The sequence below is a fragment of the Plectrocnemia conspersa genome, unplaced genomic scaffold (genome assembly GCF_051122295.1).
Source record: "Plectrocnemia conspersa isolate PC_06_02 unplaced genomic scaffold, ASM5112229v1 ptg000014l, whole genome shotgun sequence".
In the NCBI taxonomy this organism is placed as follows: Eukaryota; Metazoa; Arthropoda; class Insecta; order Trichoptera; family Polycentropodidae; genus Plectrocnemia; species Plectrocnemia conspersa.
Window position 1 is genome coordinate 27,597,210 of NW_028277178.1, and position 72,089 is coordinate 27,669,298.

The 72,089-nt window shown below is 31.3% G+C and overlaps 6 protein-coding genes across 15 annotated transcripts; 3 read left to right on the forward strand and 3 right to left on the reverse strand.

Moving 5' to 3' along the window:
• Positions 1–346: 346 nt before the first annotated feature.
• On the forward strand, positions 347–1,722 carry LOC148226665 (mediator of RNA polymerase II transcription subunit 11-like). The gene is made up of 2 exons (XM_088203197.1): positions 347–429; positions 509–1,722. Exons 1-2 carry the CDS (start codon positions 363–365, stop codon positions 874–876), a joined length of 435 nt encoding a protein of 144 aa, XP_088059323.1. The 5' UTR covers positions 347–362; the 3' UTR covers positions 877–1,722.
• Hsf (Heat shock factor) lies at positions 1,550–13,510 on the reverse strand. Of its 9 annotated transcripts, none has more exons than XR_015812180.1 (10): positions 13,302–13,510; positions 8,656–9,102; positions 8,170–8,581; positions 4,513–4,673; positions 4,070–4,443; positions 3,332–3,424; positions 3,061–3,166; positions 2,909–2,993; positions 2,063–2,543; positions 1,550–1,973 (listed from the first exon to the last, which is right to left on the reverse strand). XR_015812180.1 is itself a non-coding variant. In XM_088203194.1 (9 exons), exons 1-9 carry the CDS (start codon positions 13,470–13,472, stop codon positions 2,359–2,361), a joined length of 2,034 nt encoding a protein of 677 aa, XP_088059320.1. In that variant the 5' UTR covers positions 13,473–13,510; the 3' UTR covers positions 1,550–2,358. The 9 variants fall into 9 exon arrangements, 4 of the variants coding, with proteins under 4 accessions (XP_088059320.1, XP_088059319.1, XP_088059322.1 ...); XR_015812179.1 differs by having other exon boundaries at positions 8,146–8,581; XR_015812182.1 differs by lacking the exon at positions 3,332–3,424.
• Positions 13,511–15,083: 1,573 nt separating this feature from the next.
• Positions 15,084–20,294, forward strand: Sc2 (trans-2,3-enoyl-CoA reductase Sc2). Its single transcript, XM_088203816.1, has 5 exons — positions 15,084–15,251; positions 18,147–18,505; positions 18,717–18,933; positions 19,073–19,265; positions 19,864–20,294. The coding sequence occupies exons 1-5, from the start codon at positions 15,246–15,248 to the stop codon at positions 19,989–19,991; spliced, it is 903 nt and encodes a 300-aa protein (XP_088059942.1). The 5' UTR covers positions 15,084–15,245; the 3' UTR covers positions 19,992–20,294.
• Positions 20,136–28,787, reverse strand: tous (testes of unusual size). The gene is made up of 21 exons (XM_088203812.1): positions 28,355–28,787; positions 26,803–27,006; positions 26,592–26,741; positions 25,235–25,517; positions 25,051–25,167; positions 24,833–24,987; positions 24,659–24,762; positions 24,293–24,534; positions 24,027–24,231; positions 23,005–23,222; positions 22,788–22,936; positions 22,306–22,720; positions 22,101–22,241; positions 21,862–22,002; positions 21,643–21,786; positions 21,350–21,581; positions 21,098–21,291; positions 20,935–21,031; positions 20,705–20,874; positions 20,428–20,607; positions 20,136–20,368 (listed from the first exon to the last, which is right to left on the reverse strand). The coding sequence occupies exons 2-21, from the start codon at positions 26,856–26,858 to the stop codon at positions 20,303–20,305; spliced, it is 3,459 nt and encodes a 1,152-aa protein (XP_088059938.1). The 5' UTR covers positions 26,859–27,006; positions 28,355–28,787; the 3' UTR covers positions 20,136–20,302.
• Positions 28,788–30,786: 1,999 nt separating this feature from the next.
• Positions 30,787–46,150, forward strand: LOC148226669 (uncharacterized). Of its 2 annotated transcripts, XM_088203815.1 has the most exons (6): positions 30,787–31,106; positions 42,680–42,786; positions 42,849–43,023; positions 43,158–43,383; positions 44,898–45,758; positions 45,837–46,150. In XM_088203815.1, the coding sequence occupies exons 1-5, from the start codon at positions 30,925–30,927 to the stop codon at positions 45,729–45,731; spliced, it is 1,524 nt and encodes a 507-aa protein (XP_088059941.1). In that variant the 5' UTR covers positions 30,787–30,924; the 3' UTR covers positions 45,732–45,758; positions 45,837–46,150. The 2 variants fall into 2 exon arrangements, with proteins under 2 accessions (XP_088059941.1, XP_088059940.1); XM_088203814.1 differs by having other exon boundaries at positions 44,898–46,150.
• LOC148226670 (HEAT repeat-containing protein 3) lies at positions 45,894–50,663 on the reverse strand. The gene is made up of 6 exons (XM_088203813.1): positions 50,490–50,663; positions 48,786–49,146; positions 48,195–48,707; positions 47,881–48,133; positions 46,644–46,920; positions 45,894–46,577 (listed from the first exon to the last, which is right to left on the reverse strand). The coding sequence occupies exons 1-6, from the start codon at positions 50,622–50,624 to the stop codon at positions 46,143–46,145; spliced, it is 1,974 nt and encodes a 657-aa protein (XP_088059939.1). The 5' UTR covers positions 50,625–50,663; the 3' UTR covers positions 45,894–46,142.
• Positions 50,664–72,089: the final 21,426 nt, after the last annotated feature.

Below are 72,089 nucleotides of genomic sequence, written 5' to 3' on the forward strand. Positions count from 1 at the left end.
TTAGACCGCGTTCTGTCTGACAGAGCTGATGCAACATCGCATCATTCAACCAGACCGCCCTACCGCATCGGTCAGATATCGTTTCCTGCCGCGACAGACCGCTTTCTGTGTGGCCGAGCCTTTAGCATATACACTCATACAAAGTTACGGTATAAGGCCTCGCGTTTGCTTTTCTTTGTAACGAGACTCGAAGGACTTGGTGTATTACAAATTAAAAACGCTTTGCCACACCTTCGCTTCGCTCCCTTGTTATATATATTTAACTTTATTTTATTTCCGTTGTAAAGCTTGGCCACTGGCAATACTATTTATGGTCGAAAAATATCGTTCCTAGACCTTGCCTGACAGTGGTGACAGCTACAATGGCCGACCGCAGGAACGTTTTTGATTCGATCGAATACGAAATCTCTTCCTGCATTGAGCGCGCCGGTAAGTATTATTCTCGTTTTAAAATCACTTTGTAAACGTTAATAAGTAACTTGTTAACCATTTACCCTACATTTTTTAGCCTTCGCGCTGATCGAGCTGAGTCACAACAAAACCAACGGAAAACGTGCCAAGATAAATGTTCAAACTTTTATGGACTCGTTAGAGAAGGTTATGAACGACGTCACCAAACAACTAAACTATATAACGAACGAGTCCTGTCCTCGATCGTACGAACAGGTGCCATATTCTACGCAGAAGAATCACGAAATGTTTGCGAACGAGCTGGACCGCATTTCAGCGAAATTGAAAAAACTGAACGATATCAGGACATCCTACATGACCTATGACCATCGCCTAAATTCCATTATACAAAGCACGTCTACGCACGAGTTCGATCCAACAATTGAAGACTTGGACGAAATGATAAATGAAATGAATAACGACTGATAGATTATCAATCATAATTGATTGAGACAGTAATATTATTATTATCGGTATATGATTATATCACTGTATACAGGGTATTTACCTAATTTCTATTTGTATCTAAAATTTATTCATTCCTATTAGAATTTAAACATTTTATCAAATGTTAAATAATTTTTGTAAAATTTTGATATTATATAGTTTAATTATCGTTTTTTGTAAATATTTACATACATATATTTGTACAAAATTATAAAACAAGGGACCACTTGATATGATTTATTATTATATCATTTTAATGTGATATTAATTGCAACTCTAATTTTTAAATTTAGCTAAACTTAGAAGAAAAAAAATTGTATTCGTTTTTATACATAACCTTTTAAAATAATGTCGGTTTCTGAATAGGTTAACATATTTTATTTGGCTGCTCGTTAAGATCTGCTTATTAATGCCGATGTCCATATGATTTCTAAACTGCCATTTGTATCTACATTAAAATCAAAAACATTTAATTTTTATTTTCATTCAAATTTAAATACCTCGCTACAAAATCAACACTTATCAGAAACTTTTGTTTTCCTTTATTTATTTTAGCTGTCCATGTTTAGTATTATCAAATACAAATACTAAAGAGTCAACAAAAATATAGTCTACATATATGGAATGAAATGTTTATAATAAAAATATACAATCAATGTTATTAATAAATTTTATTATCTACAAAGTGATACAAATATATTTAGTACAATATACAAAATACTGAGTTGCAATTTTAAGGCTTTTGATATTATAAAACAAAATTGATTATTAATTTTTATCTGTAATGATAAAACGCTATCATTAAATAATATTTTTTTTACTGAATTGTTTGTTTTATTTACTCGAACATTATGTATTGTGAAATTATGCAATGCGTATTCTGACACTTTAAATATTTAAATCACCGATATTGAATTTCTTTAATGTAATCTCATTCTCAATGTATATATAGAGCATTCGTAAACATAAAACGAGGTCAGAACTTATTGAAAATCAGGGCACTCCCAAAATACAAACAATATCCAAATTTACAAATTACCCAAAACACCTTATTAAAAATGGTCCAAATATACACACTGTGAAGCAAATAAATAATGTATGTCAGTCTCACAAGCTACAAAATATTAAATAAATTTATATGCATATAAATATCAAACACACTGACCTCAGGAACTTTGGACACGATCTGCACAGCTTTTACAAATGATTGGAATGATTCTAACTGCAACTTATTCCAATTAAGTATAAAAGAAGAGACGACGACGAAACAGGTTAATACATTGTTTAAGTTAAGATATATTTCTTATTATTTTAAAAGCTATAGTCAAAACTTTAACTTAAAACGATCAACTTAAAATACATATGCTGCGGCACAAAAATAATTCATAAAAAACTAAAAAATATCGTACTGTAGAAATACGATCTTGTTATATCTCTCCGTTATCAAATTTTATTTATGATTCAATCTTTGCTTAGAAACTTTGGTTCAGGCAGTTGCACCTGAGGCGTGTTCAGGCCCGACTCGTCTATGGAAGACGACACCACATCGTCCAGAGATTCGGAGGTGAGTTCTTCGCCAAATTCTAAGTCTTGAAAGTCAATATTAGATGTCGGTGGAACGTACGATATGATTTGATTTCCAGCATCTAAAAACATACATTGAAAATTAAAATTAATACAAACTATATTTTTAGTAATAATTTATATAAATATTGTAGCTATGAATTTAAAGAAAATAGTATAAAAATATAATGAGAACTAGTTTGAAAGATCACCAGATTTTATAATCAAGTCATTACATTAATTTAATATACAAAAAACATTATTCATATTTGTTTAAACTAATTGTTTTTTTCCGAAATCAAATGCATTGAAGTACATAGTGACGATTTTAATGATTTATAAATATAATCTGGACTTGGTATCATCTTACTTTCCGAATATCCCTCGTATGTATTTATAAAATCATAAATAATGAACAAAAAATAATAATTATGAAACAAGTTTTTACCGTCTACTGGCTCTTTTGATTTATCCAACGATATATCCATGGGGTTAATAGATAGTCCATAAAAAGGCTCATCCGTACCGAATAACTATAAAAAAATAATAATTAATAAACATAGCACAAAAGCCAGTATTACTAATAATCAATATACTGACTCCTAGAAGAGCGTTGGCGTCCAATGTGCAATTATCCCTACTGAGCAGATCCCGAAGACATTCAATGTCGTTCTGCATCGTCGTCAAGTGATCATCCACGTCCTCGCTGAAACAAAACCAAAGTATGAAACAATTTCTATACAAGAAGGATATTGGATTGATGAAAAGTGACCGTATTTGATGTTATCACAGCATCAGTGTGATGTTAGAACGTAAGCGATATATGTTGGTGTGAACCATAGAATTTGTTAAATAGGAAATGAAAATTTACATCAGCGGCCACGGTGTACGCAGATCGGCACTTGACAGGTTGGTTGTCACTTTGATAGTAGGCTGACAGCTCCACGGGATTTGACCCTTTGCGCTGTAAACATTTTATAATTTTTGGCGAGGTTGACGTTATCGATACAAGACCGACCATTAGGAAACAATTGGCTTTTATTTATTTGATCAGCATTTTTTCCGATTAATGATTAGTATTAAATGACACAAATATATCAATAGTTAATGACCACCTAGAGCAGTCTTCCAAGCCTTCCAAATTTTTTGAGTGTTAATCTTACACAAAGGCAGATATATTGAACTATGTGTTATATTAATATTTTCAACTATTTTCAACACATCATATATATAATAGAATCGATCATTTCAAGCGTCATTTTACAGCCATATGTTTTTGATTTCGACTCCTTCAATAATCCAGCTTCTCACACAAACGTTATCAGCAATCCACTATAAAAACAATGGAATAGACACCATATCCCAAGAATACTGTTATATTAAATTGCATTGTAATGAGTGCTGGAACAAAATCACTTATTGAACAAAATATAGACCAATTAAACGAAAGTTTCAATAATTTCAACCTCGGAAACGTCCTGGAAAACAGCTATTTTCATGAATGAGCTATAGAATACCAATCAAACTTCTCTCACAACACTTGATCGATCGCCGTATCACTCGTGAAAATGACTGAAAAGCCATCACCATCTTCTCGGCGAATACTCACACTGAATTAAAGCGTGCCAATACAGGTCTGCTGTCGTGAGACAGCGCCACTGCCATGTTGTCAGTATTGGCTTCTTCTTCATAACCGGGCAGCTCTTGCTTTATGCTCTGAACTGTCGGTTTCTGTTTTCCATTTTTAGACTTCTTTCCTTTAGACGCTGGCATTAGATTTATTTTGGAATTATAATTTCCATATATGACGCTATTTATGTAATCGTCGTCGACTGATCCAGACGGCGAATTTAAGAAGACCCCTCCGCTTTTCAAAGCCGATAGAGCGGCTTGCGTGTCAACTTCTGACATTGAAACTCCGGATCCGTCTTGCGAAATCGCTTCGTCACTCTCGAATATATCGGTGGGTAATGCAGTTGAAGTCTAAAATAATAAAGTGTTTTTAGAATTACTGATTAAAAATTATAACAAAACAATATTTTCAATACTAACTTGTGCTGAGTTTATGGAAAAATCATTCTCAGTCGGTGTACTAACTTTTTTTGTGTCTGCTTTTTTCAGAGCTTTACTGCTCTTTTTATTTTTGTTTTTATTATTTCCGAGGGTCGTCGTTGAGGTATTAGGGGTTTCTTCAAATGTTTCTAATGCGCTATCTATTTGAACAATAAAAATATTTGAAATATTAACTTGCATTTTTGAATAAAAATTATTAAGGGTTAGCAAGTTAAACATTCCTTAAAAGCGATTGTGATTATTGTATATTATTGTGAAGGAATATTATTGCAAATTTTTCGTTATTATATCAATGACTTTGCTGGTTACAATTAACCTGTATAATTTCCTTGGGCTTGTATTTATTAAATTAGTAATTTAATTTAACTGTCAGTAGTTTTAATAAATAGTAACTTAACTAAATGGTCAACAGTTAAAATGTCGTTAGCACATTGCATACCGGGCATTATTCCAGCATAACTTTTTAATTAGTTAACGTTTAACGTCAAATTTAAAATAGTTTCGTGATGATCATTTTTTATATTCACAATGGTAAAATCAGTAAACAGCAAACTGAATTGAGTACCAAAAAAATTAAATGAATTTATGTTGAGAATCACCAAATATATATATTTTAAAAATAAAAACGATACATATTATGATAAAGTGATGATGAAATACTTTTACTTATTTTTAAAATAATAAATATCAAACTCACCTCTACAATAATTTTTTTATTTTTAACACTTTACGGTCGATTTACGTGACAATATTCGCACGACCGTTCAACTTTGATTCTGTTGCCAGCTCATTTAAATAAATACCATGAATCTTAATGAAATAGAAGTATTAAAAAAACTGAAATGACATTCCTGATTCTAAACCAGAAATTCTCGGGTTATACACATTTTTGTGATTATCCCAATTTGACAGTTGCGAAATGTCCATTTGCTGTTCTAAACAAAACCTAACCAAATTAAAGTTTTAAAACTTTCCTTAGGTCAAGTCCAAATACAACTTAAGCCAACTTTTCCCTCAGGGGAAAATAACAGATGAAGAAGTACAGACAGATGTTGCATCTCGCATATTGCTCCATAGTTTGTCTGCACTTGCATATTACACTATGTTTTAAAAATATAATAGCTATCCTTACCGATATTACTACGGACTTATATTTAAGTGGTCAAAGTATATTCAAACCGAATTTTGACCAATAGGAAGGCACAAAAAACAATTATCACTTCACAGAAGTCAAAAGCAATAAAATCGTGTCGGCGCCGTTGCAGTGGGAACGCTCGTTACTAAGCGTTCCCACTCTAATGGCGCCGACACAATTTTATTGCTTTTGAATATAGAAAAAAATTGTAAACACTGCCTTTTTTTAGTTTTAAGCCTTTGAAATTTCTGGTATCGATTTTTTTCAATTATTTTAGTTAATAATATATTAATAACATCTTTGGCTAGAGTACTAAATTAATACGTAACAGTAAATACACAGTTTAACGTGTGATTTTGTTATATGAAGTTGAAATGACGTAAAGCACAAATTTGTGCACACGGACACAACGCAAGGTTTCTGAAACGCCACAATTTGTGCACACGGTATTCAATGTGTTATTATAATTATTAAAAATGGCTCAATAGTAATCTAACACAAAATATCTTTATAAAAAAATCACAGTAGTATCATATTATCATTATGACAATGTGACGACCATTTGCTTTTGACTTTGGCTGGTTGATCCTCATTTAAGGCATCCTCCGGAAAGGACCTCAATGGCACCGTCCACCCGAGACCCAACGTCACCCGGCACCGTCCCACCATGGCACCGTCCACCCGGAGCGAGACCCTTCTAAAATTATCCAGGAGTCTGGCACCTTGTCTTCCTAAGGACGACGACAACAGCCCTTAGATGGCGTATCCCCGAGGGTCTGCGCCCCTGGATAATATGCTCGTTAAACTTTACCCCCAGTGACGTGTTTTATTTTATCTTATATATTATTATATCAATTGCATCTCTACTGTAAATCCAAGGTTCCGAAAACGATTATTGCCCACAATTCGACTGACTGTTTGGAAAAAAAAAAATACTAACAATTTATAATTAATATCCAACCATTTCACTTACGTTACTGACAGTTTATCCTTAAAAAAATTGACCATTTAATTTGTTGTTACTTCTTCATTAGTCACTGAGTTTATTTATTTATTAGTTTGAGTTATATTGATATTAAAAAATTCGAAAGTTGACAACGAAACATAAACTAAGGATGCAATTTAACAAGGAATTAGTTTAAGAGATATGTGCATTACAATAATAAAAATGAGCATTAAATAATTTTATCTATGGCAACACCAATGGAACGCTAATGCATAGCTTATTTATTTTAATGCACAAATCATTCGTTTTAGTGCACACTACAAATAAAATGTTGCTCAATTTAATATTTATTATTGAACTTAGATTTATTTATTTAATGCTCATTTTTTATTATTGTATTGCACAAACAATTCGTTTTATGGAACCATTATTTTATATACTTTTCATTTAAATTATCCTCATAAACTAATAAATAGTAATAAAGACATTTTATTTTTACCTTTCGCCTACGATTACTAAATTACAATAATGGATTTTTCTTCCAAATTCAAAAATGTATTTGTAGTACAATGAATCTATAGAAATGTCATACTAACCGCTGCGGCAAAATTGTTTTAACTGAAGTGTAGTCTATGAATAGTGAAAGACACACGGACAGGTAAAGAAGAGAAAGAGAATGACGTGTTTAGGTTAGCTGAGGTAACAGAATCAAAATCCATTTTTGTCACTTCTATAGATTCTCTAATATGTGATCTCCACCTAGTTTGTATATAAGAGACTGTATGTAATTACAATCTATAATTATAACTGATCTAACAACTAGGGACCAGTTTTAGAAAAAGGATACATTCATTCATTCATAGATCAGAAACATTTGTATACTCTACAAATTAAAATAAATAATATAAAATTATTCAATTAATTTAATAAGTATATGTTTTATAATCAATACTCACCATATAAAATTTTCGATATCAACTTTCCTGATATTAAATTACGCTAATGTGTTTTAAATGACCATTAATGTTAGAAATAAAAATGATGCATAAGTGCATTGTCAGCTTGTAATGTGATAATATTGCAAAACCATTTATAGGTATAGAAATAAACCAAGATTTTTAATAAAAGTGATTTTCTTGAATCCACACGAAGGTCAAGTGTAAGACGCACCCACTTAGAATGAGTAAAAATAATACAGATTTTAACCCTTCATCGCTATATACTAAGATAATGCTCACAAGAATAAGAAGAAACTTTCATAAATATTTACAGATGCATAAAAAAGTGATTATATAACAGATGAGTGGAAAACCGTAAATTATATGCTACTAGGGCAGAATTAATTCCCACGAGGAACAAAGGCACTAGTGTTTCCGAGAACAGGTGATGCAATATATTGAGGCTTAAGCATAAGCAATCAATTTGTGTCACTTTTCAACACATGCTCAATTGCCTATTATATTTTATCACTAAATTTAAATAATTTAAGATATTCTTACAATAAAAAAAGGGATAAAAAAAATTACACTACCGTTTAACAAATCAAAAAACAAACTATGAATTTCTGCTTCTTCATCATCTTCTGCTGGAGCATCGTCAAAGACATCCGGCATCAAAGACGTAGCTGGAGATGCAGCTTCGACTGCTGGACTTTGAACAGCAAGATCCCGATCAGGCGAAAGAAGCGAAAAAGAAGCCGAATGCTCGCTGCCATCTCTTAGCTCGTGTATAATGGGTCCGTCGTCATCGTCATCGTTTAAATTTTCCATTTCGGGTAATATAAAGTCATTATCGTCGTCCATTTCAAGATCAGAATCTACCCGAGGACTTTTACTGCCTCTGAACTCCATATCGTCTTCACTGTTGTGCGCTGCGTTGTTAATCATCAATTGATATCGTCTTTTTATGCCAGTTTTTAACGGACCGTTCCTTGAATTTTGAACGATGGACATTATGAATTGTATCAACTGAAAAAAGAAAAATGTTTTTGATGATTTTGATGGATTATAATAAATGCAAATATGTCAAATGTAAGTCTTACATTGTTAACGATTTGTTGTTGCTTGAGATGCTTCTGCCTAAGCAGCGCAACCTCCCTCCACAGAGCTTCGTTCTCGTGTTTCATGATGCTGAAGCGAGCGTCGAGGCTCTCCTGGCGCCCCTTCATCTGCTTGACGTCCGTCAGAACACGAGTCATCATTTCCGGTTTCAATAAGGCTTTCTCGTCGTTGGTAGTGCTTTTAGGATTAGCGATCTTTCTCTTGATGTGCTTGAGCAGATAGGCATGCCCCTTCAAGAAGCACGGGTGTGAAAATTGAATTTCTTCATTCTCACATTTGAGACTGCCGTTGTCGACGGAGACGACCTTATGAAAGCCGTACATATTGAGCTGTCTTATGAAGCTCGCCATGTTGTTGTGTTTGTAGTATAGCGGTAAGAGTTTTCGTGCAAAGTCGATCTGGTTCTTTATGACAAAGTTGCTTCCGCCCTGAAACAAATTTAGAGATTAGTAAAATTAATCGTATATTATATGTCAGTTTTTTACTATATTTTAATTTAATTAATAATAAAAGCAAACAATTTTAAGTAGATAAGAAAATCTGACAGTTGGGACAATTTTATTATAATCATCCAGTGCGTTTTGTAACATATCTTATCTTATCCTATCTGCTGTCAGAATATAAAACATATATTTAAAAAATACTATCGTTAGCAAGAGTAGCTTTACAATGCAGGAACATATTTTGTTTCAACTGATTATATTGAGCATGATGCAGAAGAGCAAAAATACAGCGGGTTGTACAACACCGCACTAAGGCGTTGTTTTATTCGAAAATTAACAATATCTACATTTAATTTTACATAAAAATAATTATCACTAGAACTACCGGACAAGTCACATGACTGATTTTACTTTTTATCTTTAAAATTCGTACTATTTTTTTATGAATTATGTTATGACTTTTGTAATGATATATAAATGATTATTATTAAGAATTTAATTTTGTCTGTTTTATTAGAAATAAAATATTTTTTGTCAAAATGACTGTTACAGTGCATCATTAAAAATATGTTTGATTAATCATCTAACCTGAAAAAAACAAGTAAAATCTTTAGTTATTAATTAGTTGTCTATCAGTTTTCATTGTAAATATTTTTAAGAATTTTTCTACTAATTCTAACTAAAAAAAATAGAATTCAAAAATAATATTTTTCATATTTTAGATTTATTTATAATTACTATAAAATTATTTTTGAAAATGTAAAAAATAGTGAACATCGCCAAGATATTGGAAAATATAATCGACATACCTGAAGAATGCTCTGACAACAAAAACAATCAACTTTATGACAATAAAGGGGAATTACTTGATAGCAAAAATGTTTCATTCACTAGTTATAGATTTTTCTGATAGCGAAAAAGCTTCTGCATCCTCAGAAAGTAAATATGAAAATATATCGAATTTACGCAGTAAAAGATGTGTGCGATTGTCATTGGATACGAAGATGAAAATATCTGGGTAAAATTACAAGAAGGCTCTTCTACTCCTGACAAATCACCGCTTCAAAATATTTTTAAATGACAGAATATATAAAAATAAATATTATAAAACGTAAGTAGCGCATTTTCATAGCTTTCATAGCAATAAACTTGAAACTTTCATGAGTATAAATAAGTTTACAGATATTTTACAAAAAGAATGAGAGAAGTCAATGCTTATAAAGAGATAAATTTGCTGACATAAACAGTGTGGGATAGATTTATTAAAAATAGCCAAAATGACTATGACAAAATGATACAGTATATGAACAAATATTTTCTACTAAAACTAGATGTAGATTCACGCAATATATGCCAAATAAACCTGATAAATTTTGTATCAAATTTTGGTTCGCGTCAGATGTCAAAAACAATTATATTAAATGGATTTCCATGTTTAAACAAAGATAAAACACGACAGTTATCAACACCTCTTAGTGAATTTGTTGTACTTTGCCGATTTAATTTGCTTATGTAATTTTTATTAATATAGTGTGATGTAATTTAATATACTTTTTATTATATAATATAGTGTAATATAATTTGTGTAAATTTATGTAATTTGTTTTAATATATGTATGTAATTTGCTTATTAATAATTTTATCACTGAACTTTACTTTATTTGCATATAGAACCATTTACTATGAAAGGAAGAACTGTAAATACTGTCAATTTTTTTACAAGCATACATTAGCATACAAATTACTATGAAAAAGACTACCTTAGCTGGAACTATAAGCGGAAACAAGAGTGGTTTGCCATAGATTTTGAAGCAAAAAAGGATAGTATGGCTAGTTTTGTAACATTACTTTATAAATATGATTGTGTTCTCACAATTTATAAAAGTAAACTAGACAAAAAAGTTCTTGTATTGAGTTTAAAACACAAATTTGTAAAAATTGTATTTTTAAAAACCACAAAAAAAATGTTTAATTGGAACCATTTTATTTTATAATAGTACTAAATTCGGAGTAGATATATTGGACCAAATTGTACGGAAATATAGTGTCAAATAGGGGACTAGAAAATGGCCATTTCAAGTATTTTTCAATATTCTAGACTTAGTTGAAATAATTCATTGGAATCGCCTATGACACCTTCTCCGTATACGTTGCAAATGTCCCGGGCTGCTTCAGCAACTTTTTGTCCTTGATGAAAAGCGAAGAAGAGCGGGTGTCGAAAATGTTGATTTTTACCTCCTGGATATTCCATTTCTAAGGCTCAAAAGTAATAAAAAATTAAATTACTCAAAAAGACGATTAGCACAGTTTTGTAGAGAAGAAAGAGCTCTATCGAATGAATATTATACACTTTGTCAAACAGCAAAAAAATCGTTGTAAAACAACAGAAAATTTAAAAAACAATGAATAATTAAGTGTTACATTTAATTAATCTATCCTCATAAATCAATTGATATGAATATTATTTTGTATACTATCAAAATGTATAAAATGGTCCATAAATATCATTTTAACAAGAAATAATTTTAAACAGGAAAAGATTTTATTTTAAATAATACTTAAATTACAAGGATAACAATTTAAATTTGATTTTTTTGTAAAATGCTTGCAGAATTAATAACTGTTATTATCCTTAATGAAAATGTCGAGAGTTAATCAGTCAAAGAGATTTCTTATTTTTTTAGCAATTACTATTTTAAGCCACTTTATACAAAGAAATAAAGCACAAATTAAAGAGGAAATTCAGTGGTGTAGTGCTAAATAAAAAGATTTTGAAGCACAGATTGATTATAATAAAGTATTTTTCCCCTCCCTTTTTACAGGTCCTGTGAATATTTGTAAAAATAATAATACAAAATTTAAAAGAAAAATGTTATTTTGGTTAGGGTGAGATTTAACAGGGAATTGTTTTATGAAATATGTGCATTTATTTGAGGTAAATCTTCAGATTTATTCTTAGGAAAAGAATTCGTCGATTTTTTATTAATGGGGTGTTTACTATTCTCACCAATGCTCGTTCGCACCTTATCTGTCCAACAGTAATTTATTAAATTTATAGCAATTGATTTTATGGAACGATTATTTTATATATTGCTCATTGAAATTGTCCTCTTTTAGATTAAGTAATTAATTCAATGATTGGACAGTAATGTTTTTAGGTCAGCGTTATTCATGTTTTACTGATTTTGATTAATTATTAAAGTGACATGATACTCCTCGGTTCCACGACTATTACGGCAAATAGTTTGCTAAGCTATATTGGAATTCCACTGAGGAATATTTGTAAAATGTAATAATGTGACCGATTGTCGATATATGACCTCCAGACCGTCTCCAGGTCCTTAATAAATATTCTGAATTGGCAATAGTCGCATGCATGTCATTAATAGAGGAGGAAGAACAGCAAACCCAAATTGGACAGCCAGTAGTCACTTAAGTAGCTGTAGAAAAAGCGGTACTTGTTTAGAATGTCAGCGCCACACTAAAAAACTAATGATTATGATCCCTCCACTGCGTCACATTGCTGGTTTGGTCGTAACGGCTAAGAAAGCAGCCAATGTGTTGTTACATAAATGCATTAGGTGCGAACGATGAACGTTTTTCAGAACAGTGAACACCCCATGAATAACTTTTGCAACAGCAACAAATCTACTTAAAAGGAGGATTATATAAATTAGCAATAATATTTACAACCTTACTAACGCTCGCTCACATATAAAAAAACCAGTTTATATTTTTAAATTAATTTTAAACAAGTACGCTTTCGAGAGGCATAACCATGTTTCCAGCCTATCAAAGCCTGCTGAGTGATTATGAATACATATGTGGCTAATTATATAAACCTACTTAGTTTATAGGTAATATGAACGACCTGATATATTGTAAGAACAAATGAATCATCATAGTGCAGATTATGAAGAATTATGGGATCCGCAGGGCAAGTATCGCAATTGCGTCGTGGAAAAACTATTTCCGATATACCCTACCGTTGTATACGTTACGGAAGAAGAGTCAAATTCGACGATCACAAAGCCGAAAATAAAAGAGAATGCTGCAATGCGTTCATGTTTTGAGCATGTCAATTATTGACAAATATAAAACATGTGTAAATGCGTAGATGCGTGAATGCGTGGATGCGGTCAAAACAGGCGAGGGATCCTAAGCACAAAGTCAGTCCTGCATACCTGCGCCCACGAAATGAGGTGATTAGTCCTCAAGTCGTCGACCAGCTTCCACAGCTTGGCCAGGAAGGCCGGCACGCCCTCGCCGGCTTCCGTGGCGGAGCGCATGGCGCCTCGCTCCTTTTTCAACTTATCCTTCGTCGTCCTGAGTGTTTCGTACGTCAATTGCGACATGCACCACCACCTGCACGAGCAGTGGCCTAAACGCGAATAACTCCGTCTATACCCGCTTGTTGTTTTCGTCAATAATCCGGCGAGTGAGCTTCAATTAAAATTAAAAAAAAATATACATTATTGAACGATTTTACTTAACAAATATAACCGGACAATTTTACAGTGGAATTTTTCATTAAGCTCTTTTATATATTATTATAACACAATTACAGTCTGTAAGTTGGTAAATCTTATTTATTGCATTTGTTAATAATTAGACAATTACAATATTGCTACATGACAACAAGGTGATCAGACGTCCTCCTCAAAAATTTCCCCTTTTTTGTCCTCTTTTAATCCTTTTTCGTCCTCCTCGAACAAAAACGTCCAAGGCTTCTTTTTAGCTCGAGCAAAAAATTACCGAGATGGCCTTTATATTTAATTCTTCACGGTGAGCTTGGTCTTTATTTTTTTACAATTTTTCATCAATACATCTGGCGAAACATTTATTAATCTTTCATAATTTAAGTTTTTTATTATATCATGATCAGTTGATGCCAAAATGTTCTAAAATTTTGCCATAACAAATTATTGGTCAATCGATAATTTATACAAGAAATGAGAACAATCTAAAAAATCTAATTGGACGGTATTTATAGAGATCCTTCGCCATCAATGACAACAGTTAGATATTATTTCTACGAATTTAAACGCGGTCGAACATATGTTTTTGACGAGGATCGTCTAGGATGCCCGGCAGAGTGGTTACCGAGTAAATTATTAAAATAGTTCACGACATGATTCTATTTAATATTTAAATTCAAGAAGCTGAAGACGATCCCATCGGCCGAAAAAGTTATGACGACAATTTTTGGGATGCGACGGGCGTAATCATGGACTTCTTAGATAAAGGGAAAATGATCACTGGACAATTATTGGACCAGTACATTCATCCAGAGTTGTCGCCGATAAACTTCACCCTTTCCCTATTCGCCTGTATTGGCTCCCTGAAATTTATTCTTATTCTCAAACGTGAAGAAATGATTCGCAGGAAAAAATAGCTCAAATGAGAAGGTCATTGTCGAGACAAAGGCGTATTTTACAGAGCTCGACAATTTATATTTTTGAGGGGTTATAAAATGGCAGGGACACTGAGAAAAGCATATATTCCTAAAGAGGATTATGTTGAAAAAATCTGTCACCATCCGTTCATTAAATGATTTTATCTTATAAAGAAAAATGAAAGAGGATGTTTTTATTTCAGTATTAGGATATATCACAAATAAAGTCGTTTATGTAATGCTCAATGATCTTGTTTTTCAGATGCGTTTTTTCGTTTTCCATGAACGATTTTTGGGTAAATGGAGTGTGATTAACCACTTTTATCTTTGATATTGTTTAAATTAATTAGTGTTACTTCTCGCGACAGCCTTGGTAGAAGGTCGCACAGTATATTGAACTTTTATTGAACAGCTGAAGGAGTATTTAAAAATGAGCACTAACTTATTTTGCAGCTTACCTCTAGTGGTAACATGCAAAATTGTGAGATTGATTTGTTTTTGTAAATATGTAAATAATCGATGGTCGCAATTGTGAGCGTTTGGTGGTCCGATTAGAAACGCCACTGACAACAGTGCAGCGGTGAGATTGCGCAAACGAGTCGCGCGCGAGTGTGTGAGTTCCGTGTGTACACACGGCTCGATCTTTGCACTCGTGTCCGTCGTTCGTCGTTCGTCGACGAGAGCTTCTGGTGGGCGGTCGTGCGTCTCTCCGTGCTCGAGCGATACGTCAACTATGGAGGTATTTAATACGCCGCTTTTCTTCTACCGGTTCGAACAGTAAAAAAATAAAAAGTGAATTTATGACACTTTTCCATTGAATGCAGAGATCAAGGTCCGACGCCTGAGCGCACCTGCTTAGGAATGCACTCGAAACAATCGTCTTTCTTTCTATTTTTAATAATTCACTTGACTCCGAACGCTATATTTTTAAATTATCCGATGAAAACAGCTCATAATATAATTTGTCAAACTGAAGTCTTAGTAGAAATAAAAGTAGTTTGCGAACAGCTAACCTAGCCGGCGTTGCAATGGGGCGCATGCGCAGACGCCATTTTTTATGTTTATTTTTCTTAATTCAAATTCGCAATAGCCTAACGATGGACATACATATATAGTCTTATTTTTAACCATTGAGTAGTGATTTATATACATTTGTTAATTTGTTAGTGGACACTTATTTCTCTTCTTATTTATTTATTATTATTTTATATTTAATTTAATTCGCGACGTTTTATTTTGCTACTTTTTTCTATTAGTATGTTTTAATAATATATTTTAATACTCTTCCATTATTAAATTTTTTATATTTTTTTTATATGTAATTATGTATTATTCGGTTTTTCGGAATTTTTTATATCAATTCTGAGGCTCTCGATATTTTTTTTTGTTTATTTATTGGTATTATTTCCTATAGAAATCAAATTAGAAAAAATAAAAGTTTTTTAACTATTATTTCTTTGGTTATATATGTAAATATTTAACCATCTGGGATACCGCTCATAGGACTCAAAACCTGAGATGACACAATCTTCCATAATTAAAATATGAAAAATAAAAATATAAAAAATAATTCAGTTTAGATTACCAAATGTAAAATTTACTATTTATAATATAAACTGCTTATTATGTTACTGTAATAGTGTCATACGTTTTAAGAAACGATTTATGAATAATTCCCATTTCTTTGCATCCTGATCTACTCTGGTTAACACTTCAAGAATGGCTCAATATTGTTTTTGAGAATTAACAAAGAATAAGGAAACGTTGTTTTGACCTTTCAGTTTGTGCAGCCTCCATTTGTCCATATTTTTTGCTGCGATCAAACACTTATATGTTGATTAGTTTTTTTCATCAATAACAGATAGAGGTCTTCAAAAGGGCTCATTATCAATATTAATATATCAGTAAAAATATTCTCAGGCCAAAGTCTTACAGTTCTTTGGCTAACAGTATCCTCGCCGAATCCTAGATTGATTTTTCAAGTGGCCTGCACTGCATTGAGTTTCAGTTTGAGTTCATACAAAAAAAATAAGTCAAACTAATTAAGAAAAAAAAGGACACTTATGTAGAATAAATAAAATATATAGTTATTTACGAATGTTACAATTGCAGTCAATTTACAACGGAGTAAAAATCAGCCACTTAATATGTAACAAACTAAATATATGTTATGGAATATTGCTATTTAAAAACAAAATTTTTACGAATTAAAAAATGTTTGTTAATTTATGTCCAAGCATTTAACAAGAAAAACTAAAACTGTTGCAGATATTTATTATTTTAATCTCAACATATTAGATAAACAACAAAATTAAAAAGCCTATTTTAAAGTACAATAGAAAGACGTGTTCCTGTTTTGTAAAAGGTCTACATCAGCTAATTATTGATTGCAAATATCAATCCTTTGATTAGAAAGCTTCAGTTATTTTCATTAAATGTTTTAAAATTATCTTCCATTAAAATATTTTTAATATAATTTAAACATTCAAGATTTAATTCACTACTTATTTCGATCACAGTTAAGGATGATTATCAAAATATCATATAATATAATGCATATTAGTACAACTTAGCTCTTTGCTCTAATAAAAACGCTATTTTGAATTTACGTGTGTTCTGAATTAGCAAGAAAGTAGAAACTAATTGTTTATGAAAAAATAAATTAAAATATTTAGTTATCACTATTGCGTGTTGTGTTGTGCATGTTCATTACACCTGTAATTAATATATAATTAAAAGAAACTTTCTGGATTCGCTACTAGGTATTCGCATTTTCTATTTGCATATAATTCTTTCAACTAGAGGAAATAATTATTTGATTGGCCACAATTCGTAATCATGAAAATAAAAAAACAACGTTGGTCATCGCGTTTCGTACATTTTAAAATACTAATATTAGATTATTTTTAATATGCACAAATACTAACTAATTATTTCAATCTAAATATTTCACGTGTATTTTTAGGAAAAAAATTTCAATTAAACTATAATTATTTTTATTAAGTGAAGTTCTGTTATAGTTTGTAATGTGGTCCTACAAAAAATAGTCCTTCCCCTTCTTTATAAATCATAAAAAAACATCATTTAGGTAAAAAGTTTTACCAGTGTGAAAGAAACCCACAAAGCTGATCTTCAAATGATACATATGCTTTGTAGATGTAAAATAAATCCTTTTAGTATAAAAAATATCAAAAACATTTTTGATGAATTTCAAGAAAATAATTAATTAGGTTCTAAGTGATCTCTATAAATTTTGCTGCATAGTCAGGTAATTCTGACACAATCGCAGATACAAACTTTGTAATATGAACAGGTTTTCACTGAATATTAGTGTCATCATTTTTCTATCTACATTAGAATCTTATATTGTTATAGTTTACAAACTTATTAATAATATTGTAAATTAATTAACAATTATAACAAATCAATCTCAATGCATAGCTAATTATATCACTGAATCGGTTTTGTCTATGATTCTTTATTTTTTTATTTGTCTTAAAAATCAAATCAAATCTTCAAATTTTACATTTCATATAATCAAATTTACTGTAAATCTAAAACTACTTTCTAAAACTTTCTCATTGTTAATTGTACATAATATTGCAATTTTAAATCATTGTTACGAAACTTTTAGATTGAAATTTTGAACGTCGCCGGATCCAAGTCAGTGGGTCGTATCCAAGTCTCTCCGGATACGACGATCAAGACCGTCAAAAAGAAGGTCTACAACATAAAGAAAGCTCTTCATCCGGATAGGCAATCGATCCGGTTAGAAGCCAAAGGAAAAACACTTAAAGATGACGAGACTATGAAGTCGCTTTCGGTCTTGAACCAAGGAAAGCTCTACGTGAAAGATCTCGGACCCCAAATATCATGGAAGACCGTTTTCTTGATAGAATACATCGGACCGTTCGGCTTATACATTTGGCTCTACACTCGACCTTGGCTGTTTTATGGAACGCCTGAAAAAACAGAGATAAGCACCGTCGCCACGTAATTTTTTTTATTACTATTTACCGAATATAGATACGATGATTTATGACAAAATTTATGATGGTATTAATTCTTAAGCTCATAATTTTTATCTTTAATCCACATATGTAAATTTTTCTTGTGCACTTTGTTTTCACCATAAAAGTTACTGGCATTGTTTGAATACATGAATAATTGAAAATATTCTTTTATAATTATTTTTAATCCGCAGCGCTGCCGCCGTATGCTGGAGCATCCATTATGCAAAGAGAGTGTTGGAAACTTTGTTCGTACATCGGTTCTCTCACTCCACCATGCCGCTGAGAAACCTCTTCAAGAACTGCTCGTACTATTGGCTCTTCGCTTTATTCGTCGCATACCACGTCAATCATCCGCTTTTCACGCCGCCTTCGCAATCGCAGTTCTACTTCGGGCTCATCAGCTTTGCGGTGAGTTCAAATTATGGACATTTATAATCGACGCACACATTGAATGTAAATACGGCAATCTAAGGTTAACGTTTCAATGAGAAAAGGTCAGGTGGGCCGCGCCGTGTTTTTACAAATACAAATTGATTATTTTTTACAGATATGCGAGCTCGGAAACTTGAGCGTACACATTTTATTGAGGAATTTGAGACCTGCGGGATCTACTGTGAGACGTATACCGATGCCCAATGGCAATCCACTGACTTCACTGTTCAACTTGGTATCTTGTCCTAATTACACGTACGAGTTTGGCGCTTGGGCTTCATTTACCTTGATGACTCAATGCATTCCAGGTAAATAATATATTTGAATCACTTTAGAACGCTGAGAGTCACTATTTATATAGCGCAACAAAGTAGCGAAATTTATACTAAATGCAGTTCTAGTATATTTTTCATTAAAAAAATTAGTACTTTTCTTTAAAATAAATTGCAGTAAAATTCTTAAAAAATAGTAAATCAACATTCATACGTAATCGCATGAAGCCATGTAATTATTACAATAAATTTTAATAATAATGTAGTGACATAAACACAGCGATTGTTCACTCCGGCTTTTTACGTTATGCTGACAATTTGAATATATTTAAATCCATTAAAACGATCCTGATCCTTCATTTTTACAAGATGTTTTAAATGTATTGTGAGAGAGGATTTATTAAATCGATTACTGTTCGGCATTGATAAATGTTATGTTGTAATTTATTCTAAAAAGCTAGATTATAAGATTTTCCAATGATCTATGCGGAATTCTACTTAAAAGGGATCTATAGATCATTTTGTTTCATTTAATATTATAATCTGCATTTATTTACTTAATATATAAATAATAATTCTTCTTTAACAAATGTAAATAATTCATACATCATGCATTTTCTTAATAATATTTCAGTTGGACTCTTCGCATTGGCAGGACTGTACCAAATGACCGCTTGGGCCATCGGCAAGCATCGCAATTACAAAAAGGAATTCAACAATTATCCAAAAGGAAGGAAAGCGATCATTCCGTTTATCATTTAAGTTCAAAAAATAATTTATGTTTTGTTACAAAAGTTGATGCGTTCAACTTCAGTTATTGTTTTAATTTTTATTTTTATAATCTTACATGATGTTTCAGTTTTGTACTTATTTTTTAATACTATCGTTAAATAAAAGTATAAAATATCAGATTACGACACGTTTACTGTATTAGATAATGTCAGATAATACAACTTAGCGCATTATATAAATAATGTTTTGTGCCACAAATACAATAACATTCCGTATGTACATGTATTTTTTTATACAAAAATATAAATAAGTTGACCAGTACAATTTCTCCAATGCGTGTTTTATTTTTGATGCTTTTTCAATGTTTTATCCAGTTCGTTCAATTTTTCTAATAGCTTGAAGTTCTCCTAAACATACATGAAAAATTAATATACATCATTTTAAAACAGTAAATTATCCAAAATACCTCCATCATTTTTCCAACAGTTGCTTTATTCTTTGCATCATTTGCCTTCAATTTGTTGTTAGCTTCAGTAACCTTTTTGTACAAAAAAGAGTTTTTCAAATTCAATTCTTGTATTAAATTCTCCGCCGATTCTTTCTCATGAGAAGCTTCATCAGCTACGCATTTAAATTTAAGCAAATTCTATAATACATAGATATGATACATTAAATGTTTTTATACGTAATCTTATATCTTATATATACTTGTTCTTATTAATAAATACACAATTTAATTTTACCTTAACAGCAGCTTTCAACTTGGACGGATCTTGAATGTACGATGAAAGCTCGAGTATTTCATCTTGAATTTTTTTCAACCTATGTTTCAAGTCATAATTCTTCTCCGACTCAACTCTTAATACATCTTGGAAACCTTTGATTTTTCCTTTCTGTATCTCAACTTCAGATTCTGTAAATCAAATATAGTTTATAACAGAAATATTCATTGAATATTATTTTAAAACCATACCGAGACTATGAATCTTCAATTTCATATCATTTTCCATTGACACCATCTCTTGAATTTGCTTATTTAAATTATTTATCTCAACATTTTTAGGTTCAATCTATTCATAAATCATAAATTTAATGCTTAAATATATTTATTATACAATACTGAGACAATAAAAAACCTCTTTCTCTAATTCTTCAATCCGATATTTAAGAACAAACTTGTACTTTTCCAACTCTTGGATATTGATCTTCAAATTGGATATACTCGTCGTCTCCTCCTGTATAGTACTGTCTCTACCTTTAATTTCTCTTTTCAATTCTACAATGTTACTCTCTAAGCCTTTAATGAACGTTTGATATTGTTTATGCTCATCTAAAATAAAACATCAATTATACATAATGAACTTTCTATAATACTCATATATTCTTACTAAGAATTTGTGAAATTTGAAATTTATTTTCGTCCACAACTCGCTGCGAATCTTCTAGCTTCCTCTTCAAAACTTCCAACTCTCCTTTACATCTGATATTTAAATCTTTCTCGCCCTTTAATTGCACTTCGTAATCAGTTTTTATTTCCAATATTTCTCTGTCGGCGTCTTCCTCTATCATACACTTAATATATTCATGTCTTTTAGATTCCAACTTATCTTTCTCTTCAAGCTGTAATATAAATAGCGTCACAAATCATATACTATTAAATAATAATTCAAGATATATTTACCTCCACTATTTGAGTTTTCTTTTCTCCCAACAAAGCTTCATATCCATCTTTTAAAACCTGTATTTCTCCATCTTTTTTCTTAGTCAGCTCCGTTAACTGATCCTCATAATTTTTACGCATCTCTGACATCTTATCTTCTAAATTCTATTGCAATCAAATATTTAATATTTTTTCTCAAAACCACAAATCATGAGAATATATAATACATATATAACTAACGGTATATTTTTCATATTCGTATATTCGCTGGGAATTGAAATCTGCTTCTATCACCTCCAGCTTCTTCTCGTACTCAAATTGAGTCTGATCGGCATTATTTTTCATAACGTTGATCTCGTAGCTGTGATTACCTTCCAAATACTAACATGTCATTATTAATCACAAAAAATGTAAAAAAAAAATTGCTTTCGTTTGATGAAAATTAATAACTCTTAAAATCTATATCCCAAACATACAACCTCAATTTTTTCCTTGAGCTCATCTATTATATTGCAATAATTGACGTGCGTTTCCTTCGATTTATCTGCATTTTCACCATTGATCTTTCTCAATTGATATTCGTGCTCCACTTCCATCTCATTAATACGTTTAGATAACATCTGATTGATGATTAACATAATATCAAATTATGTTCAATAACAATAAGAATATAATAATTTATACCTTAACGTTAACGTTCTTCTCCCTTAAGTAGTTTTTATTGATTAGGATGTCTTCTGAGTACGAAAAATTCTTGTCCATGACCACGGCCTTCCCGTCGGCATTGACCAACCTCCAAATGCACATTGTCGCGTCATCGGCGACGGTGATCAGCGTCAGATCGTCGTATGATAACGCCATTGCTGTCACATTGGCATTGTGCATGCAAAATTCACCAAATATCGCCTTGTCGAGAAGAGGAAACTGTATCGTCACAACATTTCCTCTTCCACCGGACACAAAGAGCATGTAATCAGATCGCGCCAGCACTATGTTGTCCAGCTTCACGCCGATGATTTTCAAGTTTCGTATGATTTCGTTGTTGTTGACTTCTTTCACTTCTGTGTCGATACCGACTACGTACACGGATTTACCGTCACTAAAGATATATCATACAATATATGTATCTACTTCATAATTAATATACCGATTCTACTATACGCTACCTAGTGGCTGCACAATCAGAAAAATCATTATTCTTTAATACAATATCGTTGATTCTATTGCCTGTTATCATGCACCATTCGTATACGCCTCCATCGGTACCGCAAGAGAAGAGCTTATCGTCGCTTCCAGCCCAAGATATTGATTGGATCTAATCAAATATATCTAATAGCTTAATCTGTGTACCATCTAATAGTACATACATTGTTTTAAACTCACCGTTGCAGTGTGTCCTTTCAAATTGAACAGATTCATAAAAGATATCGTCGAATACACTTGTATGGTCATGTCGTTTACGGCGGCAAACAAGTGTCCGTTGTTGCTGTAATGACACACCCGGCAGTTCCTGATATTGAACTCTCTCATCTGATACAAGTCGTCGATCAGAATGACCATGTAACGCAATTTGTCCGAGAATCCGATCAGCGCGAAAAGTCCTTGATATAATTAAAAAGCATAATCTAATACAACATTTAAAAAATAATCGACGTGTAGTATTTAGTTACAATATTAGTAAAAAAAAACTAATATAAAATATCATTTCATTAAGATTTATAATATTTCATTAAATCTCATGCATTTTTTGGGTAAATTCTCCCACCTGCTCCACCCCATCCCTTAAATGATGTTCCTGATTAGTGCCTTTGCTAGGAGCGTTGGGATACATTTCGTTGCATTATTGAAATACCGTGTAGAAAATAAAGCATAGTGTCGACAATCCGTCAATGCTCGACGATTTTCAGCAGAGGGCTGAGAGTCATGATTGCGTCTCTTATTCTTAAGCCAGCACTGGAGAATGCTCAAATTACACGAACCATTCAGCATCTCAAAGAACATGCTAGACACAGGGATATTTTTGACAATAGCTACAAGAAGCTGGAAAAAATTATGTTGGTAGACGTTTAACCTTGCGGTATAAATTGATTGTTGCATCAATCTTCAATATCAATTCTTAATTTTTTCACTTCAGTAGTTGGACTTGCTTGAGTTGATTTATTGCCAATAGGATAAAGCTTATAAACTTTTCTACAACCTGAATAATTATAACTTTAGTGGTCATAAATCAGAAGGATTCTCGTAATACCAAAAAGAAAGAAAATAAATTTGGTACTATAATATCATAGAACTCTTTCAGAAAATTATTTAAGTAATTACATTATATCATAGGTAAATTTCCAAAAGAGTACTAATTATCGTATGTTTTTGCTTTATTAAAATAGTGTATTGAAAACAATACCCACCAGTTGGATGGAGAGATATGCAGGTGATTTCTCCATGATAAAACTTAACCAGCTCCAACTCCTCAGTCTCATAATTCCAAATGCGAATACTCCAATCTTCTTTGCCACTAGTCATGAAGATCGGTTTCCATGAGCACATTGCCAAACCGTTGATGCTCTTGTGGTGCAGGCTTTGACCCAGCTCTTTGAACGGTATTTGTGGTTCCTGCCATAAATGAATCAAATCAATATTTAATGTTCTCAACAAAAAAATATATTAACTATACCTGCAGTATGTGTTGCTCAAATAATTTCACATGATACAATTGCGACTTCAACGTTGTCACCAATAGAGTGTTCTGACCGGGATTGACCGATATCTGCTGAATGACGTTCAGATCTTCGAATTCATTTTCGCCAATTCGGAATGGCTCATCGACGACTTTGTATACATTCCTCTTCACCCATTTATGCCTTAAATCTTGTTCAAACATATGAACCAATCCACTGCCGCTAGAGTACACAAAACCTTAAAATAAACACATAAACTGAGACATTAATTCACAATGCTTACGTTACTTAAATTTACTTTGCAACCTTATACAGTATATATCCTAAGAAAGTATCTTTAGAATCAAGTTTTAATATCATACCTTTCTTGAATGAAGATAAACATCTTATTTCATGAGCTTCATTACCGAGCATCGATAAACCAAGGAAACGTTCATGTGCTGCTGTTACATCGCTTTCTGTTTTTCTAATGAAAATAATAATCATAAATTAGTTTCAAGCATAAAACTATGTAATTAATATAATTTCAAACATACTCTTCCATCTTTGTCATTACTATTTCCATCACGTCTATGCCGTTGTAGCTCCAATTCTCTTTGAGCTCACCATTTTCGACAGTCATTAAGATACCTCTGTTTGTTCCGAACAACACTCGATCGGGCGTCAACCACATGCAACTTGTGATCACAAACTAAAAAAAATGCAAATAAACTTACATTTTGAACTGTGCAATATTATAATGATTCATGATTACATTTTCAGCCTTGTTCCACCCCCATTGTCTCCAGATTGATTCTAAAACATTCATGAGTCTAAACGTACCAGGTCCAGTGACCACGACTAAGGTTGAATCCGTCGGATTACAATTCACCTTCAGTCATAAAGAAAATGTTCAATTTATACATTTAGGAAAGGCATTTGTTGTTTTGTGCCCTTACCTGCGCAATCTTTCCCAGGCCGTTTGGATTTTGAGCCTTAGCATGACTTTCAATCTTCCCACTTTCCCAATTGTAATAGTATAGCATCCAATCCGGCTCTCCTGTAATAGCAGCTAGGTACTTTGAGTCACATGTAAATTGTATAGTCACAAATTCGCAACTGGAAACATCCTCAAACGGAATGATCAGACACTTCATCAGTTCCAACGTTTTCAAATCGTATATACCGATACTGGGCTTTTTATCTTTATCATTTCCATTTTCAGCCAAAGCTATGTATTGTCTGAAATAATATATTGTAATAAACAATCAATATTTTTGCCAAACACGAATGGCTAAGGTTAATGCAATAACTAATTTGGTACAAGAGTTGCATTTGTACAATATACCAGTGTCTGCATGAGATCGATTTCAATTCCTATTGTATCTAGTAGATCGGAATTAGTGATTATTATATAATTATAATTTCAATCGATCATCATAGATAACGTTTTCCTAGATTTCCCTAACTTCAAAATCGTTATGAATAATAAAAAATATAATTGAGCTTGGTTGTGCATAGTGACATCTATTGATTGTGAGCTGTAATATTATTTTATAACAATCACTAATTTATAGACTGATTTCAGTCTGGTGTCTCGCCACTTATTTGTTGGTGTTGATTGTGTTTACTCCATTGTAACACATTGGATTAACATCTATCATGTTACAACATATGTTTTACAATAAATACATTTGGGTTTTTATATACAATATATTAAATTTGTTGTAATGCTAAGTGGCAATACAGTGCATTTAAAGGATAAAAAAATTATAAACAAGTATTTATGTAAAATATAACAATTTTATTTGCGAATCTTTTAGATATTTTAAATAAAGAAAACATAACGTTTTTTTCTTTACGTAAAATGGCAGCTTATGAATCGTCAAATTTTTTGAAAAAAAGCTACCAGTCGCCACAATAGAGTTCACCGAATTACCACAGCACAGATTAACCTTTAATGTTTGTAGTACTATTATGCTGTCGAACAATTTAAATTACCGGTACCACCCCTTAGGGTGGCCAATCACAAGGTACACATTTAAGATCATATGTTGATTACGCGGTGAACGATATTTTTGTACACTGACTATTCAGATAAATAGTCTATAGAGTCGCAATTACGTCCCTTATTCTTGACCTTTGCAGCCATGAGGTCAGTGCTCTAGAACACTTCAGTTACAAACTTTTCAATGAGTTTTCTAGAGATACTAGAAGATGTTTTTGACAATAGTTATTATGAACTGAAACAGTTTATGCGGGAAGCATGTGTATGAAACGTTGATACTATATGAATCAAAATCTCACATCACTTACCGATTTGGCGAAATGGATATTGAACGTATCGTCTTTGGGTTGTCGGATAAATTAATAAACTTTTGCTGCTTCTCAACAAAATCGTACAGAACCAATACTCCACCAGCTGGATATATTATTTCTGAATCAGTTATGAAGTGGGCGTTGCCTCTGAATTAACAAGAAATGTAAGAATTTATGTAAAATTATATTAAAGGCTAATGAATCTTACTTGATATCTGTTCTGAGGCCAAGGAATGTCTTTGCTTGTATTTGCGGAGGAGACATTTTTGAGTAATGTTAATTTTTATATATCCTAGCAACGTCTTAAGTTATTTTCATTTGAGTCCATATCCATAGCAACGCATTTGTCTGGTCTCTAGTGAAATGTTTTTCTTCTTGAGCTGAAGTTGAGATTTGCATATGGGTCGATACTCTGAAGGATGTAATGGTTTGACTTGAATATTATAAACGGTGAATAGGAAATGGGATGTGTCGGACGACATTGAATGGTAATTGGCCTTCCAATTGCAGCATCTACGCGGCTTGCATTGAGCAAGCAAATTAAGAAAGCGTCCTGTTGAAATTAATCATTGTATACTCTTTGTGTAGTCGTAGAAATATTGCATCAATATATAGTATAGATATTTAAATGAAATATTTTTAATTTTAATTTTCACAACGGCGTATCCATCCATTTCCAAAATACATGTACGCATGTTTTTTATATACTAAGTTTCGGCTTTAACCAAACTACTTTGCTATTATAAACTGAATAATCCCAGATACACATGCAGTAAAATTCAGTAGGGATGTCGTTTAAGGGGGGAAGGGAGGGGGGTATTTGCTCCTCCTTGAATTTGGTCAGAAAAATGCATTTTAAAAAACGACCATTCTAGCAAAAATCTGAAATGATTAATCCCTGATTCTAATCCAGATATTTTTGGGTTGTTCCTCAAAGAAAATCTAAAAAGACAATCTCGAATCTATCCCAAAAATATTTTTTTAATATGTCATTTCAGTGAAATCATATTTTTACCAGTGAAAATATAATTTATCTGGCAATTGGTGTGCAAATAATTGGACTACGAAACAGTTCACTATTTTGCAAGCAACTAATGCAGGAAATAAATGTTGTTCATTAAAAGATTTGAGGCTCGTTAGTAGTAAATAATGAATATATGTATATCCAAAAGGTTGGGGATACGATACAGTGACTGTATTGTATCCCCAACCTTTTGGATTACAGTTACAGATTGAACGAAGAAGACTGTATTCAGTGTGCAGCAATTTGTGGTTCTGTCAAAACATTCGGATAACATAATTACGTTTAATTTTCTAATCTCTTTCTAAACTATCACTTATATCATAAGCGGTAATTTGTAAATTAATTCTATAGTATTTAATTTTAATCATTTTAATATTTTTGTGTTATAGTGATTTTTGTGAAATGGCTCAAATAAAAAATATTTCTGCTAAGGTGAAAATTGCTATTTGTACTTTACTTGGTGAAGAAATTCATACCCAAAAATTCAACGTGTCTCATTAATCAGCCATGAGTATATAAAAATATTTCGAGTGGACCAAGCATCACCGAGATTAGACTGCTAATGATTGGAAAAAGTATGTCTTTAAATTATATTTTAAAATGTTTTTAATTTTTTTTATTCACGCTATAAATGTTAACGATAATTTTTTGTAGGTTTGTTCCTCCGACGAGACGCATGTTGTACAGATCAAATACATATTTGTCACGGAGGACTCGAAATCTGCAAAAAAATTACCTTTCTATAAGCCTGAGGATACTAGAAGAGCAAGTAGAACGAGTCTGCGTCGGCTGGGTGGATGGAATACAAAAGGATATCCTAACTCTCGGCATCAGCGACTGGCGCTGCGTGGTCCAGGATGCAAGAATCATCGGTAGGTAACCAAGAATTGAGTTCATAGCTCATGCTTTTGTATAGACGAGGAATATGATAATGAGTTCCACATATTATGTAATCAATACCAACGATAATGAAACATATACTCTTCGTGTTTCTGTTTATTCGTTTGCTCTACTGTCCTTGACTAATAAATATTTGCAACGTAAGCACAAAATTTAGTACTTTTTAGATTTCAGCAGAAATAGAAGTTCAGTTTTGTTCAGTCCTAATATTTCTTTTAACACATAGATACACACACATACAGACATAGCTATCGAAACCTAAGCTATGTACATATATTTACAATTAATGTTTTTATAATAGGACTTTGCTCGTTGTCTGACCTGCTCAAGTTCAATGCACAATTCGAACGTATACTATTTATTATAGCGTGTTAGTCCAATTTAACCAAGTTTCACTTTTCAGCGTTGGTATTCGTTTTAAATTTACGCGATATGTTTACGGCTCTGTTTAGCCAGGGTCGCATCTATTAATATTAAATGCAATGATGTGTTTTACTGTTTTATGGATAAATTAAATTACTTTATAACTATTATGTGACGATTTAATATGCTCTCAGAAAATGCGATTAGTATATCTCGAACGCAAATACATGATAGTGAAAAACTGCGAAGAGCATAAACGGGGTTTACATTTTCTTTGATAACGTTTTTCGCTCTCTTTGTTCTGCGTATCTCTGATACATTCGTGTACCTTTTGATTTGCAATGAATTGGAAGCAATTAATTTGCGTCTTCTCTTCTAAAATAAACTTGCATTGAGTCACTTCAATCTGCTTTTTCGCTTGAATTATTTCAGAGTTTATTTATTTTAACATTTAAGCTAATTCTATATATTTTTAAAGGCGATGAAAATAAATACAATTGAATATTTAATTAGTACTAAGAACGCTTCCTTTTATTATATAAATAAAGCTATTTTTCAGAACCATTAAAAAAAACTCTGCTCGGTTATTTTATTTGTTTATATTCTTAGAGAATGAGAATTTCCAAATAATTTTTTTATATTTTCCTTAATAATTCTATTATTCATACGTATACTAAAAGTATGCATTTTTATTGCGGTTTCATGTTTTATTTATATACTAAAACTTTTCATTCCAAACGTGCGTTAACTTCACTGTCATACAGGAAAACCTTCAAGTTGTCGGTTTGTTTTATGCATATTAAATAAATAACCAAATTTATTCGTAATTTATTATTTATTTTAATAAAAAGTTGAGTATTTAATAAATATAGTGACCAATGATATACAATTTTAAATTAATATTTTTTTACAATCTACAGCAAATATAAAATATAAGTATATCATTGATTATACCTAACTACTTAATAATTATCTTATTTGTGCTCCTTATCGACGATTTCAGTATAAATCTAGAATTATAGTGGCCTATCTTAAATGCATATAGTTATTATTTTATAACATATTTATTGAATACTATAATTATTATAATAATTATAGAAATGAATAAAAATATAATAACAATAACTTTTTACAATAGTCATAAAATAAATACATTAATAAATATTTTAAATTATTAAGTTTGATATAATATATACAGAAGCGTGCAAAAAAACCCCATCACTTCTCAATATCATTAAAATTTAATACATATCCCTAATATTTGGTTAGATTTCTCAGAACTTTTTATCACTCATTTATGTAAGGGTATGTCTTTATTATTTTACAGTGACATACACCTTTCGTAATGAAAAAAAATGGAATACCAAACGCTCCACTTGTGTAAAAAATTCAGTAGGACATATTTTAGTTTGTCGGTTATAACAAGTCATCAGTTCAAAGATTTTTTTTTTAATATTGAAATGGGTTTAATAAATTGGGTTAAGGGTGAAAATAATTTCTCTTGGTAAAGATCCAGTGATACTATAAATTATTTTTTTAATCAAAGATTATATTTCGCGTTTTTATGTTCTATTTTGTCTGACTAATGTAAATTTTGTCACAATTGCTACAAGAAATTTGATATAAATTTTGTCTTTTATAATACATATAATAGGCTTATATACATATAATACAGCATAGTAGTCTTGACAATCATAAGGGTTAATTTACGCTGTGGTAATTCACCTGAATTCAGGTAATTTAAGGTTTTAAATGGCACAGTCGTCCAGTTGACATGTGTAGAAACACAGTAGTCAGTCTCAACAGGGTCAAAATATATGAATACATCGTCAGCTCGGCTCTTAATGGCGTAATGGCAATTTCTCCAAGGCATCTACGTCACAGTCGAACTTAGAACGTTGAGCCAGTCGTCCGACGGCCATCGCACCGGCATGACGCACCGCGATAAGTTTCCAGACTAGTGTTTTGGTGCAAAATAAGTGATAAAGGCTGATAAGACCCGAGTACCGTACCGACTTATAGCTGCATATTTCGTGCACCGTTATGGCTTCTATTGAAGGTGTCAAGAGGTCAGCTTTCAGCGTTCATAATTATCCAGAGCATCTCAACCCCTTCAGCGATGATGACCATCACAGTCAACTCAAACAAAAGTTTTGGACCATGGGCCGGTCGAAAGGGAGAAGGAGTAGTTTCAGCGCATCGCTGAAGGACTTCAGAAATACTTTGTGAGCATTTTACAATCGAAATTTACAGTAGCTTATTTTATTGACAATATAACGTAAGATTTCTCCCTGTGCGGCCTGCATATTCAAATGTTCGGTTAATAATCACATCTAAATCTTAATTATAGTTCTTAGGTTCATATAGTGCATACACGTGTATATATAGATTATTTTGGATTTGAAAAGTACTCAATAAAGTTTCAGTCGGTCTTAGTAGGTTTCAAAGAAATAATTAAATTTCCTTGATATGATATCATCAAATGAAAGTTTACTTAATCAAAATGAAACATGTATGTAAAGGTTATATAACTTAAAAGGTGACCTAACATAACAATACAGTTATAATATGAAACGTTTTATGTTGCATATACAGTTTCAGTAATGATGATCGCGCTGGTTTCGACGCAATATGTTTTTATTTGACAGTGATGTCTATTAGTCTTAATTATATCGACATGAAACTAGTATTAAAAATGATTTTGTTAATATCTCAACTAAGTTCGTTGACTAGCTTGATCTGCCATCTTGTTTTAAATTGTTAAAAAAAAAACAAAAAATATATTGCTTCGAAAAAATCTGCAAAAATTTAAAATAATTTATTGAAAAATATGTTTTTTTTATATCAATGACTTAAAAAAAATCAAAACAATTGAAAATATTTAAAAATTTAAGTATTTTTTTTATTATTTATTGGTCATTTTTGTGGGGTTTTAATGATATGATAACTGTCGTTATTTTATTGATATTAAAAAATCGTCTTTGAGAAAATAAGTAAAGAGGTATAAAATGTTTAAACACAGAAATTAAATTAAAAAAAAATACAATTTAAAACCAAATATTTACAATTTTTGCCACGGCAATGGCAATATTAGTAAGTTAATAGCTTAATCATATTGATATGGATCTTATTCTAAAAGTAGATCTTGTAGATAAGGTCATGTTCGTTAGCCAGCCTGATCCATTCGCCATTAAAAAAAAAATGACAACATCGTTGCACCGTTAAAAAATCTTAAAAGTAGGGAGGTTTTAAATAAAAATTTAAAAAACTTTTTTTTACATTTTTTATTTATTTTTGTGGGTTTTTGAGTTTTAATCATATTTACATAAAACTAATATTGTTAATATCTCGGTTTAATATTTAGTTTAGTAAAAATAGTAAAATAGTTAAAAATGTTTGTCATGAAAAATTAATATAATCCTAAATCACATTGAGGAAAACATTATAAATATTTTTTTACCTAAACGTAGGACAGACCTGTCAAACTAGCGGTCCACAGTATTCTTTTTTGAGGCCCAAACAATTTCAAATCATTCTCATCTTAAGAATATTCAGCGCCCCGTGCAAAAAAAATTGTTCGATTAGGGATGCTGGTAAGAGCAATAAAAATTTGACACACCTCAGACATTTTACGAACAAAATTTTCTGAAGCCAAGTTTGACAGGCCTGATATAGGATATAACGATATTTGCAGACACAATTATATCGACATTTTATGAAAACTTATTTTATTTGCAAGTTCGTTTGCCTACCTGATCCGCCATCTTGTTTCAAAATGACTATTGCTTAAAAAAATAAAAAAATCCATAACTTAAAAATATTTAAAAATTGCAATTTATTTAAAAAAAAAATTTTCATTTATGTGGGTTTTTGATGACTGCCGTTTTTTCAATGATGTCGCTATAAAACTTATTCTTTAAATAGATCTTTTAAATATCTCGGCTGTCAGTCTGATTTTTTTTAAATAGCGGATATTCAAAATAAAAAAATCTTATAAGGCGGTAAAAAATGTTTTAAAATTTTTTTCTTACTTTTTTGGTATTTATGTGAAAAATATTTGACACAAAACTTGTTGTCAAATTAATCAGCTAATTTATTTCAAAATGACTTCTATTCAAAAAATAAAATACGATCAACATAAATTTCGCGGCATTTTTTTAATGTACCGGACGGATTATTTTTAATATAAAAAAGGATTTCTATTCCATAGATTTCCTCTTATAATGATCTAGACTAGAACATAGTAGTTCAATCATAATAAATTCGGAAGCACAAACAATTTTATAGTCTCTATATGGTTGAGTTGAATTAATTTGTATCCCATTACAATTATTAATAATATAGCATCGATTTCACTTCTTGATGATTGACGCTCAAGGTGTCAATAGTATATATTTTTTTTTAGAAATACTAAATTAATGATCTGTCATAGTTTTGCGTCATATGTTGCAATAACTAGTTCTCCAACATTAAAAATCAATAACGCTTTTAAATTATTCTTACTTATGAACCATTTTTTAGGGATTCTTTGTTGATATATAAAGCAATGAGTCATTTATAGAATATGAACAAACTGTTTTTATTAACGACTATCAGTTTTCAATTATAAAAGGATACTAAAATGACATCATAGAACTGACAGCTATCAAATGAAATATTCTAATTAAAACATAATTGAATATCTATTACATTCGTATTATATATAAGTATGTAATGACGTAGCTTTTATTAAATATAAGCAATGTTAGCTGTACATAAGTAAATTTATGAGAGTGGAGAAAATACTTTAATGGCTATACTTAAATTTAGTTTTCAATTGTATCTTACCAAGTTAAGATTGTAAATCAGTAATCTGAAAACAAACCAATAAATAATAGAATGAGCTCACGATTTTTAATCATAATAATCTCAGCCTTGCATTTCTGATTTACTAATATCAAACACATTAACATAATACAGCACTTTTATCGACCTCAAAATCCAAAACTGCACCTACACGAACTAAGTATGTGGGCATCAGATTTTTATATTTAGTCAGATGTGCCAAGAAAAGAGTAATATTTCTTGAGCGTTTCTCATCGCATATGAGCTCACTATGCTGACGTGTTTATTTATTGTTTAATAAATAATAAGACGATAAGGAAATTCACTAAATGTTTATACTTTACCGAGTAGCAGTATGTTCACAAATGCATAAAAACATCTGCATGAGGCAATGAAGAATGTTTCTAAGCAAATAGAATTTTATTGATCACACATGGCTAATGTATGCCGTTTTGTAATTTAATATACAATGGTTATATTATAGTTTAGTTTACTCTGTCATATCGAGTAGGTATTATTTGGAAACTAACGATTTACACCTAATAGTATTACGTAATGTTTATACTTTACGATAAATTTAATTATCAATAAACTTATCTTTTATATGTTATAGTAGATAATACTGTCAATAATATTTTCTAGACTTTTCGCCTTTAGTATTCTTACTAAATATTAAAATGAAAAATTTAATTAAGGATACATATATATAATATATTTGTATTTAAACTAAATCAATTAATACTTCTTTCCATTTAATTTTCAGATATTTATATTATTTATTTATAAGTCTGACTAAATCCTAATATATGTACATACACTCCTAATAACTAAATCCTCCTAACTCCTAATAACTAAATCTACAATACTTATATAGAATCTAATACCTGGTAACCAAAAAAAAGTATTATGAGCTTAGTTTTTAAAACATAAATTGTTCATAACTCTAAAATCTGGAAGTGCTAGAAATACAGTGATGTTATACTATTGGTTAACTTTATAACAAGCAATCACAGTTGCGACAGAGCGCTATGGTATACTATTTGTAATTGGTACAATAACATCGTAAATTGTTAAATGCAATACAATAACCATTACATTATAAAAGAATTGATGAATCGCTAGTACACGTCTGACATCGTTTCACAAAAAAATTGAATATTTTTTTTTATTTGACTAATCTTGCTTTCGTAGTAAAAATATTTTTTTTTCGGTAGAAGATCTACAAGACACATGTTACAGTGAGTCGTTTATAACCCATCAAAATATCGAAATATCTTTAAATTAAATACACCGAGTTAAGGATAAAAATAAACCGTTCGAAATCTAGAGGCTTTAATGATCTGGGGGTGCTTATTATATTTCGGAATGGAAGGTATCCATTTCGAATATTCATTACGTAGCCAGTTTTAAGAATGCGTGATAGAGTCCAGGATAATCATCCTGGACTTAAGTCTTTAATCAAGTTAAATGTGAGTCAAGTTCAGTCCTCGCGAAAACCGAATCCAGCTGCATAATCACATATATTAATTGTAAGGTAACATATTCGATTATAAATAATGATAATGTCACAGGTTTTCTGATTTGACTATCTGGTGTACCCCGTTGTAACACGTTAGGGTGACGTCTGTCATGTTATAATGGAAGATTTACAATAAAAAATATTTAATGTGTGTAATGCGTGACGCCTCTATATATTTCGCGCGTGTGTTTATATAAGTTACCAAACCATGCATAAATAAATTATCTGCTGGGCCGCACGTATGAATGACGACAATGTTATTAGTTTCGAGCGTGACAATAGCATAAAAAAATCTTAACCGCGATAATTAATCTTTAAGACTCTGTAGGGCTATTATGTCTGGCTTGACTGATTCTAGTAATCTAGACTTGACGACGGTTTTATCGTTCATAAATCCTGTGTCGCTTCTGGAACGTTTTTGTTTATATTTTTAAAAGTTTGATGATCTCTAATTCTGGGTGTATTTGGTTTTCTTGTATAGATTTACTTTTAATATACCAATATTGAATACTTTTCAAATACAGTCATAACATTGTTATAATTGAAAAATATAATCGTGCTTTGGATACAACTGGTTTACATCATCACCTGACGGTGCAAATCTAATCGTGTATGCAAATAAGACCAATATTTTAGCAATGAGAGAATAATAGTGACGCTGCATATACAAATAGATTTGTTACCTCAGCTGGAGATTGTCGGCCATGTTGGAAATGGCGCTAATCCATTTTAGCGTCCGCTAAGTTGAGAATTGTTGTTTTTTTCAGTTTTTCGTTGCGCAATCGTCAATGAAATTGTGCGATTAATGAAGCGTATTCTATGCGGGTGCTATTCGTGTTGGTTCTAATTGCGTAAAGCGTTTTTTTTAATAAATTTTGCGCATACTCAAAATTTAGGCTATGTTAGAGTTGCCAAGTACAGTAAAGATATGTGAGTTTTTTCAAAATTATTCATAGCTAGTTTCAGTGTGGGATTTAATTTTGTTTGTAGTATTATTCGAGGTGAAATATGTGTTATGTTGCATATAAATTTAATCTTGACAAAAGCTATTTTTAATTGGTATCAATCTTGCAGTAAGTTTTTTAAGAGCAATTTGAGAAGTCACTACCTAAATAAAAGTGACCATCTTGGGCCCATGCCAAGAAACGCAATAATATCCGAGTCGTGTTCTTGAAAGTGTTATTCATTTCGCTGAATCGATTGCTGGAATTATGCACGCGATTGCTAAACAATGAAGAATAGATACTGAAAGTAGAGATAGTTACAGACATAAAAACAAAACGTTTTATTAAATAAAACATTATGATTATCATTACTGTTGAATTACTTATTATCTTATCTAACCTATTATTTAAAGTTAAAACTATGCCTACTATATTAATCGGTATTTATTGGCTTATAACTAGCGTCTCAAATATGTTTTTACCGATATTAATTTATTTAACCAATTAGTACAAAAAAAATTGTTAGTTAATAATATTTATTTTAATTAATCAATAATTACTTTCATTTCAGTTTTTTCAAATCACCAGAATTTAGATCAGCTGGGATTGAATTAATTCAGCAAAATTAATGGATCATTTTGATTACATAATGTGAATTTGATACACACATAAATCGGCGTATCATTTTGTGCAGATTGACATATAAATTGATGAACTAGAAATGCGATCGTATTATTGAACTGATTGAAATAAAAAATTTCCGTCTTGAAACAACAAATAGAAAAACGTAACACGAACTTCATAAGAATGCGACTCACACATGTTCTTCAGATAAGCGTTAAACGATAATAAAGGGTGGGCCTTTCTAACATTTTGTTTCGTTTAACGAGCGAATTCCGCGAATTTCGGTCTTAGTAGACACCGCTGATGAACATTCTATTCACAAATGTTTTTCAAAGGCATTAAAGTATTTATTTTTGTTGAGAAGATGCGTTTCATTGTCTCGCATTTCGAATCAATATAAAGGTGCATAAAGGACCGTGGATTTTGAAGCGGCACTAGTCAGTCGAGTATATTGAGAGAAAAAATGACTACATGTGTTGCTCAAGAATACGAATTGTTTCATTCTAAGATATTTTTCAAATTTTATTCGAGACAGTATAAGCGAATATTCGATCAATTACTCAAATATTCATATAATAACAATCTTTTTTCCGTCGCCTGATGACGTATTATTTGCGCAACCATAATGTACAAAAGAGTATAGAATCTCTATATTTCGAGGGTGCTTTGATACATTGTTTATGTATTTCTTTATGTCCATAGGATCGTATTTTTCCTCTGGATATTACGAGAGTTTAACGTGGTGATTCGTTTAGTATCAGTGTATTGTGTTGTTCTTGCGGGTTATCCTTTGTTTATATTATACAATTGTCAAGATACATTCTTGTAATTATCGTTTGATTATAGTATTTACTGTGCAAGTATACGAAGAAGACCTCTCATAAAATTAATTACTACTACTATTGTTATTAATTTATTATGTTGTATTGTTTAAATTAACACTCGTTAAAATTGAGGGCTTGGAGGGACTTCACAAATGAAATAGCCTTTCTTTATCTAAATACGGCTCTGAATACAATATATAACCTTATGTAGATGCGTTCTAGCCTTTGTGATGAGTACTGGCCTACCATGTATGATATTTTCTATACAAGTGTTGTATTGAATCCACTTGTTGTTGAAGAAGTAACTCATAATTTTACTACGTTTAAATTACAAATCGTAAGCAGAAATTTGGTCCACTAAATTTTGATGCGGCACCCAAGAATCGAGCTTCTTGACTTAATAATGTAATATGCTTAAATTTTGATCTTCGCTGATTTATTATTACTAAAACATTATTGGTGCAATTGTGTCTTCATACACTAGGTGCCAAAGGAAGTGGGTTTTAATATTTTGGGTCGCTGGAAAAAGTTGAAAGCCACATTCAAATCATTCCTCTTTTATATAACATATCTAAACATTTTAAAAGAGTATATTCCAAAGAACTAAGAATATATTATTAGCTCTTTGGTATATTCGAGCACATAAAAATGGCCACGATTTTTTTTTGATATCTCCTACCAAACTTACTGACGCAAATAATCTCTTCGTGTGTGGTCCAGTCTCTGTTTGACATAGGTCATATTCAATTTTTAGCAAGATCCAATTAGATCAAGGAATATATTAAAATGAATTAATTTTGCAGAAAATTGTTAAAAATTAAATCGACTACAATAATTTAAAACAACGAGACCTTATATGTAAAAATTAATGATGCAACTGAAACCAGCGTGTAATTTTACATAATAATTAGGTTATCTCGTCTTTGCTACAGAAAAAGTGCAAAAATGTTTATATAAATATTTATATGATAAGAGACTTAAAAATAAATAGATGTTTTCTTAGTAAATCATTTTTTTCATGTGAGGTTTATAATATGAAAGCAAACTATTTTTTATTGAGAAATTAATCGATAGATAATATATGCTACTTGAGATGGGCGTGAATAAGTTGATAACTCAAAATGCATAAAATTTAAAATTATTCGTATTTTTAAGTTCCACTCTTTTCAGATTCATTGGTGAATTTTTTAACAACTCTTAGGCTGAACGGTATTTAACCTTACATCTAAAATATCGTTAAACAAAACCTGTATAAGCATTTGAATTGTCAACTTATTCACGCCTACCACGGATATATTATCGAGTTTATATTTTAAATACTTTTAACGGCTATAAAACACTACAATCTACAGTATCAATTGATATTTTTTTATACACACATAACCCAATTTAATGAACTTATATATAAAGTGCAATACATAGCTGTTTTATATAATGTTTTCCTTGTATTTCATATAATGGAATTCTTGCGTTTTATTGAACTCAAAAATAACGGAAATTATTAATGGATATATAGAACTAAATATAGAAAGCGTTGGAGTTGTAATCGATTAAAACTCTCTATTCATGATTTGTTGCGCGTTTTATTATCTTTGTTTGTGCTATATATGAAACTGCATCGTAAAAGCCTTTATTTACTCTTAAATATGAATCATTTATGACAAGACACTGAAACTGCTGCTATGACATGACACTGCTAATTATATCGGTCTTTGTCAGTTTCGCGTTTCTCGACCGACAAACAATTTAATTGCTGCAGATGCTCAATTAAACTCAAATGAGTTAAGAAAAAAATCGTTTTCTATAATTAATGAAAGCGACGTAAACCCACTTTAGAAGTAATCTGAGCAAAAAATATAGTTTTATGTTATTCGGTCTTAAAACTGATTAAATGTGTCATGGGAAAGTCCGTTTTATTTATATTACCTATAAATATGTGGCGTAGCTAGGATATGTGCCGCCCGGGGCAATCCTTAAAATTGCTGCCCAACCCCATACATTTTTTTGCAGGGTCATAAAATCAGTATTTCTTAGAATAATAAATTGATTATTGTTAAGCTCTTGCTATTCGTAGATTTACATAAATTTTAGTTTATTCAGGGTTAAGAACCACAGTAGACGATTCCATCGCGAATATGCCGCCCTCAAACAAGCCGCCCGGGGCGGCCCGCCCCCTCTACCCCACCATAGCTACGCCACTGTAAATATATAATGCATTACATTTATTATAGACATTTGGTTTCAAAAAAGTGACGAGTTTATTATTTCCGTGGGTACTATGTTTTTTAGTAACGTTTTTTTTTATATCTCATGATAGTGTCAATTGATGATAACAAACATAGTATCTTACAGCGATAATCTAATTGGTTTTAATAGGTGATTCCCAAAATGGAATAACATATTAAATAATTCAGTTTTTATATAAATTATTGATGATACCAATAATGCAGTTTAATACGCAGATATTAAATATATGATATAAATATAAAAACCCATGAAAAGCGATAACGCAATTGTTTATATAAACAGTCACTTGACTTTTACATGATCCACTATGATATATTTATAATTGTCTTTGATTAAATAAAATTAAAATAACATTGATAAGAATAATTGTTATAGAAGCATCCTTCCGTCGGAATATTCCTAAAGGTTTGATTATTAAATTCGTCTGCGTTTTAATATTGATGTCATGAATTTTTTAATGTAAAGGTCACATCGTTTGCTTTCGACAAATTTGTTACCTACGCTTTTTGGCGGTGAATGAGATCATTCTTTAGATCAATGCCTTCCTATGAATATGTAAATTGAACTATTCTTTTATGGCAAGGTGTTCTCGCCTTCTTTAAAATTTGTGGTTTATTATCACTCTGATGGCGCTGCGTTCGCTTCTAAGAGTCAATTTGTATTCGGATAATAAAAATCTACATGAATATTACTACACCTCCGCTCAATTATACTATCCCGCTATTATATAATTGCGAACAATAGAACTATTAAACTGTTTTATCAACAAGATACGTTTACAAGAAGCTTATTTTAAAGTTTATACTACTTTTATACTTTTTAATACAGCGCTATTATTATAAGAAACACTCATATTCGTGTATTACTCATGAAGTAAGTCGACAGTAAAATGATAAACATTATGTTATGGTTCTAAGCTTAGCTAAATTTATTTATTAATTATTTCAATATAGAATAAATGTCTGTATATTTATGAAAAATTATCAAATATTTTTTATACATATATAATGATATACTATTTTTATAAAATACAACCATATTAGAGCAGTTCATAAATATTTAGCTTTATATTATAGTTGTATTTTCCACAGGTAATAAATATAGAAATCTTCTGGTTAATTTATAACATTTTTAGATACTCTCTCTCTATTTTTTAGCTAATACAATCTTGTAGTATCCTATAGAAAATTTATTGCTATCGGACCATTCACACAAAAGGTCACCACTTATATACTTGTCACTATTTGTCCTTCTAAAATGGCTACAGATTCATGCTTACAGGTTTTTCGCATTCAGAAGCTTCATGTTTTTTTGCCTGTTTCAGCTTTATACTAATACATAATGTATTCAGTGTTGATACTTTTCTTTCTTTATATGTAGTGAAGTGCTTTGTACGTATTGTGTGCTGATATCTTGACTCATTGCCATTGTACGCTGATGACTTGACTCTTAATTGCCATTGGAGTTTTCTTATTATCTGGCTAGAGAGGTTCAAGAGGAAGTGGAAGTTCTCTTTACATTTCAGTAATATTTGACAAGTGCTCTAGGATGCTCGGCTTTGTTCAAAGGAATGTGTGTCACTTTGGTAGCAACTGTTTAAGTCGGTTTTGATGTGAATATTCGCACTTTCTAACTTGCCTATGGCAGTAGCTATCCAGCTTCTTGATACGCTGGCATCTATTTAACAGGAAATTATTTTGAGAAATATGCACATTAAAATAAGTACTTTGCTCTATAAAATTAATTGTTTGTGCATTAATGTAAGGTAAATTTTCGGATTTTTTCTTCAGAAAAAGATTCATAAGGTGTTCACTGTTCTGTCTGTAATGCTCATTTAAATTGTTATCTTTAATGTCAACTATGAGGAGCTGGTTCGTTTCATGTTTTTCAGTTTTTTTTAATTAAATGTTTTATTTTTCATTTTATTGTGCTATTTTAATTTTCGAGCATTAGGGTAACATGTTAATGCTGGTTTTATTCCATTCTGTTTACTTTAACTTTGTTTGGTGCCATTTCAACACTCTGTTATGAAGCTTCTTGCAATCCTCAAGAAACCACTTGATAGTAACTGAAGGCATTGGACCTTTGGTGGTTTTTCCTCTCTCACTTCATACGAGGAAACATTTTTTCTATAACCTCAAACACATGTTTATGTTGCTCATTTGTTATTCTGTGCTCATCTACTAATTCTTTAACATATTATTTTACTTCCAAGTCCGATTCCTTTATGACTCTATTATCAGGCTCATTTTGAACAAAGGTTGGTTACAGGTTTCTGACTGACACTTTACGCCCAGCTTTTTCTATGATTCGAATGCAGTATTGCATACTGCAAAGTACTTGGTGAAGGTTTTTTTTATCACCGACACTAAAATTTACTGAAATATCAATTTGTTTATAAAACAGATTACTTGATTATTAAAAAATAGTTTACTGTGTTTATTATATCTTGTAAAGTAAAATTCTTCTGTATGTTCTTGAAATATAATATTTGTTTTAATTAATCACATTGATAAATGGCTTAAGAATTATAATTAATCCTTATTAAATTACTAATACAAAATACAATCCAATTAAGGTCGATGAAATTTAAATCGCACCACAGTTATCTTGGCTATGTATCATTCAATTAAATACTCTTAGTAAAGCATGCATCGTTTATTGTGTTTCAATTGAACGAATCAGTTTAAGAATAGACGGATTAGTTTCAGCAAGATTAATATTATTGTTATTGTGCGTTTGCCGGCGAATATACCGAGCAGACACAATATTGCATTACATGACGTATTAATTCACAATAAACATTTCAATTGCAGAACTCTGAAGTCGTTCAGAAAAAAAGAGCGCAAGTCACCGAGTATACAAAATCTGTCTTGCGTGAGTGCCCAGAACAGTCCAGAAGTATACCGGAAAAGAATTGAAGGTAATATTATAAGATTATTATATTATGTTTATTGTTTGAATAATTTTTTATTATTTTTACAGTTAGCGATACTGAATCACCGGTGATAACCAGAAAGGCCACTGAAAGACAAAGCGAGAGATACGTTTATGGAGGTTCTTTCACGCCACAGCCTTTACCTCGGTTTCGCTTCCAAGAGCGCTTTAGCAGTCTAGATAAAAAGATTGACGATCCTAAAACTAAAATCGAAGACAAACGGTATGATAACGCTATTATGTGCAACGGTATATCAACATTAAAATATTGTTTTATAAAAAATTAAACTTGAAAATGTTTATTTGTAAACAAAGTATATGTAATACTCTTCTCTAATCTTTTTTTATAATGTCCAGGGTAACTTCTTCAATTCTACCAAGCAGTCATCGAAATGGACAACCATTTGCGTTGCCCGGAATGACTTCCTTGAAGAATGCTGATACAGGATCACGTAGTAGTTTGCAAACCAATCCATTTGAAGAAACTGCTGACACTACAATAAGATCGTCTACGAGGAAAAAGAGAAGAGCTCCTCCACCGCCAGCAAGCTCTTCTTCTCTGCCGCCGATTCCAAATATTATTGTAAGATTTTTATTAACTATTAAAATTTATTTGCCTACATTGTTTATTATACAGTGACAGCATTTTAATTACAATAATGACAAATATCAACAAACTATTTTACTAATATCCGAAAGATCTGGATTCAAATCACATGTGAACCTTAGTGTTTATTGAATTTCTTTTGTATCTGTGAGATTTGAATTAGTGATTATTACATAAATATAATACTGATCATCACAGATTAGGTTTTTCTAGATTTTCCAAATCTCTCATGCATGAATATTGTGATGATTATTATTTATATGTGATGTATAAATGTTACAGTGAATGTGGATTTTTCAGTGAAGTTATATTTTCACTAGTGAAGTCCAAATACATTTTTACCAGTTGATATATATTTCAATTAGAGAAAATATAATTTAACTGATAGGCGCTAATATTCTGCTTTAAGACTCAATTGTGAAAAATGCATTTGCTGTTCAAACCTAAACCTAACCTAATGAAAGACTAATTATAGTCTTAGAACTTTCATTAAGTCAAGTCCATAAGACAATCTAAATCAACTTAACTCTCAGGGAAAATATGCGGGAAAAGAAGTAGAGTACTCTTGAATATTACACTACGTCTTAAAAATATTATTGCTATCCTTACCGATATTACTACTGACTTCTGATATGAGAGTAATGGTCAAAGTGCATTTAAATCGAATTTTGGAGTGTGCAAAAACATTTATCACTTCTCAGAAGGCAAAATCATGACAAAAGCAAATCGTATCGACGCCTTCGCAGTGTGATGGCGACAGCACGATTTTATTGCTTTTGACGTGGATTTTTTACTTCTGAGAAGTGATAATTGTTTTTTGTGCTCTCCTATTGGTCAAAATTCGGTTTAGATATGCTTCATTCGATTCTCACTTATTCGAGGTTGTAATATTGATACAAAAATCTTGCATTTGATCATTTGGCGAGACAGGTGGGGGCATTTGACTCTCCCCTTAAATTTGGCCAAAAAAATGTATGCTATTTAATGAAATGTAAATATTTAAAAAACGTCAATTAAATGACTGGCTAACTTTTACTCCCCCCTGTAAAAATCTGAAATAACGTCCCTGGGCGGAAACAAATTATTTGTTATTGTACTAAATATTAAATTAGAACTTTATTTTGTGTATTGGCTATTATTCAAAAAGCAGTCGATTTGCTATTACTGTAATTTCTATGGACTATGTAATCTTGGGTTTATGTAACTTCCATACATTCTATTGTATTATCACTGACTGTTTAACAAAGTTAATTTCTGCGAGTGATTCTAATCCACCTAAATATTCGATCGTCACATGCGCTTGTATAACTAGTTTTATACATTTTTAAAACTGCAATGAAGATATTTATCATATACTATTGCAAAAATATATATATATAATCTTCTATTTTATGATTATACCTAAGACCGTGAAGTTTTAAAAAGCAAATAATTGAAGTAGTACTATTCAAATTGGATATCCCTTAAAATTTATTATTATTGTGTTTCAGGTAACGGACACTGAAGAGAAGATAATTGAAACAGTAGACAAGAGTAAAGTTCAACGTAAGCTGTTTGCAGATAATCAAAATCAAGACTTAGATATAAACGATCCTACTTTTACAACTGAATTAAAAATTATCGAAGATGACGAAAGTAAAAAGCTTACTAATAAATTAGAGGAAATTAATTTGGTTGTTAAAGAGAAAGAATCTGCAGATGATTTAAATAAAACTGATACAATTGAGAGTATCGACAATAACGAAGATGATAATTTGTATAAAATAAATGTTGATATGAAGATTTCGGACGATGATTTAGATAATAAAAGTATAGACAATGAACTGATCGAAAAATGTGAGAAAATATTAGAAAGCGAGTCTTTAGAAGATGACGTATTTAAGAAAGTCGATATTGTAACGTACACTAAGCAAATTAGCTTAGAATCTAACAAAGTAAAGAGCGATGAAACAGAATCTGACAAATTAAAGAATGGAGCACAAATGAACGGCAATGAAACGGATTCTGTTAAGATGGAAATCAAGGAAGTTGTTTCAGATCAAATTGAGCCGAGAGCTCCTATCGCTTGTGAAGATGTATACGAAGATAATTACGCTGCTAGTAAAATTGATTTTGATATGGCGGAATTCAAGGAGTTTGATTGCATCATAAAAGAAATGGAGAGTTCCTCTCACAACAACGGGATGCAAGATAAAAATGAGTCAAATAATATAAACATATATGACACACCAAATCCAATACCAAAACCTCGTAGATTAAAGAGTTCTAAGTCATCATTAAACGAGTCAATCAAATCTTCAGTGCCTTCTAGTCCCGAATGTTAGAGTGATAAAACCATCAGACTGGCACATGTAAGCCAATATTTACAACATGCCAAATTGTAAGAACTGTGATTATAATCAAAATTAAAGTGTATTTATTATTTGTAGGTTATAAATTAACGAAAGACATTAAAATTATTTAGATTAGATAAAAGAAAGAATATATTTATGAATATTTTTTATTTACATAAAGGTCGTTTATGTATAACATCTTATAAATATAACAAACTGTTATTGTATTCGTCGAGGTTATGTACACAGGTGGTCCAAGATCGACTATGTTTTATTTCATGAGATATGTTATTTGTACATCAGTGTTTCATGTACCGTCTGTATATTTATGTTGTTATATTAATTCATATTAAAAAAATATAAATGTGCCTTTCAGTATAGTAACAAATAATATAACGATTGTTAGTGAATTATGTTTCTTTCTTTGTCATGTATAAGATCAATTCGTTTCTTTTTATACATGAGGAACCTCACGAAATTGCCTGTCACTGTATTTAACACTGCATCACGATTATCGACATTTTTCCTATGCTGACGAGCCTTGCTTTTTAGCGTAGAATGAATAGCTATCAAATTATCTATCAATTTAATGTTGAGTGCCAATTCATCTGATTCGTCTTCAGAAAACAGATCCATGATTGTGTCTATTAATTCTGCAAGTATTAAAATATCACTTTCTTTAAACATTCTTTCTAACAAGAACTTGGATAATGCAATGTCGATTGTGGATGCTCCGCTAGTCTTAGGCATCAACAACAGACCTAAATCACCCATCATTCTATACAAATTCACTCTAATTTGTGGATATTCACTCTGGCTAATACGATTGAACATGACCTAAAATAAATGATACATTAAACAATAATATATTTTTGAAATAGAATATAAATTTATTAGACATACCTGAATATCAGTCAATGTTATATCTTTGACCAAAACGTCTAATATCTCTGTATTTTTTGAGTCTTGAATTTCTTTCTTCAAGCGATCAAACGCTACCCGTATTAACGTGGTTCCTGATTCAAGGATATCGTAATCGTTGACAGTTGTTTTGAATACAACCTTTCCGACACCAGTCCATATGTTATAAATTCCTTCACATCCTCCCAAAAGCTCTAACGATAAATTTTCAACGAAATTATTCAAACACAGCATCGCCCTTGACTGAATAGTATTCGACCTGAAAGTAACGAATAAAACAAATATGTAAAAAAAACAGGTAATTTTTGTGGGACATAACGGTTTTTGAGGACAGTTTTAATTGTATCGCATAATAATAATCATAATCGTCAAAAAAAATTCTACAGCAAAAAGTCAAAACATTTTATAAAAAAAAAAAACAATAAAAATGGAAGGCAACAAATTAAATGGCCATAATTTAATACAACTTAGGGTCAGAATAAAATCAAATCTTAGTCAGAATTTTATTAACCCATTTCCGGTTATGCCCGAGTTAACTCAGAAATTTGTATTTTGTGAATCCTCATCTCAAAAATCGGTAAATTTCTCGAGAAAATTATAGCCTTTTTTTGTTAAAAATTAAATTTGTAGGAATATTTTTAATGTTTTACAATGGTGGCATATTTTTATACTACTGCATAAGAATGGGTGGGTCGTGCAAGAAGTTTTTCAAAAAGTAGTGTGACCGGGAAGTGGTCAATATACAAATATCAAATGGTTAGAATAAAAATATAGGACGATCAGAATTAAAATAATGAATGGTCAGAATTATATTATTCAGGATCAGATTAAATATCAAATGGTCGGAATAAAAATATAGGACGATCAGAATTAAAATAATGAATGGTCATAATTACATATATTATTCAGGGTCAAAATATATATCAAAGGGTTACAATAAGAATAGCACACGGTCAGAATAAAAATATTTGATGATCAGAAATAAAATATAAGACAGGAATGTATTCAGAGCTATAATGAAAGACCAAAAATGTTCTATATTAAATATTTATATAATACTTAAATGATCCACATATAGCTCTTCATTGGATATTGTATTAATTTTATACTAAATTTATGCACTGTACAATAATGAAAATGTCGAGGACTTCCAACTGATAATTATATTAACTGAATAACAATGAATGAATAATTTAAGATTGTATTATATTATACATACTTGTGAAGCAATTGTTTGCCTTCAGATGATTCATCGAGAATGCTGGATACATTTTCAGCTAATGGATCGACTTTCTGCCACAATTTGTCCAAAAGACCGCTCGACTTAATGAAATCGCAGATTTTTTCAGGCACCATTATTTTATTTTCGCTCACATTTGAGCTATTTACACAATTCATCTCTTCTACGTCGTCCTCGTCCAAATCTACATCTGAATCCGATTCCATCGGTTCATCGACGTCCATCGTATTCTCTGCGAATAACATAAATATAATAATAATCTATACACAATCGTTAAAAAATATCATACATACCTTCTATGGAACAAATATTTGCAATTGTTTCAATCGCGGTTTGTAAAGCATCAGCAGTATATTTCAAAGAAACAAGTTGCTTCTGCACATCTGTATTTTTCTGATAATTGCTTTCTTCTACGTTTTCATTTAGCAGAGGCAAGAAGCTGGATATCTTATGGCAACCGCTTTTAAAATTTAACGATAACGTCTCCGCCAGTATTTCAAACAACTTCGATACAATCTCTTTAGGTAAATTTAACAAATCGTTTTGATGTAGGTTTAAAAAAATTCCGACGGATAACGTTTTAATAAGTAAATCCACAGGTTCGGTACTTTTATCGACGATTATCTTTTGAACCAAATCGCCGCAACCGTCTTTTATCATATTCACTGCGACGGTATTATCTTCCATCACAACATAAATGCAATGCAAAACGGCGACAAACAATTCGTCTCCGAATTGTTCTCTATTCAAACATCTGACGAGAATAGAGAGAACATCTGATTCTTCAATACGCTTAATAGGAATTTCTATAAAAACAATTAATTTGTTTTATCTATAATACATAAAATATTGTAACATTTCCTATTAATTTAATTTTTTTTTACCTGAACTTTCGCAAAGATTCCATAATAAATGCACAGCTTGTATAAACGTATCGCCATCTTCGTCTAAATGTCCAGTTTTAGTTATCTTCGGTATCCAATTTTCATCGTATTTTTTAAAGAAGGCAATCAGTAGCGTTACAACATCTTGTTCCACCAAATAATCGCAAGCTTCTAAGCTAATCGAAGAGAAATTTCTCAGTGTACCAGCTGAGGCGTTTCTTACGGTGGAATTCTCGTCGATCAAAAGAGGAGCAACGATTCTGACAACTTTTTGATTCATTATAGTCGTCAAGTTTTCTTCTGCCTCCAACAAAGTTCCGAGCGTTTGGAGACCACATAGTTTCTCTTCAAAGTTCGGTAACTAAAATGTGTAATATAATTATAGATAAATACATTAATGATAGAAATATTGTATATATATGAAAAACATGTAATATTGGCTATAGTTGTCATCCTAAAACATTCAAGTCTACAACTGCTCGAATATGTCTGATAATGTCTGAAAACATATGTTTCTTTTTTAAATCAAAACTGCAAGAACTTTACAAAAGAGACATCAAAAAACTACCCAAATTGTGGCAAAATATTATAAATAACAAAGAAAATTATATTTCGTAATAAATGTTTTTGTAAATAATTTTTTTCTCAATAAAAAAATGACATTTCTTTTCGCTTTACCTAATATTATATTGCGTCGATAAAATTGCAAAATACACCGGGAAATTAATCAATTTATCCTTTCTCTTTTTTTCTAAATTTTGTACTTTCTTTTTATAATAATATTCTAAAATGTATGAAACACACATCGGCAAAAGAACGTGATGATTTGGGATCGGACTAAAGAAGTATAGTCTGCTGTAACTTGCTATCTACAAATGATCACGAATTTCGGGCAAAATTTCACAACTTGGTTATGAGGAACACATAATATGTAGAAGATGTTTTTAAGATAAAAATTTAAATACCATCACTTATGGGAGAAGCCAACGCAGTTTTGTTTGTGTGGATGCAAAGCGTGAATTCAAGTTTTTGAAAGTCATCTAACATTTTCATAACAATTAGCAAATATTTGTAAGTAGTGATATATTTTGTAGTCTCATCGGAAACACCGCTGTGTGTATAATGTTTTATTTGTTTAAACCAAAATTCACCCTTTATTAATAAACAGTAGTATTTTATTGATGATTTGAAATTACATGTTGTTTATTATTTATATACAGTGAACGATGCGCGGGGCCCGCACTGGCGTGCGAGCTCAACTGAGTAGCCAAGAGAAGAGTGTTACCGGAGTGCCGCCATAATAAACCTAAATAAATAAGGCCCCCTACAACCCAAACCTCAAATCACTAAACCAATAGACATGTATAATTTGAGGGGCGACTATAAATATATTATATCCGATAATTTAATTTAAAAATTTGTGCTTTTTCTGTTTTATAATAATGCAATTAAACATCAATATTTGAGTTGTATTTACAACAAATGATCGTATACCATCAAATTATACTTTTAAATATTAAATAAAGCAATATTTATGCACAACATAACCTATACCAAAACAAACATAATTACTACAATTGACAAATCTTTAATCGAAAGCTATGAATGATTAGTCATGAGCGATAAAATCTTTTGCCTTTATATCTTACGACTTTCGAATTTTCAAACCTAGATATTTATATGAATGTGAAAAAACAAAATCACCTGCAATTGTTGTTTTAATGTTTCAATTGTTCCTTCGACTGTTTTAATCGTAGGTTCTGGCTTCGACGGTTTATTTCGTCGTTGCAAGACGCCATCGCGTCTAGCAGCAATTCGGGCTTTCCGCGCTTTGCCCATCGCGGACGCGTAACTTGTCAAACGCACGTTTCTACGCACAGTGTTACCAGACCGAAAAAACTCAGTGGCTTGCAATGACAATTGGAAACGTCAATGGCCGACTACAATAATTATGTAAGTTATTTTCAATATAAAGTATTTAATGTTAATTGCAGTTTTTAAAACATTATCTTATACATGCTTAACTAGTTTTCGTGTGTTTGTATTGACAAATATCACCATTTCTTATATATATTTATATATGTATGTTTTCCTCTTTCTCACTTCCCCAATTTTTCAACCCTTTGGCCACATTAAAAAAAATTACACATTATCCTTTCACGGTACTGTTTTTAATGAATTAGGAATTGAGTTTTCTATACATAAACTAATCCTGTTACATCATAAACGAAAATAAGCATTTTAAAAGCTAGAATATATGTCGAACATTTGGTATAAATTGTAAAAAACATTCTGCCATACAAAATACGGTGATTTACTCGCGCGCTCCATATAATTCTATGATAAATCAATGCCAGCGCTGTGGTATCGAGAATTAAAACACCTACAGTTCTTTGCAAAATATTTAATTTTAATATATATGAGCAAACTTCAAGAGATGTCGTTAGATAATGGTTTTAATATTTAGTTATAGTAATGTTTACTTCTAAAATATATTAAAACAACTGTGATATAAGGTTCAAAAGTTGATGGCGACTAGGAATATCATCCACGTCTGGGGCTTGTTCATCATGCGTCTAGAGACGTCAAACATTGTATGGATTATTCATCCACTATTATTCATAGTAAATGTTGATTTAGTTATTTTTAGTATATCTAGTATAGATGTCATATTAATATCGAGCTTAATTAAATTATATCGCTTTTTTATTATACACTTGCTCACATCAACATTCAATTCCGAGAGCACAAGAAACCAAAGACCATAGAAACTCGCCACTTTTCAATTTCACCGTAGGATGATCAATTTAGAATGCTAACTCTTAGGCATCGGTCCTGATCGCCTGTTACAACTATTTTCAGATCAAGCTGGACTCTTTCTTATTTGGTAATGCCGCCTGAATTTTATCTGTATGTCTTAATATAGTATTAAAATCTTTACTATATTCATAAATCAGTCACTAGGCTGCATTAAGGACGGAATCGCGTAGTTCGTAACGTCTCAGACAAGTAACTCTGAGGTTGCGGGTTCGAGCTCCGGCAGCGGCACTCGAATTTTTATTTATAAAAAATGCACTATTATTAAAAAAACAACCTCAGCTGCAGTGACATCTATTGTTTATAAATTATATTACACATAATAATTTATGATTATTAATATACAATAGATGTCACCGATTCCTAGATTTCTGATGGTTAATACTTACTAGTAGGTATTCATTGGTACAGATTTACCCCGTTGTAATCCATTGGGCGTACGCCTGTCAGGTTACAACGGAAGTTTTAATAAAAAATAAAATTAAAAAAAAGTATTTCATTGATCCGCTTTCGTACACTTTTAAACTATACTGTTGTTTTAATGATACTCATCACGTACATACTTATTTTTATGAATAGTATCATTATTTCTATAATAGGTTAGAATTCAATAAACTTAATTTATCATATCCTTATTGTATTTTGTACGAAACTGGCAATGACTATAGATTTATAACTCTTAAAGTTTACTGATAAATAATTCTAAAAATGTTTTTAAATTTAGGAGTAGTGATAGTTCTTAGATTAGTTTGCAAAGATTTTAATAGTTGAGACTGTTAATTATAGTAATATTACGATATAACACCATCAATAAATATATTGAAATTTTTCATAAAATCTCGAAATTTTCATCACAATAAAAGCAATATCCTGAGTATGCACTATCGGGAAGAATCAGTAGAATTGTGCGATTTTTTCTGAATAAAAAAATGTAGTTGTACTTCTCCACCTTGTGCGTGATTAGTCCTTAACGAGCATCGCATTTGGAATTATTGCCGTCGGGCCATTGGTAGCCATGATATCCTCGCGTTGCTTGTCACGCATTCATTACCATATTTTGGTAATAACAAACCTGACGCCTAGTTTGTTGCTCCATAATCACCATTAACGTCCTCCACTTCCATTTCTAAATCACTAAGTGGTACCCAATTAAACCGACACGCTGATTTATGTTTCGTGTGTGCGTACCAACGCCTGATGCGTTTTTGATCGCTTTGATGAACCGTGTTTTATTATTTTTTTACCGCATAAAACCATAATAAATATTCAAATCCTGTCTCGAACACCGTTCAACGTTACCTGCGAATGCACAAGACAGGTAATTTTAAAATGTGCATGCCTCGTTTGCTCTTCGTTTCCCTTCCTCTTATAATAATTGAACGATCTGTAAAATATTTGATACGATCACAATCGGTTCAAAGTTGCAAGTATTTACTTATTTGTTAGTATATACATACATAAGTATATAAGGAGAAATCGAATATCCTTACAACAAATTTTATTGTATAATAGTACTTAGATACAAGCATGTATAATATATTTAACGGAAATAAAGTTATTCTAATAAGAATGCTTTAAATCTGTAAAGCTTAGCAATTGAAAAAAACGCAAAAATCGCACTAATTCAATAGATTTACATATTATTATGTACATAGAACTGTAAAAAAAGTATTTAATTGTTTTAATAATTATTATAGAACATCATCATTTTTTCATTTTTTAAAGTATCTAGTCTAAGCTAATTTGCCACTTGCGAAAACTCAGGACAATTATTTTTCAATTAAATTGATATTGTTGTCTCGTTGCCGAGCGTTCCTACTGCAACGGTGCTGACACCATTTTATTGCTTTTGACGTTAATTTTTGACTTCTGAGAAGTGACTATTGTTTTTGTTCCTTCCTATGGACCGAAATTCGGTTTGAATATACTTTGCCCAATAATCTCATATTAGAAGCCTGTAGTAATATCGGTAAGGATAGCTATAGCTATCATATTTTTAAGACATGGTGTAATATCCAAGTGCAGATAAACTGTGGAGTAATATGCAAGATGCTACTTCTGTCTATACTTCTTCTTCTGCTCATTTTTCACTGAGAGATGAGTTGGCTTAGTTTGTATTTTGGACTAGCTCTAAAACTTTTAGTTTTAGAACTAGGTTTGGGTTTGTACAGCAAATAGACGTTTCGCGACTGTTAAATTGCGTTTCATAAGAATTGTATCAAAAAATTATATTTTCGCTAGTAGAAATATATCTACTGGTAAAAATGTATTTGGACTTCACTAGTGAAAATATGAAATCATATTATTTTACTAGCACATGCCAGACAAATTATATTTTCCCTGGTAAAAATATATATCTGCCGTTGAAAATGTATTCTAATATGATTTCACTGAAATGACATTTAAAAAAATATTTTCGGAATAGATTTGCCACTATTTTTAGATTTTCTTTGAGGGATAACCTGAGAATTACTGGTTAAGAATCATGGACGTCATTTCAGCTTTTTACAGGTGGGGGGGGGGGGAGGACAAAAGTTGGCCAGTTCGTGGTTGTTTTTATAATATTTCGATTTTATTAAAATTCACGATATTTCATTAACTGACATGCATTTTTCTGACCAAATTTAATGAGGGGGGGGGGGGGTGGAAATGCTTATTTTTTCCTCCCTCAAATGACGTCCCTGAATGTTGGATGAACAGTACAAGTTTCGTCCCATCCGTTTCACTGTCGCTATCTTTCACCAAAACAGTGATAAAATCTTTTGATGTCGACTGACAATATGACATGACAACTGATTGTCAAGATATTTCACACCTTCGGGGGCTTCTTATATGACCATCTTGGGTCCTCTGATTTTCGCATTAATATGATATTAACTGTTACACATGAATTGAAAATGTTCCAGACTCTTTACCTCTACAGAGTGATTTGGATTATCTATGGAAAGTGCCATATTAGATCAGATTATTCTTACGATCTAATTGGAAACTTTCTGGCTAGAGAACCTTCCTCTAAAGATCTCGGAGTCCCTTTTGAGACCTAATGAATATTCGCTTTATACGTTAATATCGTCTGCTGAAAATCTGCCAAGATATTTAGGTTTGTTATTTATTTATTTATTTTATAAATTTATATTGCTTATGAGAAACTCGTTTCACTTTGACGATCCGTCAGTTATTTGCATCTCAATGACTTATTTTGCCTCATTCTTTAATCATGATCTATAATTTAGAGTCCCGGAATAACCAAATACTAATACAATTAATAAGTTTAACAAAATAATTGATGTATGTACTGTACTATTTTGAAACAAAAATTAAAAGATAAATCTTACCTTCTAAAACTACCTTCTTCTTTACTGAAATTTTATGTTCCGAAAACTCAACCGATCAGCGCATGATTTATACTTTCGCTGAAATGGGATTTGTTTGCGGAGTTTTGCTCGGAAAAGGGTAGGCGTTTCAACCCCTAGTAAGCGTCGCGACGCCGAATGGGAAGGACGTCGACGCCGTTTCGACTAAGCTCCAACTTTTCGATTATCACGTAAACTTTTTCGATTTTGATCGAAAAAGTAAAATATTATTAAATCATCACCCCTACACGAGGGAACTTGGCGGTGAACGCCGGTAATTTTTGGACAGTTTTTTGCAAAAAAATCAAAATTTTGTCCATTTTGAGCAAACGTTTGCGGCTGAAGCGGTACACGCGGCTGCAGTCAAATGAGGTAATATTTTTTAATGTTCATATATATGTATATAATGAGCAACATCATTTCATGAGTGTGATTGTAATTTTTTAACGCTCGTCTATATAAGTTTAATCAAAATATTTGATATTATCTAATGGTATCAAAATCATGTTTTCAATATCAATACCTCTCAATGCACAATGAAAATATTACTTTAGCAAGTACTTAGTATTAGAAAGCGTATCAATTGGGTAAAATTTATTGGAAAAGAAGTTCCAGTATAACAACCCCAATATATTCAACGAGCTATATTTTGTGATCATTCAACACCAAAGTTGATTTATTACGTTTCATTTTGGAGAGTAACTCGATACGATACTGGAGGGTGAAATTCGTTCGCGTAACCCTAGCGAAAATAAGACACAATGGTAATGTGATAATATTTCATAAATCAATTTGACTGTATTTATATATTTATATAAGTATTATTTATTAACATTTTCTTCTACTCAAAGTAATTAAAAGTTTTTCCTACGTTTAAGTTGAAACTTTTAGAAATTCTAACGACAGTTGAAATATACTATTCTATTCGGTCAGGGAGACGTTAAGGTAAAATGAGTTATTTTGAAATTGACAAGTTTAACTAAACTTGCTGTAATGTAGTTTGTGCCAAAGTTTGCTTTTGTAACTCACTAAACACGTACACGTATAATATGAGCGAGCTGAAGAAACTTGATTCGCTTGTGTATATATGTTTAGTAAAAGTTATGTCACAATTTTGCTGTACAGGAATGCCAAAAAAAGTTTTTTCTTAATTAATATTATTAAAGTCAATAAATTAAGTTTATTTGAAGCACTTTTTAAAATTATTTAATTATAATTTGTAATGTTTATTAATGGTCATTGAAAAATATTTTTTTTGTACATTTCTATTAACAATAAAATGATATATAAAAGTATGTTTTATTGTACCGTGTTTCTATGCTATTATATATAACATTTTTAAAACAGGGCTTGAAATTTAATACAACACTATTGCATGAAAAATTAAATACTTAATAAGCTCTAAAAAGCTGTGCAAAAATCCAAAATTTTCATTATAGTCGTAAATCTGCAGTACAATCGTGTTTTTTTCGTTAAAAATATTATAGTAAAGAATTACGCACTATTCTAAAAATATATTCTGCGTATAGAAATAATTAGTATAATTACCTTAAATTATTGTTTTTATTTTTCTGTATTTTATGTAAAAGATATACATATAAAGACATTTTTAATATTATAGATACTGGACCACAGTGTTCCAAACCTTCCAAAATTCTTGGAAATTGATCATTTATATTCGGCAGATACCTATAGGGCAACCTATCTTCATGATGAATACTTATTATACATCTAACTGGCATGTCAGTAATACATAGCATGTTTATATATTGCCGTATAATGTGTATTAATTAATATATGTATTATATATACGTATATGTTCTCAAAAATCAAGTTTAGGGTTCTCTATTATTAGTAGTTTTCAACTATCCGAACATTGAATAAAAAATGGACGAAGTATTTGAATATTCGAATATATTCGTAATTTTATTTTTGACTTTTGAGAAGGGATAATTTTTTTGGCGCTCTTCTATTGGCTAATATTCGGTTTAGATGTGCTTTATTTGATTCCCCCTCGTAATATTGTTATAAAAAGTCCTAATGTAAATCAGTGGCGTAGCTATGGGGGGGCGGAGGGGGCGGGCCGTCCTGGGCGGCATTTGCTTGGGGGCGGCATATTCGCGATGGGATCGTCTAGTGTGGTTCTTAGCCCTGAATGCACTAAAACATATATATATCCACGAATAACAAGAGCTTAATAATAACCAATTTATTATTTTAAGAAATGCTGATTTTATGACCCTGCAAAAATGTATTTTTGCAGGATTTTTAGGAGCAATTTTAAGGATCGCCCTGGGTGGCACATACCCTAGCTACGCCACTGATGTAAATGCTTGATAATCGAGCGTTTTCACCGCAATGGCACGGTTTTATTGCTTTTGACATGGACTGATAATTCACTATATGGCAACACTGAACAGCAAAGAAAACACGATTAATTAACAGGGAAATATTATGAGTAGATGTTTTTAATAAACTTTAATGTCATAAAATATGATTTCAAAAAATATGTTGAAACGGTGATTCATTTTCATATTTATTTATAGCATAGAAAGGGTTAGCTCGTACCTATTATTATATATTCAAGAAATTATATTACGATGTTAAAAATATATAAAATGCCATTTTTGTTATGAGTCCCGAAATCATTGTTTTCCCAGGGCCTGGATTCGCTTTCGGTGGCCCTGTTCAGACCGCCCCGGGCGGTTCTAGCTTGGGGGCGGCAGTTTTGCGGTGGAAGAACCGTTCGTATAATGTATTTTACCTGAATGTTCTAAAAATACATTATAGCCGCATTATCGATACAAATATTTTTGGCCGGCCCAAAAACTTCGCAGTTTCTTAGGATTGGTAAAAGTAAAAGTTACACCAGATGTTCCCCATTGTTTGTTCGAGTCGAGCACGTGCTAAAATAATAAAATTCTTGATAACTATTAATGTATTTCATCAAACTTGAAAACTGTTTTGCACATTTTTCTTGTCATATTCCTATATTTTTTTCCTGCCGTTTTAGAAACGTTTTTACCATTCATAAACCCTTAGTTTTAACATTTTCAAACATTTGCACCATTTTATTGCATTATAAGACAAAATTTGGTACAAATTGTTTGTTCCGTCATTATTTAATATATAAATCAATGAGCGTGACCAAATGCGTCAACAATACATGCCTGTCAAACACAAACTACGAGTCCAATAAGGCTGACAAGTGACATACGCTTCATATAATGTACTATTAACGTGAAAATTTTTTGAAAAACTAATTTCTTTCAAAATCCAAATATTTTCGTAATTTTTATCACAAATCTTATATAAAATGAAACATACGATATTTCTTGTTTTATTTATTATTTATTATATTTTTTTAATGTTTGGTAACCTTAAAGGGTGTGACTTTGCAGCCAGTAAGACGCAGGTGGAATCTAGTTAGAGTTTTATTAGATTATATTTACATATGTTGCGACAAACTATTTTGGCTTAGTTCGTTATTCTGATCGTAACGAGGGCTTTTGTGTTATCCCATATTTTACACCATTGTCTTGTTTCCTTGTTGATGGATGATCGTTTTGGTGACATTAAATTAACGCGAGTTTTAAGAATAAAAACTAATTTTCGAGTAAAAGTAATATTTTTTTTAAATATGTGAATATATTATTATTTAATTATTTTAGATGTTAAATCAACCTCAATCAAACCTATTAATAAAACACAAAAAAAAATATATTAATTTATATAAACATTATCTTCTCGTCATGAGCTGTAGAAATATTGCATTACCATAATGTTTTACCATGAAAGGTTTTATTAACAATTGACTTTCTCGTAAACTTATAATTCACGCGCCGTACTACCCCTTTAGTCTATCCATAAACTTTTATAACGGTTTTCGCTACTATTATATGGGTATTTTTTTCCTGTATCCTTTAAATGTATAGAAAATGGGTCATCATTCACGTCGCGTATATTTTACGGCTACCGATTGCAACCTTGCCATTTCTATTATGGAGGTCATATAAAAAGTGAAGACCGTAAATGTCGAGCTTTATTGCAACCCCATGAGAGCGAAGCTTATTTTGTATAAATCGTAAAGTAAGACGCGTATTTTTTTCCTCTCTAAAAATCGAACCGGGACTTAAGGGGGTTAAGAAATACGTGACACGTGTCAGGGCGGGAATGGGTTGAAATGTTTTCTCAGCGACAGAATCGAATCCAAAGCTGATATTTAATAATTCACAGCGGAAAACTGTAATAGTGGAGTTGTGTCATTATATGCTTAACAATTCAGGTACTCAATGCTGTATAATTATACACTTTAGTAATAAAATAAAGATAGACAATTGGTGGATTCCATATAGAACTTTATATAATTAAGTGATGAGTAATACATGAAAGATCTGGGTTCGAATTTATGAGATCGGAATTAGTAATTATTATATTGTAATTAAAGTTTTGATTGATTATTGTAGAATAAGTTTTCTGAATTTTCTGATAAATATCATATAGTAAAGCATAATCTAAAAAAATATTGAGATTACAAGATGTCATATTATTTTATAATTGAAAAAATTGTCACTGTTTTCAGTCTGGTGTATCACTACTTACTTAGTAGTTGTTGATTGTGTTTGAAACAAAATTCTGATTTTTAATCATTGACATAATAAAACAATCTTAATACATAGGTCATATAGTATATATTATATATAATATATGTACATTTTGTTTATCATAATAAAATTGTGACATGTTCCCAGCATAATATTTATTTCTTAGTCCCTAACTCATAAACAAAGATTAAGTATAAGAGGCCATTTAGTCGAACCTTTCATTTTGAGTATACATACGAAGGTTTATAGGCGAAATTAATTATACCACAGGTGCGTAAAGTTTTTGCTGCGACCCCTTAAATTCTCAATCCTTGACCCTAATTTAATTAAACCATGCTCTGGGCCCGTAAATAAGTAGACTTTTAACTACAGAAACACTTACTTTTAAATAATTTAATGCAGTACAAGGTATAGGTTGAACCACAGTCCTCATAAATATTATTTTATATGGTATACTTCGTCTACAATGTATCGCGAAAGGTTAACGGCATCTGAAGTTATCGCATAAACTACCAGGAAGGTATGTAAGTAGTACATACATACCTGACAGTCTCATCTCCAACCCTTGCGGTCTATGGGTAGATAGAAGTCCATGAGGGTGGGTCCTTTCATCGCCGAAACTGCAAAATGTTTTCCATTGAACGCTCCGTCTATTGAATGTGGAATTTTCCGAACGGTGGAAAAGCGTCAGTTTTCGTCGTTCGATGCAATTCGAATTGCATCGATTTTGAATAGCATGCAAACGAGGCAGGTATGTAGCATTCGGGGGTGTTTTAAAATGAGCGGTCGATTTAAACTTTTGAAATCAGCGTCCATTCAATATTAGAATTCTAGTAATTTATGTAGATTGGAATTTTTAAGTGCTGGATTTTTGTGAAATAAATTAGGGGGAAATGTTCAATTAGTTGATTATTCAAGTAAATGTCGAGAGGATACAGAAAGTTTTTAAATTTATCTACACATTTTAAAATATTTCAGTATATATGTATATATAATACAAAACATACTTATTTTATTGGCTATATAATTTTCTATGCACAAGATCGATGAGTCAGTCATTTAATTCCTCTGCCAAGTTTTCAACAAATTTCCTAACCTACTGAAAAATATTTACGCCGTCGAAACAGTGATTGGAATAATATACTATTTAGGATTATATGTTCGGTTTGGTGGTTTTGCTACCTGCTCGCTTGGAAATTGAATTTTGGGATATCTGTATTTTCGATATATGTGTTGGCGCGATAGACTTATAGCAGGTAGATGCATTGCTGGTAATCTTTTGTACTTCGTTTCCTTGAAAAATATTGTCGGGAGTGCATAAATTTTCAACGCGACGTTCGTTGCGTGGCCACGACAATGTTAATATCTACAAAACAGATCATATCATAAATTTTAAATAGAGCTTTGCGTTGGTAAACTGATTTATAATATATCTAAAAGGCACTGAATCTCCGATAGAATTTTTATAAACTTGACTTTTGTGACATACGCGTAGAAAGACAGACGCAATTTTATGAATAATAAAAACATGATCAGAACTCTATAAATACTTATGGGTATTGCCAAAATTCGACGATGATTGTTTCTGAGTTTAATATTAAATTCAATGAATAATTTGTATCCATTCCTGTCAATTCGCCTGTCTCGCGCAATATGAAAATATCGATTTTCGTCAAACTTTTGAAGCAAACTGTCCATCTTTCGGCACTGCTTTATAGCTACGATATTTAGGTAGGTTGACCATCATTTCCTGAAACAAAAACTGTATAGAATAGCAAAGATAGAAGTGAAGAGAAAGACTGACAGATCATAAGATCGATTTTTTATCAAATATACCAAGCAAAAATATTTAATATCTTAGAGTATGCATTTCACTTACAAAGTAACTAAAAAAAATAGCATTTGTAGTTTAATTATTAGACGTCTAATATTTGCTTGCAAGCATTTTATATAATCTTGTAGCTAAAAGTAACATAAATGTAATTTTTAATTACAGTTTTTAAGCTATTCTTTCACTAATAGGGAAGAAGCTTAGAAAAAAAATAGTTCCATGTGTCTCAAAAAATTATAAAATGTAAAACGAAATATATACTTTAAATGTTTAAATATACTTTTGCAACAAATATATACATAATTTTCCATCGACGCCCAATCGACCCTAAACAATGTAATATCGATCACTTTTAAGTCAAAGTTTGCAAACTAATATATTTACTATTTTTAAAATGTGATACACATAAAAAATAATTAAACGCCTAAATTGCTGAAAGGAAATTAGAAAAACATCACAGTCCTGTTCTAAATAAAACGCATGGTTATCCTATAAAATAATTCAGCATAAATATTTAGGGGAAGCTTGTCGTTGATGACATGCCACAATACCTGTCAAATACACCGCTGGCGTCGAATTTCCTCCATTGATTGGATTGCAATTCGACTGATTTTATCATTAATTCGATGAAAATTCCAGCAATTATATAAAAGAGGCCCGACTACATTTTCGTCATGGCGTAAAACAATGTGCCTGTCATGGAATAAATAAGAGAGAAGAAGAAAAAACTACAATGAGCACAAAACCTGTCATCCGCACGCGTTCGCTCTGAAAAGACGCTCGAAAAGTAATGGACTCTTTTGTTTTGTTAATATTGTACTTGTGCGACCTAATAAATTATCGCTCAGTGGATTTAACAGACTGAAACCAATCAGATCCGCCCAAAAATGGCGGATTTCGTGTTAAATTTGATCCGTTTTTCATTATGACGCGCGAATCGTCCAGATGGGGTCGGATCCCGTCAAGTGGAAAATTGATTTTTTTCGACCGTGTTTAACTTCTTTTTATCGGGCGAGTCTATTTACATTATTCACGTATATTGGGTAAATTTGATATGTCGCATAAAAAGGATAATATAATCAATTTAAACGGTTTCAATTTTGAAAAAGGTATCATTAATAATATTTATGTTACAACGTATTGCGTTTCGTATATTTTAATGGCGGATTAAATATATTGACTTTACACATTATATAACAGTTGTCTATCCGTAGTATTTTAGCGTGGCTTACAACCTAAGGGACTTTTTAAAATATATAAAGAAAAAAAACAAAAGGAAAGTTTAAATATTTACAGTTTAACGGCCATTATTGAAAGTTAATCAAAAAACAATTCTACCACCTAGATTTAGGGTATTCAAATTTTTATTTATTTTTTGGTTTCAAATTTGAGCATCATGACTTGACAGGTTTTCCCAATGCGTCATTATGTCCATTATATAAACAATAAAAATACACTTAAAAAATAAAAATAAATAAAAAACCGTATTAGTGCATACCAAAAATAGATATGCACCATCCCACATATTTTTTCCCAGCTCTTCATAGTTATCGCCGAAAACATTATTGTGTTTGGCAAGCTGGTTGAGAAGCTGGATGGCTCGTGCAAGAGTTAACTTCTGGCCACAACTAGTAAAAATAAAAGTCACGATCGTGACTCTCTAAGGCACTCCAAAGTTCAGCTTTAGATTAAAAAATCTCAAGTTTTAAATTTCTTGGAATCGATTAACAATTTTTTTAAGTCCTGCAATTTCCAGGACTTGAGACTTTTTTGTCAAAAATTTATCAAAAAGACTGAAAATTTGTGAATTTTTTTATTTTTTTCAAAATAGGAGTTTTGCGCTAAAAAATCTATCAAAAACTGAAAATTTATGGACTTTTTAAACAGGTCCTAAATTAAAGGTCTGGTGTTTAAATGATATCGAAATATTAAAAAAACGATCACTAATTGGCCAACTTTTGACCCCCCCCCCCTCGAAAAAGCTGAAACGACGTCCCTAATTCTAAACCAGAAATTTTCGGGTTATCCTTCAAAATAATCTAAATTATTTAACCAACTTATTCCGCAAAAAAAATATTTTTTAAAATGTCATTTTAGTGGAATTATATCGAAATACATTTTCACCGGTCGGAGGTGCTAGTAAAATTATATGATTTAAACTTTTAGTAATATATACATTTACGTACTTATCATTATTTATTCACATCCGATGTATAAACGTTACAGTGAATGTGTATTTTTCGGTAAAGTTATATTTTCACTTGTTAAGTGAAATACATTTTCACCAGCAGATACATATTTCTATTACCGAAACTATAATTTAGCTGATAGCGCTAATATGCTACTCGAAAATGTCTATGATACTCAAATTGACAGTTGCGAAACGTCTATTTACTGTTTAAATCCAAACTTAACCTAATGAAATTTCTAAAACTAATGATAGTTTTAGAACTTTCATTAGTTCAAGTCCAAAATATAAACTAAACCAACTCATCTCTCAGGCGAAAATACGCGGAAGAATAAGTGTACAGACATACATCGTATCTGACATATTGCTCCACATTTTGTCTGCATATCGATATTACACTATGTTTTAAAAATATGATAGCTATTCTTACTGATGGACTTTTAATATAAAAGGATTGATCAAAGTATTTTCAAATCGAATTTTGATCAATAGGAGAGCGCAAAAAATAATTATCACTTCTCAGAAGGCAAAAATTCACGTCAAAAGCAATAAAATCGTGTCGGCGCCGTCGCAGTGGGAACGCTCGGTAACGGGCGTTCCCACTGCGACCGCGACGGCACGATTTTATTGCTTTTGACGTGGATTTTTGACTTCAGAGAAGTGATAATTGTTTTTTGCGCTCTCCTATTGGTTAAAATTCGATTTAAATGTGCTTTATTAGATTATTACTAGCCTTGCCTTGCAATTGCTTTTGACCTGGACTTGAAATTCATTATATGGCAACACTGAGCAGCAAATAAATATCAGCTAATTGTCATGAAAATATTATGAGTAGATATTTTTAATATTTTATAGAATAGTTACGTTGGTAATTGAGCCGATTTCGAATCTATCGTTACATACGCTAAAGATTCCGATAGGATCGGATCGTATTTGACTAAAACAAAGAGCCCAGTTCCGTCCCAAATCGTCGGCATTAGTCAAAGGATCAGTAACTGTAAGGGAAGTTAGACTTCCCTCCATTTCTCAAGAGTATATTAACCAACACTGACGTATTTAATGACTAATAATAACAAAAGTTTAATCAAACTTGCACCAAGCGGAGCTACGCCGATTCTACTAAGGCGTCTCAAACATCTGATAAATCACTTTAGTTAATATAATATTTTAAAAAGCAATACCATTCAACAATTTCGCAAAAGTATTTTTATGACTACCTGTATATTTTTCTCGTGCAGAAACGCGGTTTTATTACATATATTTATAACTTCGTATATAGAGTTTCATTATAGAGTTTTGAGGCACTCTTGAAACGTCGCAAATCGAATGATGCAGGTAAAGTCTACATTGTCAGCCGAAGGTTGACAAATTTAATAACAACCCTTTGAGTGGCAACTCGACAGGGGCTGACGATCTACGCGCTTTGCGGTTAAAAGGTACAACCCCTTTCGGCCACCCCAAAAACGACCATGTCGGTGACTTTTACAACCCAAAATTGTACCCCTTCGCTATTTTGCTGCCGTGTAATCGTTCGCGAATTGCCAGCAATAAAACGGGATTCGTTAAAAACAAGCAAAAAAACACACGCTCTGGAGGGTTTTCCCTTAATGGTGCTTTTGAACGTTGTTTTTAACGACGCAACTTTATGTAGTTTGCTTGTTTTTTTTTATTACTTTTATCAGAGCAAATCCAATTTGGCGAGCGTTTGGGCAAATATTTGAAGCGTTTCTAACGCTGCGGACAAATATTATAATTGTCAACTGAAAGAATAATACCATCTGCTAGGTTGAAGTTTGCCTTTGTGTTTAAATTCCTTTCATGCGAGGATTTTTCTTTCAGTCGCTCTTCGTTCTAGTCGGAAAAGTTTGTTGACAGCAACGGTCGACTATGAGAGAGTTGCCTTTGTTAGGATTTTTTAAAGACGTCATTTAGAAGTTTTGCTATACCTAGACGCTTACTCTTGAGAGGCTTTCATTTTATGCAAAGCGTATATATGTAGTATGTAAAATACATATGTTTGGTATATATGTATAGATCATTGTAAGCGTCATATATTTACTACTATAATTAATGTGAGTCAACTTATTTTTTTGCTATTTATAATGAAATTTTCGATTTAATTTTTTACCAAGTTAAAATGGTTATAAAAGTGTAAAAAGGTTGGAGGAGATAAAAAAAGTAATTAAACCAGCCATATTTAATCTCTGATGAAGGTGCAGTTCGCTTTAACGAATAAAAAGAGCGTCGCTGGTCAGCGAAATTTAAAAAAATGGTGTCAATTATTCGATGGATATAACACTTTACTATAAGTAAATATACATATTATATTTTATATTTTCATAAATAATCATACGCTGAGTCAATGTAATGAATTGAAGCTGGAAAAAGTACAGCGTAAATTCCTTCGATACTTGAAGGAATACGGGTATTATCCGTTCTTGTTTTCCAATGCTTTTATTTTGGGAGCGCTAGGATCATTTCTTTGTCAACTCGCAGAAGGGTTTATATAATTAAACACTTCTGGAAATTACTCAAAGGCATCGTAGTGTGGGCTCCGGAAGGTGGTTATAGTTCTCGGTCGCGTCCACTGTTCTTGCCTGTAATGTCTAGAACTGGAGCACTTGCCAACTCTTCTTCATAGGGATATTGACATTTTCTCGTGCACATATGGGGTTTTTGTTCAATTTGTGTGGGACAATGCACACCTGTTCAGGTGATTTGCGTCTGTTCTTTTATCTTGTTTTCGTGTTTTTACTTATTTGTGTATGTGTGTGTGTGTGTGCGTATATGAATTCTCTCAATTCACTCTCTGGAAGTTGGCCAAGGTTAGCCAAGGACGGAGAATATAGTGGGTTACTCGGTCGAGCTCGGTTCTGCCCGCTCTAAAATCTCTCGGAAGTTTTCCGAGGTTACTGAGAACGGGAGATAAAGTGGGGATAATTCAGTCGACTTGGCCAGCTTCGAGCGCTTCCGAACATTGTCAGCAAAAGGACTGAAGTCGGAGCTGCTCTTTCCCCTTTCGCTCTCTCGCGTGTTGAGAGACAAGAGTGAGAGAGATAATGATATGGTGTTTCGCAAACTGAGATAGAACGAGTAACTCGGTTCAATTTCAGTATGCACGTATGCGTCCTATGGTCAACACGCATGTCGAGCGCTGGTCAAGTTATAATACCACATGCTTATCGGGGACTTCAACAGACTCTTACTGACATCTTTGAATATCTTAGGGCACCGAAAGAGATTAATTATATTTTTGATAGTATATTCTTTTAACAGATATCGTTATTATATTTTTTTTCATATAAAATTAAATAATTAAAAAATAATTAGTGGTACTTGATTTTGTTAAAAAAAATCGTTTCGAATATCTTTATGTATTTTCCTAGATCAGTTTATATAAATGTCACACCATAACAAATTCTTATTTAGAATCGATGGCGACAAATTCTAGGATAGTCACACACGTGGTGTTAGTATTCTGAAGTATCATTTTTATGCCTTATGGCATTTTGCAAAAGTCGACAAAGATTTTGCGTAAATTGAATATTTACGACCGAAAAGTTTTCACTGATATTGTATTGGTGAGTGCCCACACAAACTTTTATAATTATCAGTAGCGTAATTTGAATAATATGAAAATTTTAAAATTGCGATTATTTGGCACATTTTTCGATCGCGCAAAAATATGCCAGCTGTACGTGACAGAAGCCGCCGTCCGGACGTCATTCACATATGAAATTTAGGGCAGTGTGGTCGCTTATTCGAAGTCGTAGGTTTTGGCCAACTTCAGTCGTAACTTCGTTTCGGACAACTTCCAAAGAGTGTAGTGCAGGCATAATATATTTTATACTTTTGGTGATCGTGACGCATTAGGTTAACATGTAAAAAACACTCAATACGACACCGTGGCAGATTTTAAACAGTCGTTATAAAAAGCAAAAGTAATTTTGTTACAGCTAGTTTACAATCAATAGCTATAAGTAAGATATTGTATCAGGACCAACCTAGGAATTTGTGACTATATTCATTTGTAATATGAATAATTATTTCATCATATTACGGACTACGCTATTTCGGTTCTTATTTTATTTGCTTTCGTTGTAATTTCAACCAACACTAAATTTATATTTGTGATTTATGAACCAAATATGTGAAATTTTAACTGTGTTGATAAACACACATATGATTGAAACCTTTAACATATAATATTATAGACATATGATAAGGATTTCGTTGTAAATATAAACATGTGAGAAATGCTTTTCTGAGAAAATATTATTGAATAGATTGGAAAATAGAGTACTTCGGCTATGTAATCCTATGGCTTAAATGCACGTCAGTTCAGCTACTAATGGAAAGAAAAATAGAAGTAGAGCTTGAGTTCGGAAAAAGAAACACTTAAAAAATAAATCGAGCAGTTCTCTAATATTTTATAAAATTATAATTAAAATATATTTTTTATGAGTAGTGCATATTAGATAATTTCTTCTTACTATTTTGCTGAAATTTCTGTTGATTTATAGTAGAAATAATCGCGGTTTTTGTACTGGTGTGAAACAATGCAAAAGCGCCTACTTCCACTATCTACCCAAATACCTATTGGCAGCCCTTGATTGTATAATACATGCAACGTTTCACGTGACATGAAGAACCTATTCCACGGATCAAGTCGGCGCGCGGAAAAATAAAACGTCTCGGAAAAGTGGATTTCCACGAATCCAATTGGCGGGTATCCACTTTGGAGTGGAGGCAAAGGTGGATGAGGGTGGATAAGGGCGGCGGCGGCGGGGAGGTTCCAGAATCGAGTCGTCTGTCAACAAGAAAACTGGATTCCCATTATTATCGTCCCCCTTTCGCCGTCGACATTTCTCGAGCAAACACGCGCGATTGTGGCGCTTTGTGTAGCTTTTAACGTTTTGCAACCGACAAAAATTATATACACACGCGCGCGTTCGTGTGCAGAGCCGAATTGAGGATTTGTGCAAATAGAGGCTTTCAGCGATCTTTAAGCAATTGCCATAATATCATTCCCTCGATGGAGAGTTGACTTAAGGTAAACACAAATGAAGGGTTAGCTGAAATTAGAAGCTTATGATAAAAGAGTATATCTACTTTATATGTATATTTATTATTGATTATTATCTCACTAAAAAATAGAGCAGAATTCCACTGTAATAGAAGAATAAATAACTGAGCCGGTAATTCTTTCACCGTTCTCTAGTTGTCCCATTTAATAGTCTATTGCCATCTGCAAAAGTTTGGTGAGATATCTGGGTAAAATTGCTCAATAGGTTTGGGAAAAAATCAATCAATTATAAGGAATTATAAATATATTTTTTATTATAAAATTCAACTATGTTTAAATATATATATATATATATATATATATATATATATATATATATATATATATATATATATATATATATATTATAATTAATATATATATATATATATATATATATATATATATATATATATATATATATATATATATATATATATATATATATATATATATATATATATATATATATATATATATATATATAATTTCGCTTGTGACCAACTTCATGCGTTATACGCAGTGCTTCTTATATTATTTATTTTAGTGGTATTGTAGTCTCATCGTAATGAGATGAAATAAACTACAATAAAATAATATGTCAATTAAATAGTTATAAATGTGAATTTTCCCAATAACGATTTTTGCTCGTATATCGAGAGGCAAATTGTATATCGTTAATTCACAACAGCTGCGTTTCCCTCAGGGACTGTTCACGGAAACGAAAGAGAGAATTGGGTCTCCCCTGAATTCTTAACACAATTGTCCGTTTTTCCATCATTATTTTGTACGTTGAAAGCGCGCATCCCCTTCCATGTCCCGGAGGACTTTCTGGAGTGAACAGGCAACCAGAAATGAGCTACCTCTTCCTTAATTTCGTTCCGAGCGTAACGACGTCGCTGTAATGCGATTTCATTTCCGAATCTAAAAAATCGTACTCAGAATAAATTACTCGAAATGGACAAACATTCAATATTTTTGCTTTTTCGCTATATGCATGATGCTCAAATAGAGTGTTTTGGTAACGGTGCCTTATATGTCAATAAGGCACCGTTACCAAAACAAAAAATTAAAAAATTAAAATCCCATCAATTAGTTAAGGCTGTTCAACTCATATTCAAAACTTTTTCTACTTAGGCACCTACAATATAGTATTTTCTTATTTTTTCTAGTTCATAATGAAGAATGTTTGAGATAAAGTTTCACAATTTTATATCTACTTTTGTAAATGCAAAAATATTTTAATATGTGCTACACAATATTTTCACCTAAAAACGCTTTTATTTACGACTAGAAAATTTACAAAAACATAAGCGTATGGATTCCAGATTACTACTTTTTCTTATTCTGCATTAATCATTCAAGTTTATTTTGTCCATCATACAACAGTTTAATAGTATATTATGCTATTTGTAAAAATATTAAGCTTTAATTTACTTTCCAATACAAGCACAGAAATTTGTCTACAAAGTATTTTTTTTATCAATGCCGGTAAATCCTAACTTTGTTTTCTAAAAATATTTCACGCTTCTGTTTACTTGAAGATTATTTAGTCAAAAACAAAAAATATTTTTAACAATATAATAAAACGTTAGTAGATATAATTTAAGGGTGAAGGGGACCAAAACCCTTTTATTATTAAAAAATTAGAAAAAAAGTGTTATTTTAGGCGTTTATGGCTAAAGATCTGGGACCATTGAAATGTGTTCTTCAGCCTTTAAAGCAAAATGTGCTTTGGCATGTTGTATTTTTATTATATTTAATTTTATTACTATCGTATTCTTCGATACATGAGCTTATGCGAAATATGTTTGTATGTTCTGGTATGAAAATGACAATATATATATTAATTGTTGGTATTTGAAGCCTATTATAAAGATTTTTAAGAGAGTAATAATGTGCATTATATATTATTTTAAAGCTTTATTTTGGATGACAATGAAAAAATAATAATGCTGTTGTTACTCCACACCCAGCAAGCATATCTGTCCATGTGTAACCAAATATATTTAACGCTAGGTTTTCATTTTCCGTTACTACCTTGTTTACATTGGAAAAATGGTGGCAAAATTTGTCTACATGTTGTACATGTAATTTACTCTATTTTATTTTGATTAATTTATATTTTCCACTCTAACAATATTTATTTAAGTTTCCAAAATGTTTCTCTAATTTACTTGATGTAAATTATGTTGTAATTAAATGTAATTAAATAATGAATATTAATTCCATTAAAGTATACAATCTTTAATTTGCAAGTTTTTAATGACACAAACTTTGCAAATTAAGTTGTTATATACCGCAGCTGGGTCTATTTCACTTTACTATCAATTTAATAATTTACACAATATAAGAAAAGCGCTAGCTAGCATCTCTCCTTTTTCTGATCTGTATTGGCTATTATATATTCAGGTTTTAACTGTGGAATTCTAAGAATTATCTGCTGTATTTGTTTTGTTTAAATTTAGGTGACCACATTTCGGCATTCGCGCATTTTTAGCGCCCTATTTCAAGACTTTTAATACTTCCATTTTTCTATAATTGTTTTTTTTAACTATAAAAATTGTAATGCATATATGAGAAAACATATTCTTTTGCTCAATAAATGCATTGTTTTAATAAGTAAGTTTATTGCTGTTTTCTGCTTTCTGAAAAGTATATGCTTATTATATTTTTATACTATTAAATTTTGATAAATAATATTGTTATCGGGTTCGAGACGCTCATGATTTTTAATTAAATGTAATGTATATAGCTCACATGAAAATTATTATAGATTTATCTCAGTATTGCATTAGACTTTGGATGTTGTCATCATAGCACATAAGTCAAATTATCGTTATATACATATATAATGCATTGATCGAATTATATGTAATTATCATTATATACATAATGGATCAATAAGTCACTAGAAAAAAAGAATCATACAGTCGTATTATTCACGGAGCATCCTTGCTCCCATCACTGTTAATAACATTCGTCTTTCTGAGACGTCGAGTAACAATGGTAACCCGAAGTGATCATTCATTAGTGCACCAGATATTCAGTGTCACATTGTTGTAGTGCATTTTTTTATATATACATACCAATTTATTTAAAAAATATTAAAATTGAGGCGAATAATTAAATTTGCTTAGATTGGTTCAAGCTGAGGAAAAGTTTTTCATTTCAATAAAAAACACAATACTTGCCGATCATGTAAATTTGTGAATTGAGATTTCAAAGCACGTAATTGTATTTCGTCCATTTCAAAAGCTTTAAAACGCCATTAGATTTCGCATTAAAAACTACGATAAACCAATTTCAAGCTCTCTATACTAGCACCCTTAATTTCTATAGCTGACAAGGCTGAAATGAAAGGGTCGGTGCTTCAGAAACACATTTTTTCCATTTGTATCAGAAAGAACCGACCCTCGCGGCTGCGCTCCTTTAATAAAGTCCTG

Excerpts from the sequence above, each read along its gene's own strand:
- Sc2 (XM_088203816.1), top strand. Across the intron at positions 18,506-18,716 it reads GAGATAAGCACCGTCGCCAC|CGCTGCCGCCGTATGCTGGA; the intron begins GTAATTTTTTTT and ends TTTAATCCGCAG. Across the intron at positions 18,934-19,072 it reads TCGGGCTCATCAGCTTTGCG|ATATGCGAGCTCGGAAACTT; the intron begins GTGAGTTCAAAT and ends TATTTTTTACAG.
- LOC148226670 (XM_088203813.1), bottom strand. The coding sequence starts at position 50,624 with ATGGGCAAAGCGCGGAAAGCCCGAATTGCTGCTAGACGCGATGGCGTC. Across the intron at positions 48,708-48,785 it reads GAATCTTTGCGAAAGTTCAG|AAATTCCTATTAAGCGTATT; the intron begins GTAAAAAAAAAT and ends TTGTTTTTATAG. Across the intron at positions 46,921-47,880 it reads GGCAAACAATTGCTTCACAA|GTCGAATACTATTCAGTCAA; the intron begins GTATGTATAATA and ends CGTTACTTTCAG.
- LOC148226665 (XM_088203197.1), top strand. The coding sequence starts at position 363 with ATGGCCGACCGCAGGAACGTTTTTGATTCGATCGAATACGAAATCTCT. Across the intron at positions 430-508 it reads TTCCTGCATTGAGCGCGCCG|CCTTCGCGCTGATCGAGCTG; the intron begins GTAAGTATTATT and ends TACATTTTTTAG.
- LOC148226669 (XM_088203814.1), top strand. The coding sequence starts at position 30,925 with ATGGCTTCTATTGAAGGTGTCAAGAGGTCAGCTTTCAGCGTTCATAAT. Across the intron at positions 42,787-42,848 it reads ATACCGGAAAAGAATTGAAG|TTAGCGATACTGAATCACCG; the intron begins GTAATATTATAA and ends TTATTTTTACAG. Across the intron at positions 43,024-43,157 it reads ACTAAAATCGAAGACAAACG|GGTAACTTCTTCAATTCTAC; the intron begins GTATGATAACGC and ends TATAATGTCCAG.
- Hsf (XM_088203193.1), bottom strand. The coding sequence starts at position 13,472 with ATGTCGCAATTGACGTACGAAACACTCAGGACGACGAAGGATAAGTTG. Across the intron at positions 8,582-8,655 it reads AACAACAAATCGTTAACAAT|TTGATACAATTCATAATGTC; the intron begins GTAAGACTTACA and ends TTCTTTTTTCAG. Across the intron at positions 2,994-3,060 it reads ACGCCAACGCTCTTCTAGGA|TTATTCGGTACGGATGAGCC; the intron begins GTCAGTATATTG and ends ATTTTTTTATAG.
- tous (XM_088203812.1), bottom strand. The coding sequence starts at position 26,858 with ATGTCTCCTCCGCAAATACAAGCAAAGACATTCCTTGGCCTCAGAACA. Across the intron at positions 21,032-21,097 it reads TTGAAGAATTAGAGAAAGAG|ATTGAACCTAAAAATGTTGA; the intron begins GTTTTTTATTGT and ends ATTTATGAATAG. Across the intron at positions 20,608-20,704 it reads AGTTGAAAGCTGCTGTTAAG|AATTTGCTTAAATTTAAATG; the intron begins GTAAAATTAAAT and ends TATGTATTATAG.